Source organism: Mercenaria mercenaria, chromosome 7, assembly GCF_021730395.1.
Source record: "Mercenaria mercenaria strain notata chromosome 7, MADL_Memer_1, whole genome shotgun sequence".
Lineage (NCBI taxonomy): Eukaryota > Metazoa > Mollusca > Bivalvia > Venerida > Veneridae > Mercenaria > Mercenaria mercenaria.
In genome coordinates this window covers 38,366,441-38,431,317 of record NC_069367.1, presented here as the reverse complement: position 1 = coordinate 38,431,317, position 64,877 = coordinate 38,366,441, and the positions used below count along the sequence as shown (strand labels likewise).

At 35.2% G+C, this 64,877-nt stretch overlaps 2 protein-coding genes across 4 annotated transcripts; both read right to left on the bottom strand.

Moving 5' to 3' along the window:
* Positions 1–17,563: 17,563 nt before the first annotated feature.
* Positions 17,564–43,758, bottom strand: LOC128558538 (uncharacterized). 2 transcript variants are annotated; one of them, XM_053548151.1, is made up of 12 exons: positions 43,656–43,758; positions 36,852–40,178; positions 35,171–35,263; positions 34,150–34,254; positions 33,016–33,090; positions 32,475–32,567; positions 31,482–31,571; positions 30,859–30,975; positions 29,001–29,036; positions 28,251–28,366; positions 24,816–24,861; positions 17,564–23,305 (listed from the first exon to the last, which is right to left on the bottom strand). In XM_053548151.1, the coding sequence occupies exons 2-12, from the start codon at positions 40,168–40,170 to the stop codon at positions 23,205–23,207; spliced, it is 4,191 nt and encodes a 1,396-aa protein (XP_053404126.1). In that variant the 5' UTR covers positions 40,171–40,178; positions 43,656–43,758; the 3' UTR covers positions 17,564–23,204. The 2 variants fall into 2 exon arrangements, with proteins under 2 accessions (XP_053404126.1, XP_053404127.1); XM_053548152.1 differs by lacking the exon at positions 35,171–35,263.
* Positions 43,759–50,905: 7,147 nt separating this feature from the next.
* Positions 50,906–64,050, bottom strand: LOC123554352 (zinc finger protein 281-like). 2 transcript variants are annotated; one of them, XM_053548150.1, is made up of 2 exons: positions 63,935–64,050; positions 50,906–53,531 (listed from the first exon to the last, which is right to left on the bottom strand). In XM_053548150.1, the coding sequence occupies exon 2, from the start codon at positions 53,523–53,525 to the stop codon at positions 51,498–51,500; it is 2,028 nt and encodes a 675-aa protein (XP_053404125.1). In that variant the 5' UTR covers positions 53,526–53,531; positions 63,935–64,050; the 3' UTR covers positions 50,906–51,497. The 2 variants fall into 2 exon arrangements, with proteins under 2 accessions (XP_053404125.1, XP_045200366.2); XM_045344431.2 differs by lacking the exon at positions 50,906–53,531 and adding an exon at positions 59,627–61,801 and having other exon boundaries at positions 63,935–64,035.
* Positions 64,051–64,877: the final 827 nt, after the last annotated feature.

Genomic DNA, 64,877 nt, shown 5'->3' with positions numbered 1-64,877 from the left:
GGGGGCCCAACCTGGGGTGGGATACCCCTCCCGATTGTGATTTTTTTTTTAATATGGCACATGAATAGATGCATTTTCCTGCTACCTGAAACACCTTTAAGGATGCATGAATGTATTATATATTTAAGGAAAAGTCTACTTTTTCTGTATGATACCCAGTTGAAAAAAATGTTGAAGTTTTAAGATGATTATTAAGTAGACTAGCTCCTAGACTATGATGATTTTTTTCACATTTTTATGATTTCATGTAGTGAACTGAGCCAGTTTATATACTATGTCCAATATTACAATTTTAACATCATTTTAGAAAATCTCTAGAATAGACTGGCTTTTGTCTCTGTGAACATAAAAAAGAAAAAAATCATAGAAATATCGTAATTATCAGTCTAGTGGCTAACTATTAAGGGTATCCTATTTGCAAAATGGCCAAATGTTTTTAGATTTCCAACAAAACAAACGAAGTATTATGACAATTACTATTTACATCACAGATTTCAAATGACAATGAAATCTTAACTGTACCAAAGATCTATAAAAATAAATAGATGTGTATTTTATACTTCTTTGACTGTACAAACTATAACATCACAGCACATATTAAATGATATTTTTATGTATAAAACCCCTCATAAGTAACAAGTTTTAGATGCGTTTTGTAAGATTTACTGAGAAACTACTTTTAAAACTACGAAATTTATAAGTAAGGTTATTGGACCCAAAAGAGTAAAATTGATACAGTAATTTAAGATGCTTTCTGTCTGCTCGGAACAGGTGGACCTAAAGCAGAGATGAAGTATTTAATTAGGAACAGTATATATGGAGATATATATATACTGAGGAGTATGCTTAACATATATATGGGGAGATATAGTATACTGAGGAGTATGCTTAACATATATATGGGGAGATATAGTATATATGGAGATATATATATACTGACATAGGAGTATGAATAGCATATATGGAGATATACTGGCATAATAATATAATAGAGAATATATATAGATATGATATTAAATAATAGTTGAATTGTAAGAGAGTGACACTGTCCTGTCGCTGGCACCATGAGTTTTCTTTGATTAGTAATAAATTCCATATGGCAATTAGTTGACGACCAGTGGAATTTAAGCAAATGTACCTCTCTTTTTGCGGTCAGATTACGCCAACTTTAAGTTTGTGACATTTTGCATTGTAACATGTATTTCAGTATTGTTTTATATCAACTGTGTATAAAGTACTGAATTCATCATAATATAATATTGAATAAACATGTCATAATTATAAAATGAATTCTTTATTTGGTTTGTTGGTATTAATTTCTGTCTTAAAATAAATCTAAGTCCACAAAAAAAATATTCAAAGTCTACAAAAAAATCCTTATCAGGTACAGGTATGTAAAAATACACCTTAAAATTGGAGGTATCATCCATGTTGTACCACAGAAAAGTGGTCTCGGTTTTTCCCTATGACCAATAATAAAAAAGTTTCAAAATAAGCTATTTATAGTAACATAAAAGGGAAGTAATTAAAAAAAAATTATTGTAAGTACAAAAAAAGAGATCTGCCAAATAAAAACAAGAGCACTGCAATGCAGAGCAATATACACAAAGAAAAGTCATATATGACCTTTGACTCTTAAGTGTGACCTTGACCTTGAAGCGAGTCATCCGGAACATGCGCTCTGCACATCGTTACAATGTGGTGAACATTTCTGCCAAGTTTCTTTGAAATCCTTCCAGCAGTTACAGAGTTACAGAGCGAAACGAAACAAACTGACATGACTTTTGACCCCTGTGACCTTGACCTTGAAGCAAGTCAACCGGAACATGCGCTCTGCACGTCGTCTTGGTGTGGTGAACATTTGTGTCAAGTTTCTTTGAAATCCTTCAAGGGGTTCAAGAGTTACAGAGCGGACACGAAACAAAGTGATATGACCTTTGGCTCCTAAGTGTGACCTTGACCTTGAAGCGAGACATCCAAAACATGCACTCTGCACATCGTCTCGGTGTGGTGAACATTTGTGTAAAGTTTCCTTGAAATCCTTCAAGAGGTTCAAGAGTTACAGAGCGGACACGAAATTGCTAACGGACAGACGGACGCCAGTGTCATAACATAAAACGTCCATTCGGGTGTATGAAAAGAGAAAGTGTAACAAGAGGGTCATGATGACCCTGGATCGCTCACCTGAGTAATATGAGCTACATGTTTCAAATGTCGAACTGATGATTTTTAGAAATTTTTTGGAAGATTTTCCGATGTACAATCAAATAATCCCATGGGGCGGGGCCAATTTTACCCTGGAAGTCATGATTTGAAAAAAGTTTGTAGAAGTCTACTAGGCAATGTTACATATCAAATATCTAAGATCTGGGCCTTCTGGTTTATTTTTAGCAAATTTATGAAGATTTCCCTATGTACAATCAAGTAACCCCTGGGACTGGGTCAATTTGACCCTTGGGGTCAAGATTTGAACAAATTTTGTAGCGGTCCTTTAGGCAATGCCATATCAAATACCTAAGCTCTAGGCCTTCTGGTTTATTTTTAGAAAATTTTGAAGATTTTTCTATGTACAATCAAGTAACCCCATGGGGCAGGGTCAATTTGACCCCGGGGGTCATGATTTGAATAAATTTTGTAGAAGTCTACTAGGCAATGCTACATGTCAAATATCTAAGCTCTAGGCCTTCTAATTTATTTTTAGAAAATTTTTGAAGATTTTCCTATGTAAAATCAAGTGACTCCTGGGGCGGGGTCAATTTTGATCCCATGGGTCATGTTTGAACAAATTTTGTAGAGGTCCACTAGGCAATGCTTCATGTTAAATATCTAAGCTCTAGGCCTTCTGGTTTATATTTAGAAAATTTTTGAAGATTTTCCTAAGTAAAATCAAATGACCCCTGGGGGCTGGGTCAATTTTGACCCCGGGGTTCATGGTTTGAACAAATTTTGCAGAGGTCCACTAGGCAATGCTACATGTCAAATATCTAAGCTCTAGGCCTTCTGGTTTATTTTTAAAAAAAAATTCCTATAGAAATCTATGTAAAATCAAGTGACCTCTGGGGCGGGGTCAAGATTTGAACAAATTGAGTAGAGGTCCACTAGGCAATGCTACATATCAAATATCTAAGCTCTAGGGCTTCTGGTTTTTGAGAAGAAAATTTTTTAAGATTTTCCTATGTAAAATCATGACCCCTGGGGCAGGGTCAATTTTGACCCTGGGGTCATGAATTCAGTGTGTGTTGCCCCATACAAAACAAATATGAAGTTTACAAAATTTATAAAGTTTTTCAAAATGTTTACAAAACCTAAAATTTTTCATTTTTTCTAAAGAGTTTACCAGTGTGTGTTGCCCCATACAAAACAAACATAAAGTCTACAAAATTTAAAATTTTTCATTTTTTCTAAAGAGTTCACTAGTATGTGTTGCCCCATACAAAACAAACATAGAGTCTACAAAATTAAACTTTTTTTCGTTTTTTTTTTTTTTTTGTGTTTTGCCGAAGAAAAACATAAAGTTTTTCATGGTACGCGTGTGCGCTTTTTGAAACTTACTCATTTTTCTTGTGTGTTGCCCCCATACAATACTTAAGAGTCTTCCAGTGTGTGTTAATTGTCCCATACAAAACTTAAAATTTTTCATTTTTTTGTATTTGCCCCATACAAAACATAAAGATTTTCAGTTCTTGTTGTGTAGCCCATACAAAACTTAAATGGTTTTTCATATCTAAATTGCACCAAACTATAAGATTAAGTATGAACTCAACCGTTTAAACTAGGTGGCGGTAGGGGTTGGACAGGTGAGTGCGTGCGCGTTTTTTTTTTTTGTTTTGTTGTTTTAAATCTTTTTCATTTTTTTGTGTGTGCCGTCCCATACAAAATGTAAAATTTTTCATTTTTTTGTGTTGCCCCATACAAAACAAACATAATGTTTACAAAACCTAAACTTTTTCAATTTTTCTAAAGAGTTTACCAGTGTGTGTTGCCCCATACAAAACAAACATAAAGTCTATAAAATTTAAAATTTATCATTTTTTCTAAAGAGTTCACAATCGTGTGTTGCCCCATACAAAACAAACATAAAGTCTACAAAATTTAAAATTTTTCATTTTTTCTAAAGAGTTCACTAGTGTGTGTTGCCCCATACAAAACCAATATGAAGTTTACAAAATTTATAAAGCTTTTCATTTTTTTTTTGTGTTTTGCCAAAGAAAAATACAACGTTTTTCATGTTACGCGTGTGCGTCTTTTCAAACTGTTTCATCTTTCTTGTGCGATGCCCCCAAACAATACTAAAGAGTTTACCAGTGTGTGTTGTCCCATACAAACCTTAAAATTTTTAATTTTTTTTGTGTGTTTCCCCATACAAAACATCCCATACAAAACATAAAGTTTTTCATTTTTTGTGTGTTGCCGAAGAAAAACATAAAGTTTTTCATGGTACGCGTGTGCGCTTTTTGAAACGTATTCATTTTTCTTGTGTGTTGCCCCCATACAATATTAAAGAGTTTTCCAGTGTGTATTGTCAATGTTATGAATCTGATATCTATTTCAGGACAAGCCAGCAGTATCCCTTCCCTAAGCAAGTTCCACGCACCAGCTGTAAATCAACCAATGACATCGCCTCCTCCATCATGCCTCCTCCAACATCCAGGGGTTCAACCAATCACAGCAAAGCGCAGCAAGGGACAACAAGTGTTTATGTGTCATATGAAATTACAGGACAAACTACCCGGAGTGTGAAAATATCCAGCCGTAAGTGCTGACGGGCTTTCATGGTACACGCGTGCGCTTTTTTCAAACAATTTTGTTTTTCTTGTGTGTTGCCCTGTACAATAATAAAGAGTTTTCCAGTGTGTTGCCCCATACAATATTAAAGAGTTTTCCAGTGTGGGTTGCCCCATACAAAACTTAAAATTTTTCAGTTTTTTTTGTGTGTGTTTCCCCATCCAAAACATAAAGTTTTTCATTTTTTTGTTTGTTGCCGACAAAGTTTTTCAAGTTACACGGGTGCGCTTTTTGAAACTTGTACATTTACGTTGTGTGTCACCCCATACAATACAAAGAGTTTTCCAGTATGTGTTGTCCCATACAAAGCTTAAAATTTTCATTTTATATTGTATGTTGCCCTAAACAAAACATAAAAGTTTTTCAGCCATACAAAACTTAAGAGGTTTTTCATATCTTTGCGCCAAACAATAAAATTAAATATGAAATCAACCGTTTAAACTAGGTGGCGGTAGGGGATGGACAGGTGGGTGCGCGCGCGTTTTTTTTTTTTTGTTTTCTTTAGAAGTCTTTTTCATTTTTTTGTGTGTCGTCCCATACAAAACGTAAAATTTTTCATTTTTTTGTGTTGCCCCATACAAAACAAACATAAAGTTTACAAAACCTAAAATTTTTCATTTTTTTCTAAAGAGTATACCAGTGTGTGTTGCCCCATACAAAACAAATATGAAGTTTACAAAATTTATAAAGTTTTTCAAAACGTTTACAAAACCTAAAATTTTTCATTTTTTCTAAAGAGTTTACCAGTGTGTGTTGCCCCATACAAAACAAACATAAAGTCTACAAAATTTAAAATTTTTCATTTTTTCTAAAGAGTTCACTAGTATGTGTTGCCCTATACAAAACAAACATAGAGTCTACAAAATTAAACTTTTTTTCGTTTTTTTTTTTTTTTTGTGTTTTGCCGAAGAAAAACACAAAGTTTTTCATGGTACGCGTGTGCGCTTTTTGAAACTTACTCATTTTTCTTGTGTGTTGCCCCCATACAATACTTAAGAGTTTTCCAGTGTGTGTTAATTGTCCCATACAAAACTTAAAATTTTTCATTTTTTTGTATTTGCCCCATACAAAACATAAAGTTTTTCAGTTCTTGTTGTGTAGCCCCATACAAAACTTAAATGGTTTTTCATATCTAAATTGCACCAAACTATAAGATTAAGTATGAACTCAACCGTTTAAACTAGGTGGCGGTAGGGGTTGGACAGGTGGGTGCGTGCGCGTTTTTTTTTTTTTGTTTTGTTTTTTTAAATCTTTTTCATTTTTTTGTGTGTGCCGTCCCATACAAAATGTAAAATTTTTCATTTCTTTTTGTTGCCCCATACAAAACAAACATAATGTTTACAAAACCTAAACTTTTTCAATTTTTCTAAAGAGTTTACCAGTGTGTGTTGCCCCATACAAAACAAACATAAAGTCTATAAAATTTAAAATTTATCATTTTTTCTAAAGAGTTCACAATCGTGTGTTGCCCCATACAAAACAAACATAAAGTCTACAAAATTTAAAATTTTTCATTTTTTCTAAAGAGTTCACTAGTGTGTGTTGCCCCATACAAAACCAATATGAAGTTTACAAAATTTATAAAGCTTTTCATTTTTTTTTTGTGTTTTGCCAAAGAAAAATACAACGTTTTTCATGTTACGCGTGTGCGTCTTTTCAAACTGTTTCATCTTTCTTGTGCGATGCCCCCAAACAATACTAAAGAGTTTACCAGTGTGTGTTGTCCCATACAAACCGTAAAATTTTTAATTTTTTTTGTGTGTTTCCCCATACAAAACATCCCATACAAAACATAAAGTTTTTCATTTTTTGTGTGTTGCCGAAGAAAAACATAAAGTTTTTCATGGTACGCGTGTGCGCTTTTTGAAACTTATTCATTTTTCTTGTGTGTTGCCCCCATACAATATTAAAGAGTTTTCCAGTGTGTATTGTCAATGTTATGAATCTGATATCTATTTCAGGACAAGCCAGCAGTATCCCTTCCCTAAGCAAGTTCCACGCACCAGCTGTAAATCAACCAATCACATCGCCTCCTCCATCATGCCTCCTCCAACATCCAGGGGATCAACCAATCACAGCAAAGCGCAGCAAGGGACAACAAGTGTTTATATGTCATATGAAATTACAGGACAAACTACCCGGAGTGTGAAAATATCCAGCCGTAAGTGCTGACGGGCTTTCATGGTACACGCGTGCGCTTTTTTCAAACAATTTTGTTTTTCTTGTGTGTTGCCCTGTACAATAATAAAGAGTTTTCCAGTGTGTTGCCCCATACAATATTAAAGAGTTTTCCAGTGTGGGTTGCCCCATACAAAACTTAAAATTTTTCAGTTTTTTTTGTGTGTGTTTGTCCATCCAAAACATAAAGTTTTTCATTTTTTTGTTTGTTGCCGACAAAGTTTTTCAAGTTACACGGGTGCGCTTTTTGAAACTTGTACATTTACGTTGTGTGTCACCCCATACAATACAAAGAGTTTTCCAGTATGTGTTGTCCCATACAAAGCTTAAAATTTTCATTTTATATTGTATGTTGCCCTAAACAAAACATAAAAGTTTTTCAGCCATACAAAACTTAAGAGGTTTTTCATATCTTTGCGCCAAACAATAAAATTAAATATGAAATCAACCGTTTAAACTAGGTGGCGGCAGGGGATGGACAGGTGGGTGTGCGCACGTTTTTTTTTTTTTGTTTTCTTTAGAAGTCTTTTTCATTTTTTTGTGTGTCGTCCCATACAAAACGTAAAATTTTTCATTTTTTTTGTGTTGCCCCATACAAAACAAACATAATGTTTACAAAACCTAAAATTTTTCATTTTTTTCTAAAGAGTATACCAGTGTGTGTTGCCCAATACAAAACAAATATGAAGTTTACAAAATTTATAAAGTTTTTCAAAATGTTTACAAAACCTAAAATTTTTCATTTTTTCTAAAGAGTTTACCAGTGTGTGTTGCCCCATACAAAACAAACATAAAGTCTACAAAATTTAAAATTTTTCATTTTTTCTAAAGAGTTCACTAGTATGTGTTGCCCCATACAAAACAAACATAGAGTCGATAAATTAAAAAAAATCGTTTTTTTATGTGTTTTGCTGAAGAAAAACATACAGTTTTTCATGGTAGGCCTGTGCGCTTTTTGAAACTTACGCATTTTTCTTGTGTGTTGCCCCCATACAATACTTAAGAGTTTTCCAGTGTGTGTTAATTGTCCCATATAAAAACATAAACTTTGTCATTTTTTCTAAAGAGTTTACAAAATTAAAAAAAAAGTCGGTTTTTTTTGTGTTTTGCCAAAGAAAAACATAAAGTTTTTCATGGTACGCGTGTGCGCTTTTTGAGACTTACTCATTTTTCTTGTGTGTTGCCCCCATACAATACTTAAGAGTTTTCCAGTGTGTGTTAATTGTCCCATATAAAAACTTAAAATTTTTCATTTTTTGTATTTGCCCAATACAAAAGTTTTTCAGTTCTTGTTGTATAGCCCCATACAAAACCTAAATGGTTTTTCATATCTTCGCACCAAACTATAAGATTAAGTATGAACTCAACCGTTTAAACTAGGTGGCGGTAGGGGTTGGACAGGTGGGTGCGCACGCGTTTTTTGTTTTTGTTTTGTTTTTTTTTTAATCTTTTTCATTTTTTTTTGTGTTGCCCCATACAAAACAAACATAATGTTTACAAAACCTAAACTTTTTCATTTTTTGTAAAGAGTATACCAGTGTGTGTTGCCCCATACAAAACAAACATAAAGTCTATAAAATTTAAAACTTTTCATTTTTTCTAAAGAGTTCACTAGTGTGTGTTGCCCCATACAAAACAAATATGAAGTTTACAAAATTTATAAAGTTTTTCTTTTTTTTCTGTGTTGCCAAAGAAAAACATAAAAGTTTTTCATGGTACGCGTGTGCGCTTTTTGAAACTTATTCATTTTTCTTGTGTGTTGCCCCCATACAATACTTAAGGGTTTTCCAGTGTGTGTTATTTGTCCCATACAAAACTTAAAATTTTTCATTTTTTTGTATGTTGCCCCATACAAAACATAAAGTTTTTCAGTTCTTGTTGTGTAGCCCCATACAAAACTTAAATGGTTTTTCATATCTTTGCACCAAACAATAAGATTAAGTATGAACTCAACTCTTTAAACTAGGTGGCGGTAGGGGTTGGACAGGTGGGTGTGCGCATGTTTTTTTTTGTTTTTTTTCGGGGGGGGGGGGTGTCGTCCCATATAAAACTTAAAATTTTTCATTTTTTTTTGTTGCCCCGTACAAAACAAACAATATTTACAATTTTTTTTCATTTTTTCTAAAGAGTTTAGTGTGTGTTGCCCCATACAAAACATAAAGCTTTTCTTCTTTTGTGTGTGTTGCCAAAGAAAAGTATAAAGTTTTTCATGTTACATGCATGCGCTATTTGAAACTTTTCACTTTTTTATGTGTTGCCCCAATAAAATACTAAAGAGTTTTCCAGTGTGTGTTGTCAATATCCTTAATCTGATATCTATTTCAGGACAAGCAACCAGTATCCCTTCCCTAAGGAAGCTGCACGCACCAGCTGTAAATCAACTAATCACAACACTTCCTCCAGCATGCCTGCTCCAACAAGTATCGGATCAACCAATCACAGCAAACAATGCAGAGGACAACAGGTGTATATGTGTCATATGAAATTACAGGACAAACTAGTCAGAGCGCTGAAAGATCCACCGGCTTTCGTCTTTTGCGTGCACGCTTTTTTCAAACATTTTTATTTTTCTTGTGTGTCGCCCCATGCATTACTAAAGAGTTTTCCAGTGTGTGTTGCCTAATATATAACTTTAAAAAATCATTATTTCATTTGATGACCCATACAAGACATAAAGTTTTTCATTTTTTGTGTGTTGCCCCATACAAAACATAAAGTTTTTCAATTTTTGTGTGTTGCCACGTACAAAACTTTTTAAAAAATCATTGTTTTGTGTGTTGCCCTATACAAGACAAACTTCTTCATTATTTTTGTGTGATGTCCCAGGTGTTTGGAAGGTGTGTACGCACGCGCAGTTTTTAAAACTTTTTATTTTGGTTGCAGGTTTTCCAAAGTTGCAAGTGGATTTCTGCCAATCATATAGCGTCTTTATTTTATTCTAAATCAATTTAAAAGGATGTTCATGTGCTACACTAAACAGTTCCATTCGTGAACAATGCGGATGAAACATCAATGATCAAGCAGTTTTGATACACAATGACCATTTAGATTATATAAGATCTTTCAATGATAAGGTGTTCCAAACTCGTGTAAGGTCAGACATACATGTATTTGTATTTGTTTGTCATACATGTGTATTTATAGATTGGCATTTAAAGAGAAAATAAATCTACCAAAACCCGCAACCACCAACTATCTCAAGGCTTTGATTTTGTCTGTTGTCCAGTGTGTGTTGCCCGGTACAAAGCTTTCCTTTTCCTTTTGTGTGTGTGTGTGTGTGTGCGCGCGCGCGCGCGCGCGCGTGCGTGCGTGTGTGTGTGTTGCCCCAAACAAAGTATAAAGTTTTTCTTTTTTGCTGTGTTCCCCATACAAATGTTTTTCATGGTATGGGCATGCGCTTTTCCATTTAAAAAAAAATCGTGTGCTTCCCCAAACAGCACTTAGTTTTCCAGTGTGTGTTGCCCCATACAAAACTAAAAGTTTTTTTTATTTTGTCCCATACAGAACATAAAGTTTTTCATTTTTTGCTGTGGACCCCATACAATACTTAAAGCTACTATATATGGCAATCGCAGCTTTTGGTTCACTGCTCCAAAGCTTTTTGGAACCCCACGTCAAGATCAGGGAAGCTCGCACGCTAGCTGCTTTCAAAAGCCTGCTAAAATCCACTTCATCGTTACCTGACCATTACATTTTTTTTTGTTTACAACACAGTGTAAAACAGTATTTTATTCTAGGGTCAATTAAATACTTTTAAATATGTATGTATGTTTGTCTTGTTTTATCTACTAGTATATGTTTTACATTCATGATTTTTGTTAACGTTGGATGCGTATTTGTTTGTATTGTTTGCAATGTATTCTGTAAAGCACTTTTGAACGTGTACATGTGCATGAAAAGAGTGCTATATAAATATAGTATAATAATAAGAATAATAGAGTAATAATAATAATAATAATAAATAAATAAATAAATAATAACAATAACAATAATAATAGTATGCGGTCCGTTGTCGTTTTAATTTCGTGGAAATAGTTACTATAACTTCTTTTATTCTTTTAGAAAATTCGTTCAAATGTAATTTTATGATATGATGATTTGCTATTCAAAAGTCTGAGAAACACTGTTCGGAATTTGCCCGAAATATCGCTCTTTTTGAGCCAGGTAACCCCACTCTCACTCTGTGGCAGAGAGAAATCAGCATGGTAATAAGCATGATTAGATAATAATTTATTGATTGCTTATGATAAGGAAAATACATTTCTTTTATATGAGCTTGCAATAGAGACTTCTTTGTTTTATATTGATAAGTAAAAGTAGAAAAACATTTCTTTTTAAAAAGAATTTATGTTATTTTCCACTTTTAAATTATGTTAATAAAAATATATAACAAAGGGTATGAAATTGAAACAAAGTTTTATCTACAACAGAAGTGATTTATAAAGATATTTTTTTTACTATAAAACAATTGTTAAAATTAAGAAATAGATATAGCAAAACCGTGTTTTAGCATTTATTATACACGATGAGCGGTTATACGTCGGGCGTAATAACCGTCCAAGTGTGAAAGGGTGCAGTTTTCCAATTACTGAACTATTTTTTCAGAAACTATTTCAGAATCTTCGGAGATTAGGGGTATCCTCCTAACACATGTCATAACATTTTGAATAATTTCTTGATACCCTGTTAATTGCACTTTGCTGCTATGATATTTGGTCAAAATACACCAGTTTTACTTTTCTTTTTTATCCTAGATAATCAAATTAAAGACACTGGCCTTGATTGCATGACAAAAAAAAAAGAGAGAGAAAATAGGTATCTAGAAACTTATGCTATATTTCTTAAGAATGATTTGAAACTTAATAACTGACAAACTAAATGTTTTGAAAACATATGAGAATTAGTTGTTTTTACTGTTTTACAATGAAAATCGAAAAGCGTTTGTAACGCTTTACTCTTGATAAACTGCCTTAATAATAAATATCTATATTTAAGACTTCATCTCAGTGTTATTATATTTTCTGGTCCTTCGGGATCATTGATTTCAACTTATTTAGATTTGAAAATTGAATACTGCTTAAGCCGGTGCTAGGGGGCATGGGCAGTGTTGCATTTTCCGTTACTGCTCATGAACAGACTCAATCAAACCGAGTCTGCAATTTTCACTGTTTGCATTGTTCTCGATGCTTCCGAGGGATCTACTTTCCAGATTATATTTACTTCACAACAGCGGGTGTATAAGAGCTGTATGGCGGTCGTAAAGAGTCGCCCCGACTTCGTCTCAGTGTTGATATATATCTGGTTCTTCGGGATCATTGATTTCAACTCATTTAGATTTGAAAATTGAATACTGCTTAAGCCGGTGCTAGTTCTGCTCATGAACAGACTCGATCAAACCGAGTCTGCAATTTTCACTGTTTGCATTGTTCTCGGTGCTTCCGAGGGACCTACTTTCCATTATATTAAATAAATTATCCGCGATGTCGGTTATTAAGTGGTGACGACAGCGGATTTTTTTATTGCTGCGGAAGTCCTGGTTCGAATCCCGATGTGGCATCTTTCTGTTTTCTTCATTTGGCATTTTTGAGATAGTTTAGAAACATAAACTCATATTCTAATGTCCATAGCATGACCAAACTTCAATTTTAAAGAAAGATAATTTTTAGCCAAAATCTGGAGGTCAGTGCCCTTAAAATGATAATTAGGTCGGGTGAAAAAATAAGACGACTGTGTTAAAAAAATCTACCATGTCACTTTGCAACAATTTAAGATATGCGTTCAAGGTCAAATTATTTATATAAAAAAGTTTTGGTCATGTTTTAATATAAAGTCTAATCTTTTTCATTTCGCTGACTGGGTCTGTTGATACATACGCAGAATGAAAGGCAGCAAGCGGGCATTTATCTGTACAAACAATATGAAAACATAAGATTAATAAGTATAGTTGCAGTTGTACTGACTTTATAATCAAGCTAAATTGCTAGCAATCATATGCCCTCAATATTTGTTTGTTTGTTTTGGGTTTAAAGACCCACCACGACCTAGTCACCTACTTTTTTCGCACACAAAAACCATGAAAATCATTCTTATAATACAGGTAATACAAAACTTTTGCTCGTGACAATTTAGGCCTCAATCAAAATGTTTTTCACAATTTTCTGCAAACTTATCCTGTCAGTCTCTTTTCCAGTATAGTTTTATAATCATAAAAGTTATAAGAGTGTATGGCGTGAAAGAGTGGTTGTTACATGGATATATCGGTCTTCGGGACATCGATTAATATTTATTTGAAATATCGTTAGAGGCCGGTTAGCGCCAGAACAGATAGTAAAGAAATCTGAATTTACCCACTGTTGATTGATCCTGGTAACCACGGACCACTATCATATATAAATAATTTATCCGCGATAGTCGTTATTATTAAACATTTTTTATTTCAGTTTTAATATTGGCATTTTATTTTTACTATTTGATTCTTTGCGCTCGTTGAAACATAAACTCATATTCTAATGTCCCATAAAATACCCAAACTCAATTTTAAGAAGATAATTGTTTTAAAATCTGAGTTCATTGCCAACATATTGAAAATTGTTGTCGGTAAAAAAATAAAGGTAAAAAAAACCCATTTGAAATCTTCACAATTTGATATGTTCAAGTCAATTATTTCATTAACATAAGTTTTTGTTCAGTTTTATTATCAATTCTTTTTCTTTTGACTGACTGGGTCTGTGAAATTCATTTCCGAATGAAAGGAGCAAACGGCATTTTCTTGAAAACAAAAATAACCCCTAAGACTCAATAAGAAAGTGCGTTCCGATATATATAATCAGCTTAATTGCTGCAATATATCCTCAAATTTTTTGTTTATGAAACCCCCCACGATATTGTCCGTGATAATATCTAAAACAGTATTAGAAATATCGAGCAAGTTTTGGTATAATAATGTGTTTTACAACTTATTAAACTTGCAGCAGGTTCAGTAATAGTTTAGGACTATAGATAAATAACTGTCTTACACTTTAGAAACAAAATGTGATTGAAATTTAACTAAATACACTGATTTATATACATATTGCTACATTAATTCAATAAAATTTTGAGACATGAAACACATTATCTTGGCCTAATATATGTCACTGTCAATTTGAAATTAAATTCTTGCACATCTCATATTTTTCATGCAAAGCATGTATAATTACCATCATGGAAACACAAAAGAATACCGATATTTTGTGGTGCCTCTTTAACGCCGTTTTTCAACAGTATTCAGTCATGTAACGGCGGGCAGCTAGTTAACCTAACAGTGTTCCTGGATTCTGTACCAGTACAGACCTGTTCTCCGCAAGTAACTGCCAACTTCCCCACATGAATCAGAGGTGGAGGACTAATGATTTCAGACACAATGTCGTTTATCAAATAGTCACGGAGAACAAACGCCCCACCCGAGGATCGAACTCACGATCCCGCGATCTGTAGACCAACGCTCTACCTACTGAGCTAAGCGGGCGGGCTTATGCCCTCAGTAAGAACCTCAGTAAGAACCTAATTAACACCTTGTTGTGAGAAGGAAAGAAATTCTGTAGTATTTTTGATTTCCCTGGGCATATTCCATGGACTGGAAATATTTATCGATGCTCATGGCTATATACCAATAAAAGAAATTGTTCTTTGTTTCATATAAAATTCAGCTACTTCAGAACAATTTTGATACAGTTTCTAGATTTTCACTCCGTCGTAGACCTGTTTTCTACAAGATATCCATACATTTGCTTCAAGAAAACGAAAAGAAAAAGGGGTGTTGAATAGTATGCAGTGAAATGCTAGTCAACTGAAGTCAGGTACCCTCATATTGCCGCATTTCAGAAAGCGGTCCGCAGAATAACCACCTTACTTTCGTTTCCAAGTAAACAACTCGAAAACATGCTAATGTTAGCATGGAAAGTGTCATATTTTATGTAAAATTCATTCCACGAGTGAAATAATGCCCATTTGGCGAAATATTTGACCAAACTACTGCCGCATATATAACCAATAGTCAGACAGTAAATCCCCTTTACATGTATATTCAGCAAGAAAATAGTATATCGGATCTTATATTTCATACAAAATTACTATTGCTTACATTAATTAATTTAAGGTGAATCCTGAAACAAAGTCTACCAATTTTTGCTTCGGTCTCCACATCTCATTCATGCGAGATTACGGGTGAAGAGCTTGTTTGCTGAGCATACAGTGCTTTAGGGTATAGCGGATTTTAGGGTAAAGAGGATAGATTGATAAATTTTGTATTTAGACTTGAATTATTGTATAAATTTTCATATCATTCTTTTACTGGCATGCAAACAGACATTCTGACATACATTTTAAATATTTGCTTGTTGTGTTATTTTTCATATGTCATCAAATGTAAAATAAAGCTATCCCCTATAGACTAAATCACCGTGTATAGGTGGCATCGGTCCTTTCTGACCAGAATCTAGGTAAAACATATGCGTCTTATACTCGTACGATGACGGTACCATTTTACAAAAACATATTAATATCATTAAATATATTAGTGCAGCATTCCACCGCAACCAAATCAACTAGATTTACACTAAACTATATTACTAACTATGTTAACACAAAATGAATATTAGGCAATAATGAATAAAAAGCTAAAAGCAAACATACATATACAAAAGACTCTAGTTATAACTTTACAGACATACACTCACAATCAACTGGATATATATTTTGAGTCATAAAATTTAATATTCATTCCCTAATTTTTCTTCATTTTATGCACATTTCTTTCAAACTGGACTTCCCGCTGACATATCCCCCTCTTGACCAAAAACCTCTGTAAATCGAAGTTTTCTTAGGTCTGTAGAATGTTTGGTTTGGTCCTCACTCAACTAGAGCTATCACTAAAGGTGATGAATGTACCCCCCGCATGCACTGACACAGTACATTGCAATTTGACACACACAAGACTGCATAATTATGTGGACTGTATGTATATAGACTGTATGTATACAGTATAGTAACAAAAAACAAAGTCCCATAACTATGCAGAATATTTATCTAAAAGAATGTAACATGCCCCATGCACAACTAGGGTTGGTACTGATCACTTGTGTGAAGTTTCATTAAATTGTGTGCAAGGGTTTGGTAGATTAGGCATGCACAAGATTGCATATGAAGACTGTATGTACATAGTATGTTAACAAGAAACAAAGTCCCATAACTCTGCAATTTTTGTCGCTGAAAGAACCTAACATGCCCCATGCACAACTACTGTTGTTACTGATCAGTTGTGTGAAGTTTCATTAAATTGTGTCAAGGGGATGAGGAGAGATGGTGCGCACAAGATTGTGTCTATGTCTATAGTATAGTAACAAACAAACAAGGTCCCAAAACTCTGCAAATTTTTTTTTCTGAAAGAACCTAACATGCCCCATGCACAACTACTGTTGTTACTGATCACTTGTGTGAAGTTTCATTAAATTGTGTCAAGGGGATGAGGAGAGATGGTGCGCACAAGATTGTGTCTATGTATATATTATAGTAACAAAAAAACAAAGTCCCATAACTCTGCAAATTTTTTTCTAAAAGAACCTAACATGCCCCATGCACAACTACTGTTGGTACTGATCACTTGTGTGAAGTTTCATTAAATTGTGTGCAAGGCAATAGGCGCACAATCTATGCAGACGAGTATAGTATATTACAGAAACAAAGTCCATAACTGCAATTTGTCGCTGAAACCAACAGCCATCACACTACTGTTGTACTGATCACTGTGTAAATTCATTAAATGTGTCCAGGATAGAGAGATTGGCACAGATGGTCAGTATAGTAATAACAAAAAAACAAAGTCCCATAACTCTGCAAATTTTTTTTTAAAAGAACCTAACATGCCCCATGCACAACTACTGTTGGTACTGATCACTTGTGTGAAGTTTCATTAAATTCTGTCAAGGGGATAAGGAGAGATGGTGCGCACAAGATTGCATCTACGGACAGACGACCAGACGGACAGACACAGACAGAAAACCTGAAACCAGTATACCCCCCACTTACAACTTTGTTGTCGGGGGGTACAATCAATCGAAAAACATTTATTGGCAAGTCCCTTTCATTCAATAAAACATCTAAGTGGACATGAGAAAAAGAATAGAAATCATGTAATAGAAACACAATAAGTGTGGAAATCATGTGATACACATTTTAAAAAAAAAATCCAAAGCTTTAGCAAATACTGAATTATATTGAACTAGAAGGTGTTTTTGTCACAAAAACATATGTCTCCCCCCTATGTACACCTTTAGCTCTGGCGACCATTTTGTGCAGCGAAGCAGAACATGTCAACGATATGCACAACTAGGCTTGGTACTGATCACTCCTGTGAAGTTTTGTCAAAATCTGTCCAGCAGTTTGACCTGTCAAAGCCGGACAAGATTTTTTTATTTTTTAGCTCTAGTGAGCTTCTTTTGCAATGAAGCAGAACGTGCCAGCATTATGCACAACTAGGGTTAGTACTGATCATCACTTCTGTGAAGTTTCATAGAAATCCAGCCAGCAGTTTGACCTGTGAAAGCCAGGTAAGATTTTTCTATTTTAGCTCTGGCGGCAATTATGTGCAGTGAAGCGGAACATGCCGGTGATATGCATAACTAGGGTTAGTACTGATCATCACTTCTGTGAAGTTTCGTAGAAATCCAGCCAGCAGTTTGACCTGTGAAAGCCGGACAAGATTTTTCTATTTTTAGCTCTGGCGGCCATTATGTGCAACGAGGCGCAACGTGTCAGCAATATGCACAATTAGGACTGGTACTGGTCACTCCTGTGAAGTTTCATTGAAATCAATCCAGCAGTTTGACCTGTGAAAGCTGGACAAGGGTTTTTTATTTTTAGTTCTGGCGACCATTTTGTGCAGCAAAGCGGTACATGCAAGCGATATGCACAACGAGGGTTGGTACTGATCATTACTTCTGTGAAGTTTCGTAGAAATCCAGCCAGCAGTTTGACCTGTGAAAGCCTGACAAGATTTTTCTAAAAAATTTTTTAGCTCTGGCGGCCATTTTGTGCATCGAAGCTGAATGTGCCGGTGATATGCACAACTAGGGTTGATACTGATCACTCACATGAAGTTTCGTTGAAATCCAGCTAGCAGTTTGACCTGTGAAAGCCGGACAAGATTTTTCTATTTTTAGCTCTGGTGGCCATTTTGTGCAGCGAAGCTGAAAGTGCTAGCGATAAGCAAACTAGGGTTGGTACTGATCATTCCTGAGAAGTTTCATCGAAATCCGGCCAATAGTTTGACCTGTGAAAGCTGGACAAGCTTAACGCGGATGGACAGACGGATGGCAAAGGCAAAACCAATATGTTTTCCCCATAAATGGGGGAGACATAATAACATTATAATCTTCTTGTTGAATGTTTAAAATTTAAAAACACAAAGCTTATTTCAGAGATTTGAAACCTAAATTTAATTAAATACACTAAATTTCAAATACAGATGAAAAATGTTTATTTATATATTTATTTGGGTTTTACGGCGCACCAACACAGTATTGGTTATATGGTGCCAAACAGGACTACAAATTTTGGTTTCACATCTCATTTACATCGAAATAAAAACATGAGGTATGGAATCAAAATTTGCATACCTGCTGGAATCACAAAGTTACAGCAAAACCAAGTGTTAAGAACCTATCAGTCGCCTCTTACAATGTGTATGATAATTTATAGTAGAGCTATTTCAGTCTTTTATTATCCCAATAGTTATTTTGACTAAAGGACACAACTCTAAAGCTTTATTGTATTTTATCAAATGGCATTTTAATCTGATGTAAGTCATGCACTAAACATGAAAACATTATATATGATTCCTAAAGGGATTCAAATACTCCTTTAAATCTGTTTGAAAATGTCGTATCAAGAAAAGTGGTTTGAAGTAATTGTGACATCTTTAGCATTTTCAGACTGAGCTTTTATAAAACCAAAAGAATTTAAGAAAGTTGTGTATACTTTTTCGGTAACAAAGTATTTTCCCTTGAGATCTCCTGACAATTGTTAAAATAGCTTGATTAGTATCATCAGAAAATGATTTTGATTGGGATTTTCCATTATGAATTTCAGCCACTTTTGACACAAGCATTTTTAAAGTTTCAATTTTGACATTTTTTGTGAATGAATTCATGTTATAAAACTTTCAAGATATATAAATGAGAATTATAAGTAACATAAATGAGTCTCTCTCCATTAAAGTAAAAAAAAAAGATCTATTTCTACTGTATGAATAAAACCACATAGATACTAAGAACTAGAAAATCAACAGTCAAGAAAGGCTTAAAAACAGGTGAAGCAATAAGCAGAAGACAAGAGGTTTTGTTTGACAGAATTAGTCATCAGCTTCTCTTGAGTGCAGACCTCCAAGACAAACACTTTAAGGAAAATGTGGTTGCTAGTTCAAGCAGGCAGTTTAGTGGTACCTTTTATAAAACAGTTTGGCTGTTGACATACACTGTCAAAAACAAAACACCTCTAATCTTGCTTATTGCTTGTCTGTTTATTTCAATTTTCAGAGGTACTCCTCTACTTCACAATTCTTATTGTTATGACAAAACAGGTTTTTTTTTAAACATGGTTACAAAAGTATTAGCAGACGGATGAAAAAAAAACAACATAAATACAAAGTACAAGCCTCATAATAAGTCACATTAAGTATCTATACTAATTCAGTTAATATTTACATATCACCATCATTAGAAAATTTATTTCACCCACTGACATCTGACAATTCATTTACTGCTGACTATGGTTGCATATTTCTGCCATAAGATAGCTAGGTGGCTATCGCAATACTTAAAACAAGAGCTGTCGGAGGACAGCATCGCTCGACTCTTCAACAGCCTTGTCAATTAAATGAATACAGAAGACAAAAAAGGGGCATAATTTTGTAAAAATGCAAAACAGGGTTAAGGCACCTGCACAGTGCTTATCAGCTCATGACAGTGGACAAGTGTGTGAAGTTTCAATCCAGTCCCACAAGTGGGTACTAAGATACCAGCTTACATATAAGAATTTAACCAAAAACTGCAAAGTTGAAAAAGGGGCATAATTTTGTAAAATGCAAAGTAGAGTTATTGAACTTTTGCACTGCATGTCACATCATGACAGTGAACAAGTGTGTGAAGTTTCAATCCTTTCCCATTAGTGGATACTGAGATACCAGCTTACATACAAAAACTTTACCAAAAACTGCTAAGTGGAAAAAGGGGCATATTTTAAAAAAAACTAGAATGTGTCTGTAGGACACAGGGTGTGCCCCCCACTGGTACATTTGTCACAAATAAGGGGAAATAATTCAAATGGTTGCAATCTTAATGGAGTATAGCCTCAAAAAAAATTATGAAATGGATTCATTATTCTATACCATATACTTTTTGAGCTATGAGCATCACAAACAAAAAATCCACTATTTTGGCTATTTCTAGGGTCATAACTCTGTAATAAATGCTAAAATTCTCAAGAAGAATGCCAAGTGTGCAAGGTCACATTATGATGAAGACTCAAGCAATGTTTCATGAATTTACATTAAATACTTTTTAGTGAGGCAGATAATTAGGTGAAAATGTGCATATTTTTACTATTTCAGGGGCCATAACTCTGAAAATGAGCGGCGGACCCAGATGAAAAAAATAGGAGGTGCGCAAGTTCATATCATGATAAAGATTTATGCAAGGTTTCATCAATTTATATCAAATACTTTTTGAGTTAGGCGGGTCACAAGGTGAAAATGTGCATTTTTGACTATTTCAGGGCCCATAACCCTAAAAATAAGGGGCGGACCCAAAGAAAAATAGAAGGTGCGCAAGTTCATATCATGATTAAGACTCATGCAATGTTTCATGAATCTATATCAAATACTTTTTGAGCTAGGCGTGTCACAAGGTGAAAATGTGCATTTTTGACTATTTCAGGGGCCATAACTCTAGAAATAGGGGGCGGAGCCAGACGAAAAATAGGAGGTGCGCAAGTTCATATCATGATTAAGACTCATGCAAGGTTTCGAGAATCTATATTAAATACTTTCTGAGCTAGGCGTGTCACAAGGTGAAAATGTGCATTTTTGATGAGCCAGACGAAAAATAGGTGCGCAAGTTCATATCATGATAAAGACTCATGCAAGGTTTCATCAATTTATATCAAATACTTTTTGAGCTAGGCATGTCACGAACTTCGGACGGACGCACAGACGGACGGATGCATGGACAAGAGCAAATCTATATGCCCCCACCACCATAACTTGATAACTTGATGAATAATAATCAAGTTGTATACATAACAAAATGGTTTAAACACAAAATCTGGACAGAAAATATAATGTTTTGCTAAAATGTTTTCAGAAAAAAATTACAAATTTCTTGGAAAATTTACAATAATATCCTGATAGCTACCTAGCTATCTCGCGGCAGAAATATGCCACAATAGCTCAGACCATATTGTATTCATCATATCATTTTAAAATAAAACTAGAGCTATCACTAAAGGTGATGAATGTACCCCCCGCATGCACTGACACAGTACAATGCAATTTGACGCACACAAGATTGCATAATTATGTGGACTGCGTGTATATAGACTGTATGTATACAGTATAGTAGCAAAAAACAAAGTCCCATAACTATGCAGAATATTTATCTAAAAGAATGTAACATGCACCATGCACAACTAAGCTTGGTACTGATCACTTGTGTGAAGTTTCATTAAATTGTGTGTAAGGGTTTGGTAGATTAGGCACGCACAAGATTGCATATGCAGACTGTATGTACATAGTATGTTAACAAGAAACAAAGTCCCATAACTCTGCAATTTTTGTCGCTGAAAGAACCTAACATGCCCCATGCACAACTACTGTTGTTACTGATCACTTGTGTTAAGTTTCATTAAATTGTGTCAAGGGGATGAGGAGAGATGGTGCGCACAAGACTGTGTCTATGTATATAGTATAGTAACAAAAAAACAAAGTCCCATAACTCTGCAAATTTTTTTTCTGAAAGAACCTAACATGCCCCATGCACAACTACTGTTGTTACTGATCACTTGTGTGAAGTTTCATTAAATTGTGTCAAGGGGATGAGGAGAGATGGTGCGCACAAGATTGTGTCTATGTATATAGTATAGTAACAAAAAAACAAAGTCCCATAACTCTGCAAATTTTTTTTCTAAAAGAACCTAACATGCCCCATGCACAACTACTGTTGGTACTGATCACTTGTGTAAAGTTTCATTAAATTGTGTCAAGGGGATGAGGAGAGATGGTGCGCACAAGATTGTCTCTGTGTATATAGTATAGTAACAAAAAAACAAAGTCCCATAACTCTGCAATTTTTTTTTCTAAAAGAACCTAACATGCCCCATGCACAACTACTGTTGGTACTGATCAATTGTGTGAAGTTTCATTAAATTCTGTCAAGGGGATAAGGAGAGACGGTGCGCACAAGATTGCGTCTACGGACAGACGGACAGACGGCCAGACGGACAGACAGACAGACAACCTGAAACCAGTATACCCCCCTTACAACTTTGTTGTCGGGGGGTACAATAAATCATATTAACGCCCAGCACAAATATATTTTACTATCAGTGTGCTGAGTTTGTAATGGTGTTCCGTTTGGACCATCGATATTTTTTTTCTGAACCCCAAATCTCCAAAGTCAAAATCACGAAACTACAATGATGAAAGTCGAAATCACCATGGTGAAAACTTGAAATTATAATGGTGAAAGTCGAAATCACTGAAACCCGATATCATTTCAGGTTTTCATTATCGTGGTTTCGTGTTTTCATCATAGTGCTTTCGACTTTCGTCATCGTTGTTTCAACAAAAGTCGAAATCACGATGGTGAAAGTCGAAACCACGATGGTGAGTTGAAACTACGATGTTGAAAGTCAAAACTACGATTACGAAAGTCAAAATACGATGATAGAAACACGAAACCACCATTGTGGTTTCAACATCATCATCACACTATCGAGTTATGGCCCATTCAGGAATAAAAATTTCGATGGTCCAAACAGAACACAGTAGTTTGTGGATATTTATCGATCTGTATTTTTTTCAGAGCTGAATCTTATTTGCACGGTTGGTACATTGTTTATAATTTTAATAATTAAATCTAATCAAAAACAGTTCTGCACACATCAATCCAAAGGAAGTAGTATATCTGCCCTTTCAAAGCCACTTGTTTTTAGTCGCATTTAAGTACAACTCCCTCCAAAGCTTCTTCGCTGACAGCCTCATTCTCATCTTCACTTGTTCTATCTGCACTGAAGCATATTCTTCGGGACTCTAATATGTAAAAATAGAATAGTAAAACCTCTGGTCAAAGTGTTTTACTCTATCTAAGTAATGATCGAAGACGAATAAAACTAGAGATGCTTTTGAGAAAAGCGCATGTCTCCCACAACTGCCCCTATGAAAAATGTTAGTTTCTCTAGATGTTTTAGATGAGTGGATCCAATTAGATGGTCTGGATGAGTGGATCCAATCAGTAATTCAAGGGCCATATATCAAAAGTGCCTGGGCGGATTTGGCTAGTTATCGAACTTGGGTAAGGTCTTATGGCCAAACACATTTTGTTCAAGTTTGGTGAAGATCGGATGAGAATTGTTCGACTCAGAGAGCAGACAAGAGTAAAGAGACGGATTTTTTCGGTAATTCAAGGGCCGTAACTCTAAAATGCCTGGACCGATTTGGCTAGTTATCGAACTTGGCTGAGATCTCATAGTCAAACATATTTTGTTCAAATTTGGTGAAGATCGGATGAGAAACGTTTGACTTAGAGTGCGGACAAGAGTAAAAAGGCCGATTTTTCGATAATTCAAGGGCCGTAACTCCAAAATGCCTAGACCGATTTGGCTAGTTATCAAACTTGGCCGAGGTCTCATGGTCAAACACATTTTGTTCAAGTTTGGTCAAGATTGGATGAGAAATGTTTGATTAAGAGTGCGGACATGAGTAAAAAGGCCAATTTTTTGATAATTCAAGGGCCGTAACTCCAAAATGCCTGGACCGATTTGGCTAGTTATCGAATCTGGCCGAGGTCTCATGGTCAAACACATTTTGTTTAAGTTTGGTGAAGATTGGATGAGAAATATTCGAATTAGAGTGCGGACAAGAGTAAAAAAGACCGATTTTTGGTAATTCAAGGGCCATAACTCCAAGACGCCTGGACCGATTTGGCTAGTTATTGAACTTGGCCGAGGTCTTATGGTCAAACACATTTTATTCAAGTTTGGTGAAAATCGGATGAGAAATGTTTGACTTAGAGTGCGGACAAGCTTTGTGACACACACACACACACACACACACAGACTGGAGTAAATCAATATGTCTCCCACACCACTGTGTGGTGGGAGACATAAATATAACAAATTATTCACAGAATAATGACTTTTTAAATTCACATTTAAATGGTCATTCGATATCAATAAATTAAAGAAAGACACTGTTTCATAGCTACGTCTGTAATTTACAGTCTTGAGCTTCTTCAAAAATATTTGTAAAATCACTACGTTAACAATATTTAAAATGATTAAACTGTTCTGAGTTAGTCATCAAAACATATAAATTGTATGTAATCATATAGTAAGACACGAAACGAAACTATCTGACTAGGAAACAATTGTTATATATTTGATTTTAAATCCCACTTGGGCTTAAGCAATGGTATAAGCAATATTTAGTATAATTTCTTTTCAACATTTATAATTTGACGAATTTGAAAAACATTTTTGTTAGCCATGCCCATATAAACGTGAACACGATGGTATTAAAATAGTTTCAAATTTGCACGTACCTGTAGTCAAGATTTTCAGATGAAGTTGTACAAGTATGGCATCATCCTGTAAAATGTAAGATTTGTAGTGGTTTATTTTATTAGGTTTTACGTCACACCAACATAATTATAAAAAATGAACTCATTTTGTTAGCTTTTGGCCCCTAATGTCCACCAGGACATTATTTCACGCATGGACGGGTATCTGGGTAGAACTACTGAACATTCTATAACCAGATGAATGGCTTCCTAACATAAAATAATTCTAACCCCTGATGAAGCAAAATTTGTGAACCTAAGCGGTGAGTGACAAGTGATTTAAAGTCAGGGATATTAGTCATACGATCAGTTGAAAGAAAATTCATTTTTAGAGTATCCAGAATTTAGGAATATATTTGCCATGTAATGTTTTGCAATGGGTTTAAACCAGTGACTGGGAAAGTATTTTTGTCCATGGGACAATGGTCCGTCAGACACAATAAGTTACGTGACATTTAAATATTTTATGTGACATTCAGAAATTTCTATGGGACAGTTGCAACTCGTGTACTAGGAATTGGCAATGTAGTATGTACATATTTTCAGATTAAAGTAAAGAAGCACCTCTTAAATACAAGTATAATAACTAAAACTGTAACAGCTTCACAGCTTTAATGTCAATAAAGTTCAAAGCAGTTTACATCTGATACTGGGTAATTCAGAATGTTAAACATTTGTATCTTTTAAAACTTCGAATTTAATATACTCTACATTCCTGGTAGAACTGAACAGTACTTCTTTATACCACTGATATTAAATGTAAGTCTTCAGGCCCCGTGTTCACAAAACATTTTTCGATCTCAGCTGAGTTTGAGTTTGAAATTTTAATATCAGTTTTACCAAAACTTCAAGGTTAAATTTCAAATGAGACTGACCTTCAATACCGAATAATCACTTTGAAATAGTTATCAACTTAAAATTTCGTTTTAAACATGCCATTTAGATATAAATGAGAAATTAAGTTTCATTATCAAACTCAACTGAGACTGAAAATGTTTTGTGAACACGGGGCCTGAACAATGCTCTAATCATACCCTGAAAACTTTTTATCAGATAACATTCTAAAAAGAATTTTACAACAACATACCTGTATGTGACAAAAGTAACATTGGTCAACATTTTTAAAAATACTTTGGAAGAAGAAGTAGACCGAGTGTACTTCTATGAACAATCATTTAAACACATACAACTTTACATGTAGCAGTAGACATCCACTCAGTTTTAGACTTGGTATTACACTAAGAGCACATACTGCTTATTTAGTTTTAACAGTTATAATTAAAACTTCAACAAAAATAAATTTATTTAAAAACAGGGTGTTGTTATTTTCATCACAAGTCAATTCCTCATTATTGTTGATATCCTTTTCGGAAACTTAAAGGTAACTTTTGTTGCCCTTGGACTAGCAACAATTTCCTCTTTCTTGGGGGAAAATATAGAAAACTGACATAAAAATCAAAGTCTAGAAAACAAGAGGGCCAAGATGGCCCCAGGTCGCTCACCTGAGAAACACACCATGTAACAGTGTAAACAAATATTTTGGCCATTTTCATTAAGATTGGACCAAAAATGTGGTCTCTGAGTTTAAACAAGTATTTTCTTACATATGACCTAGTGACCTAGTTTTTGACCCCAGATGACCCATATTCAAACTTGACCTAGATATTATCAAGCCAATCATTCTGACCAAATTTCATGAAGATCAATTGGAAAATGCAGTCTCTATTGCATACACAAGCTTTTTCTTTGATTTGACCTAGTGACCTACTTTTGACCCCAGATGACCTATATTCAAACTCTACCTAGATTTCAAAAAAGCAATCATTCTGACCAAATTTCATGAAGACCAATTGAAAAATACAGTCTCTATCGCATACACAAGGTTTTTCTTTGATTTGAACTAGTTTTTGACCTCAGATGACCCATATTCAAACTAGACCCAGATTTCCACGGCAATCATTCTGGCATAAATCTATGAAGATCAATTGAAAAATACAGCCTCTATCACATACGCAGGTTTTTCTTTGATTTAACCTAGTGACCTAGTTTGTGACCCCAGATGACCCATATTCAAACTTTACCTAGATTTCATCAAGGCAATCATTCCGACCAAATTTCATGAAGATCATTTGAAAAATACAGCCTCTATCGCATACATAAGGTATTTCTTTGATTTGACCTAGTGACCTACTTTTTGTCCTCCAGATAACCCATATTCAAACTATGTCTGGATTTCATCAAGGCAATCATTCTGACCAAAGTTCATGAAAATCAATTGAAAAATACAGTCTATCGCATACACAAGATTTTTCTATAATTTGACCTAGTGACCTATCTTTTGACCTCATATAACCCATATTCAAACTCGACCTAGATTTCATCAAGGCAATCACTCTGATCAAATTTCATGAAGATCAATTGAAAAATACAGCCTCTATCGCATACACAAGGTTTTTCTTTGATTTGACCTAGTGACCTAGTTTTTGACCCTAGATAACTTATTTTCGAACTTGGCCTAGATTTCATCAAGGTAATCATTCTGACAAAATTTCATGAAGATCAATTAAAAAATACAGTCTCTTTCGCATACACAAGGTTTGTCTTTGATTTGACTTAGTGACCTAGTTTTTGACCCCAGATGACCCATTTTCAAGCTTGGCCTAGATTTTATCAAGGATATTATTCCGGCAAAATTTCATAAAGATCAGTTGAAAAATACAGCCTCTATCGCATACACAATCTAAATGTTGACAGACAGACGACAGATGCCGGGCATCGAGCGATCACAAAAACTCACCTGAGCATTGCTCAGGTGAGCTAAAAATATGATGGTAACATACGTTTTTAAACACTGGAATCTGCGCATTGGTTACATTCCTTTACATAAGATTTGTACCATTAAATAGTTTCATCCTTTTGCATTCAATATGATTTAGACATATGACACAGGGCCCATCAGCACTTATAACTTATGTGACATTTTTTATTTTTGTGTGACTTTGGCCTCTGGCTCATGTTTTTCCCAGTCACTGTTAAACAAAGTAATTCCAAGTAATCTGTTTACACTTGATTTTATATACCATATTTTAGTCAAAATGCTGACACAACCACTCTACTCTCGATGAATTATGACGACCCTTGAAAGGTGACAGAGTTTGATACGCAACGTCACCGTACAGTATGTAAACGCCAATTTTACTGAATCCTGTTTAGAGTAACATTCATTTCACCACATTTGAATATTTAAACATAAATACGTAATTCATAACTATATGAAAACTAAAAAGCTGTAATTAACTGTTTAAGTGAAAGTATATTTTTTTTTGTAATTAGCTTCACTTGTCCAAGAATTTCATATTCAGTCTACTTTTATATGTCATGTTTAGCATAATGAAATAGTAATAGTAGTGTGTTTACCCTGAGGACCGCCTTGACAAAGTCTTGACCTTTACGTTGAAGTAAGTATTCACATCTTGGAGACGCTTTAGCATGTTCAATCCATATATCATTTTCAAGCTGGGAGTATTGAAACTCTGCGAAATCATAAACCTTATCAGTAACATTGAAATATAAACTAAAGAATTAGCATCAAGAGTTTGTAAGTACTTGTTCTGCACATGTTTACACAAAGTCAGGTAAAAATCTCTTACATATTATTTTATACGAAAGGGTCTCCGTAATAACTATGCAAAGTAACCATTTTGTGCTAAACTTTTAATTCAAGACATGAATCCATCTAGCTTCAGTAATCCGGTTATGTCACTGAAAACTACAGCACAGTTCTACACAGTTTTCAACTGTAAATGGCACATCAGTGATTGTTGCCGTAAATGATTATGAAGTAGTAAAACTTTTCTCAATATCAATGTTAAATGAATATAAATTTGGAGCGATAGGTATATACTGTTATTTTTAACAGAAATTTGATATCCAGTGCGTTGTATTCTACTGCGAAGTTTTAACAACAATATTTTGTATGTAAAAGCTATCATATAGGGCTATAAAACTGTGCACTGTATTTCCCCTATGTCAATTTCTTACGTGTCACAGGAAAAGCATTTGTAATCAATGGGAGTACACTTAGAATATGCCTAAAGATATCTTTAACTAACACAAATATATGTCAAAGATAGAGTTCACTTATACTTTGGTAATTATAATGCATACCTGTTTCACAGGAAAAGCACCTGATGCGATCTTTTCCTGTAAAAAAATAAAGATAAGTTGTTGACTTTTTTTTATAACTTTCAGGCTATGAATATAAATTTATGAATTCTGATAGGTCAGTATTGTCCACAACTATACAAAATAAGACATGATAATGTATAGTCTTACTTTGGTGATTTGAAGTCAGCGACATTAACCACTAGGCAACACAGGTCCCCGTTGTACATTTCATCACCCGTTATGAACAAAGGCAATCAAACCAAGTCTGATATTATATCCGCTAGTTGCGTTTTATGATTTCGCAAGACCTTAAATATTTCAACAATAAGCACAACAACAGTCTTTCGGTACTTAGTGTCGGTTGTAAAAAATCTCCGTACCGGTACTTTGCACACTTTGTTATCCCTCATGAGCAGAATTAACCGGGTTTGCTCTATTGCTTGGTTGACAAATGCTTCCAAATGATCATTGCAAAGGCTTTATAAACCTCCCATGATTTTGCTACAGTAACAGATATATACTTTCCCAGCTTAACGTAACGTCATGAAATGCTGCGGTGTGCAAATCAATCAATTAAGCTGCATTAGGAATCTGCCAACATACTAACTAAGGGGTAGGTGCATTCTCCCCATTTTTATTCAAGTTCTGGTCATTTTAATGTTTAGAACGTCGTAACATCTCTAAATGTGGAACAGTGTTCACTGAGCTAAAAGTTATTCTAAAATGACTAGCAATGATTAAATCATCACAATGATACTATGTTGACGTCACGTCGGCGTGTGTAAAGCTTTCAAACTTGCTCAAATATTTTACTTAAAAACAAGCTTAAAACGAAATCTCACATAGCACAATTAAACACATGAACAGTTAGCTATTCGCTGTGTAGAATAATTTGCCATCATTGGTGCCCTAATAGAACTATTCCGCAAGACGTCCTTACGTGACCATCTACCATTTAGTGCCATACAGACGCGAAGGAACAGATCTATCATTTTTGATCTAATATTTACAATAAAATATATAAGAATCGAAATAATTTATAACAAAACCGTGTTTGTACACTATTTATACACTCCAGCGGCTATACTTCGTACGAAATAATTTCACTTGGGCTGCGCACTCGTTAGATTATTACACCTGACGTATATCCGCCCATTGTGCATAAACAGTGTTAAAACAAAACACCTGTTGAGACATCATAAAATACAAACAACTTTTGTTAAACATAAACTTGGCTTGTTCTACCAATCGCTCAAAATGGAAAATGCATTTTATTTAAGGTAAACAAGTATGCCCACGGGCAGAATGTCGAGCCTGCCAGCTGTCAAGTGTGACCTTGACCTTAGACCTAGGGACCTGGTTCTTGCGCATGACACTCCGTCTCATAATGGTGAATATTCATGCCAAGTTACATCAAAATCCCACTATGCATGAAGAAAAATGCTCCAGACAAACTTCAATTTGACCTTTGACCTCCAACTGTGACCTTTGAGATAAGAACAAGGGTTCTGTGCATGGCACTCCTTCTCACTGAGGCAACCATTCATGTCAAATATAAACAAGATTGGTCTGTGCATGTCAAAGTTATAGTTCGGACAAAATTGGATGGACGCACGAACGCACGTTCGGACACACGCAAATACACCGTGGCTTATCAAACTCAGTTTATCATTGCGAAAAGAGACAAATACTCGTACATTCATATCATATCACTTTGTAGGAATAACCAGCTTTTGATTTACTTTTTCCTTGTTGTTATGTTATTGCTCTTTGAGCATAGCAGTGGTGTGCAATTTATTTCGAAACACTACAGGGTTACACACAACTGTAGTGTTAAAACAATTTCCTTTAGGCCTACCTGCGCTGTAAAAACCGGCATCTGCCAGTTGTTCTGATGGACTAGCCGAGTTGTTTCTGAACGACCGCCGTCTTGACTCAACTGTAGGATAATTCTGTAGGGGCTTATGTCTCGGACCTACATGAATAAAGCAAACATATAAGCCTGATCCCAAACAATAGTTATTTATTAAACGGTTTTTTTTCTCAGAAAAATAATTTTTAATATAAGGGCGACACATATCTGGTATTTTCAAAACGAATAATCAAAAATATTTCACACTGGCATGAAACTATTTACCATATGAACACTTTATCTTACATTTTTACGTGTGTCTATGCCGTTAACGAAATTACTGCACCTGGTTCTCACTCAGTGAAAACGTCTTACAGTAAATAAAAATATCTCGTCACCCTCTTTGTTTCTCTGCAATTTGTGCGGGAATAATCAATAAGTATATCTGAGACAGTTAGAAACTGTGATAAATTTAACGTTGGGCGAGCAGTTTGTTTATTGCTTGCTATATCCTATTTTAAACATCACCGGGCAGATTTATTACATTATACCAGTAAAATAATAAAATCTGCATCAGTTGTATTTTAATGTTCTAAATTCATTTCTCACTATTTGATAATGTTAATTACCTATAGGGACGAAATCTGGACTGTCACCCTCTGACAAGTGCCGTTGTCTAGCTTTCAGTTTTGTCCGTATGCAAATGTTGTTTTCAGGTCCTGTTTAAGCAGACAATTTTAATACAAAAGTGCTACAATAATGTTATAAGTTATTCATTTCTTACTTCAACGAGATAATACATTATTCTACAGTCAACAAAAATTGCATCGACATAATTATATTTGTTCACTTAAAATAAAGTTAAAAGTAAAATAGATATTTATGAAGCGAAACATTAAACACACCCAGGTATAGTAAGTATATACTATACTTCAAAATCTCTCTTGAATGTGACTGAACTTAGTACAAGTATAGAATATTAAACGATGAGGTCACACACAGCGTTGGTAATATTGGCTGAAAGAATTCTGCAGGAGCTTATGTCTGGGACGTTAGATACACGATGTTAAAAGAGTATGGCCAAACCTAGATCACTTAATTAGATGGTAAACATTTGTCTGTTGTGTTTTTTAACTGTCAAATTGACTGGAGATTTTTCTTATCATTTTCTTATGAAAAAGAACGTTCAGTAAACCAAGTCCATTAGTATGGCACAAAATAAGACTGAAAGTGGTTCTGTTTTAACATTGTTGATTTTCTCAAAATTGTGTGCACCACCCTTTTAATTTGTGTGCCAGCATGACACAAAATTGACCGATATTCAACTGTGAAAAGAGTGAGATTTATTTCAAAAGTATTCGGCTTTTTCAATGAAGCCAAGGAATTTTATCTGAATTGTAGGACTCAGAAAACAGAATCTAGAAAAGTATCTTTCTGGAATAAATTGGAGGTTACATGTAAGGAATCTTTAAGGAAGTTTATATATCAACAAATTCCAATAATTCGAAAAAAATATCAAAGAGAGACATCGTGGATGCATACAAAAAAGATACTCTGTATTAGAATATCACTGCTGGTGTGCGTTAAGGTGTGGTGAGTAACTTTAAATAACTAATATTTACCTCTTAGCATGACAGGCAAATTTTCAGGTGGTTGTATTCCTGCATATCCTGATTCTTCGTTATCTTCCTGGTTGCATAAGGCATCAACAATTTCTAAGAAAATAAAATAAAATTACAGTCCATATTACAACACGTGGCCCTTTGTCACTCACCTTAATTGCACACCAGTCTTACACATTTTGGTAGAAACATTTTGTCAAATTAATTTGAAAGACAGCCAACAGATTCTGAGGCAAGATTTTTATTTTGTATAATCCATTACCTCTCATCTCATGATCAGAATCAAATTGTGTATGCTTTAATTTTACTTGGTTGAATTGCATGCTTCTAAATGATCTTCTCTTAAAGATTTTATTGACTTTCTATACTTCTCCGACACTACTTTACATTTTCAGGAGGAATGAACTTGCTTTACACCATTTAATACAGATTAATATCTATCATTATGATCAATTTAATTTAAATGATATTAGAATTTATAGAACTACAATTCTAACACAGCATGTGACATTTCTTCATAGCTTAATTGTAACACTATTACCTTTATCTGCGTTATAAAATCCAGTATCTGCAGAGTTGTTTTTGACTGCTCGCCGTCTTGACTCTGCTCTCGGAACTATATCAATGAAGCAAATCTCAAAGTTTGACCCTGAACAATTATCATCTATTAATACATAATCACTTTAATGGTCAAATAATATAAATATTAATATGAATATTTTACACAGGTTTACCATATAAACTCTCTATCTTACAATTTTACTTGTGACTATTCATAACAAGAGCACCGCAATACAGAGCAATATACGCCCAAAGGTATGACCTTTGACTCCTAAGTATGACACTGACCTTGAAGTAAGCCGTCCGAAACATGCGCTCTGCTGTAATCTCAGTGTGATAAACATTTGTGCCACATTTCTTTAAAATCTTTCATGCAGTTCAAGAGATACAGAGCGGACACGAAACATAGTCATATGACCTTTGACCCCCCAAGTGTGACCTTGACCTTGAAGCAAGCAATCCAGAACTTGTGCTCTGCACGTTGTCTCGATGTGGTGAACATTTATGTCAAGTTTATTAAAATCCTTCAAGCAGTTCAAGAGTTACAGAGTGGACAGGAAACAAAGTCACATGATCTTTGACCCCTAAGTGTGACATTGACCTTGAAGCGAGCCATCCAGAATATGCGCACTGCCTGTCGTCTCGATGCGGTGAACATTTGTGTCAAGTTTCTTTGAAATCCTTCAAGGGGTTCAAGAGTTACAGAGCGGACACGAAATTGCAAACGCACAGACGGACGGACACTGGCGTCATAACATATGTCCCTTCGGGCGTATAAAAATATTGTATCTGGTTTTCACTCGGTGGAGGTTATTTCAATGTAAAAATAAACAAACAGATATTATCTTCTTAGTTTTCTATGCAAAGCAAAGTAACAGTAACTTGAATAATCAAAAAGTATATTGTATACAATTAAAAATTGTGATATACTGGACGTAGGACAAGCTGTTAGTTCAATTTTTACGATATCCCATGTCCAATAACTCCAGACAAAATTATTTCACTGATGCCAGGAAACAGCAAAAATAATAACATTTTACCTGCTTCAGTTGTATTTCAGTAGTAGTTTCTAATATTCTAAATTCAAATCTCATTATTTGATAATGATACTTACCTGTAGGAATCAAATGTGGACTGTCACCCTCCGAAAAGTGGCGTTGTCTAGATTTTGATTTTGGTCGTAGGCAAATGTCGTCACAACCCATGTAGCTTTCAGGTCCTGTTTAAGCAGACAAAAATTTTCTCCAAAAATGCTATATCAATGAACTCAGTAATTTCCGACTTCAACAACATTATTGTATAGTTAATAAAGATTGCATCGATATAATTATATTTGTTTCAAGTGTTTACATGAAATAAAGTTAAAAGTAAAATTCTACATGAATATTTTATTTGCACTTCGACACAAATGTGACTGTATGTACAATTATAGAATATTCAACGATGAGGAACAGGGCTGATAAGATTGGATGAACGACATCACATTTTCGTATTCCTACAAGTTGGATATAAAATGTTATGGTACACGGCCAAACCTAGATCTAAACATACCAGAAACTAAATAAGATGGCAAACATTTGTCAAGTGTTTTAACTGTCAATTTTACAGGAGATATTTTATCCATATTTTGTGTGACATAAATGTATGGCATAAAATAACCTTGGAAGCGATTCCCGTTAAACATTGTCGAATTTTCTCAAAATTTTGCACAGTTTGTGTGACAATATGACACAAAATAGGTCAATAAACAAGTATAAAAAGATTCAATAGCATCTGCAACACACATTTATTTTAAATATGAAAACAAGAGGGCCAAGATGGCCCTAGATCGCTCACCTGAGTAACACACCATAACAATGTAAACATGTTTGACCTAGTGATTTCATTGAGACAATTATTCTGACCAATTTTCAAGACCTTCCTTTGATCTGGCCTACTGGCCTAGCTTTTGACCCCACATGACCCAGTTTCGAACTTGGCCTAGTGATTATCAAGACAAACATTCAGACTAAGTTTCATAAAGATTGATTCACAACTGTGGCTTTGATTTGACCGGTTGGCCTAGTTTTTGACCCCACATGATCATTAATTTTGGTTTTGATCATTGCTGGTAACATTAAAAACTTAATAATTACCTCTTAGTACGACAGAGACATTTTCATGTGGTTGTTTTTCGGTTTTGTCTGATTCGTCGAAACCTTCCTGGTTGTGTAAGGCATCAATAAGTTCTGGGGAAATAATAAAACACCATAGTTAATACTGCAATAAGTGGGAGATGATGATCTTTCGTCGCTCATCTGAATTGCACATCTTAGACATTTTCATGATTTTGGTAGAAATTTATCTAACAAACATTTTTGTCAAACAAATTTAGCCTGCAGATTCAGAGGTGAAGGTTTTCCATATATCCATAAAGGGGATACCAGCCCACAGCCCATCGCGGCCTTGTGTTTGACAAATCAAAACAGCTTTAAAACAATTTCGGTAGATGGCCATTTCTGTGAATTGTTTTAAAATTGGGCCAGGCCGTTCTTACCAGAAGATAATTTCACTATAAACAGGTGTAGTAAAAATTATTACCACTATGATTGCCAGTTGTGTCACAAATCAAAACAATCTGAACAACTTCCAATGAACATTAAATTTTATATGACTGAATTCTAAAACTGTGGAAAGTTATTTCTTAAAAGATTTTAAATTTTCATAGTTTCAGTTATGTACATGAGAAAAGTAAGTGTGGTGTCCATATTGATTTCTGAATCGAAAAAGTCATCCAAAAACATTCAAATGATTTTTTTTAACACAAGACCAGATGTTTACAAGATGTAATTTTAAGATTTATTTTATTGTTTAGATCTGGCATCCATGGTTTGAAAGACAGGAAGCAATGGTAGAGGGCAATATTTCTTTGAATTTATATTAAAAGATGTGCCAGCAATTTCTGACAAAAAGACTTTTAGAGTGTCTTACACACATACACAGTCACGGTAGAGCGGTCAGTCATATTATTTTTTTTCAAAATCATTGAAGTTATTCAGGAGAAGGTGTCATTTTGGAGATTTTTCTTTTCTGATATAGGATGGCCCCTATGTGCAGCCGAGCGGAACCTTTTGGGCCTAGAGGAGATATCTTTTGCAGAAAATTTGAATGAACCTACGTACGATGGATGTTGAGTGATCACAATAGCCAAAATCAAACACTTTGTCCCGAGGTGAGGTATAAATTGACAAATAATAGAAATTAATTGTTTACAAAAGTTTCGTTTATGAACTCAGTTCAATTATTATAACTATGTAAAGCACTTTTGAACATGTTTATCATGAAAAGGGCGCTACATAAATCTGGTGTAATAATAATATATAACTATCAACTGTTATTGATTTCTATATTACCGTACAATTTATAACTGAAATGTATAATATTCAGTCTACATTTAACGGGATTTCTCCATTCCAAAAATAATATACTCCAGAAGTATTGCGGAATGAATTGTTTACCTTTATCAGCTTCGGTCAATGTAAACAACTGCATTATCAGTTGAAAAATGTTATTGATGCTTCAATATAACAATAGTAATTTTATTTTCTTCTACTCAACTGTACATTTAATTATGCTGGATTTATTGATCATTAAATGTTGTGCTCAATACTGGCACTTGCAAAAGTACGCATTCTTAACTTTGCCTTTTCAAAAATAGAGTCAAACTCAATTGCTTACTATTTTATTTTTAACGGAGCTGTATAGGATCATTCTGAGTAAAACTCTTGAAAGCAAGTGGTAAATAATAAGCAATGAAGTCAAAAGATATGTATATACCTGCATTTTGAAACATAGCTCCAGGCTGTCTCTCTCGGTCAGCTTTTGAACTGTCATTAGACTTCAAAACAAGATCATGCATCGGAGCTTCATACGAAATATCAAGTGGAGAAGCTTTTTGGAATGCATCTGGCTTCCTCTGCATTTGTGCTATACTTGCAATGTTTTGTTGATGAATGGAATTGAACTCTGGCGTTAATATTTCTGTTTCGTTAGGTCGGTTCAAGAGAACTGATACATTTTTTAAGTTATTTTCATTTTGCGTAGACCTTTCTTTACATTTGTTGCATTCTTCTTCTGTGATCTCTGTCTCTTCCGTCTCTACTCGTGCTCTATCATTGACATGCGAAACTGAAATCACTGATGAACCTTCATTTACTTCATCAGATGCCAGGTCATTGCTTTCTGAAAATACACAGGTCTCAGAATTACATGCATTTGTAGATTCATTTGCGCTGCGATGGTATCCATCTTGATAGTTTGTGTTTTCTGCATATATATGGCTAGGACTTCGGCATGAATATTGATGTGGTGATGGAGCCGAAATGCTTCGTGACAGTCTACGTGTAAAGTTATTGTTTCTTAAAGTTGTTGGAACTGTAATAACTTGTTTCGGGGCTGTTTCATCACGTGAAGTTGAGTGTTCCTGTTCCTGTATGCTATAAAAGGTCGATCTCGAATTTTGCACGCTAGACCGATCAGCCTCTTCATCAAAATGCTCTTCAGTTGCATATTCCCGTTCAACACTGGTTTCCAGGTTTGCTAAATGCTCAGAATTGTTCTTGCTAGATGCCATGTATAGTGGTGATTGCGCCATGTTTGCGTACTCAGTAGAATTAATTCCTCTCCTAGTATGTGAAGCAACTTTCTCACTTTTTATATCTGATTCAGCTGTGTACGTGTTTCCAGATAAATGGAATTGTTCCTCAATGCCTTCTACCGAAGTCGTTTCCGAGTGCTTTATATTTGTTGTTGGTGTTCCGGTTCCACACCCGGTAAAACTAGTCCTATCATAACATTCGGGGACTCCCGAAACTTTATTGGTATCAATATCTGCATGCGCCTCCATCATTTCCTGCTCGAGATGATGACGCTTAAGAAGGGTTTCATCCGAATCTGATGTCCCATAGCTGGTGTTATCGTAAGTGACAATGTTGGTTTCATGGTCGCTTGAAGGTAGAGCTCCTTCTTCAGTTTCACTTGCCCTAAATAGGTAAGAATTTTCACTGTCGGCAGATAAACCCGATTGTTCAATGTCTTTGACCACTTCGGACGCCAGGTCATTGCTTTCTGAAAATACACAGGTCTCAGAATTACATGCGTTTGCAGATCCATCTTGATAGTTTGCGTGTTCTGAATATATATGGCTAGAACTTCGGCAGGAATATTGATGTGGTGATGGAGCCGAAATGCTTCGTGACAGTCTACGTTTAAAGTTATTGTTTGTTAAATTTGTTGGCACTGTAATAACTTGTTTCGGGGCTGTTTCATCACGTGAAGTTGATTGTTTCTGTTCCTGTATGCTATGAAAGGTCAGTCTCGAGTTTTGCACGCTAGACCGATCAGCCTCTTCATCAAAATGCTCTTCAACTGCATATTCCCGTTCAACACTGGTTTCCAGGTTTGCGAAATGCTCAGAATTGTTCTCGCTAGATACCATGTATAGTGGTGATTGCGCCATGTTTGCGTACTCAGTAGAATTAATTCCTCTCCCAGTATGTGAAGCAACTGTCTCACATTTTATATCTGATTCAGTTGTGTACGTGTTTCCAGATAAATGGAATTGTTCCTCAATGCCTTCCACCGAAGTCGTTTCCGAGTGCTTTATATTTGTTGTTGGTGTTCCGGTTCCACAACCGGTAAAACTAGTCCTATCATAACATTCGGGGACTCCCAAAACTTTATTGGTATCAATATCTGCATGCGCCTCCATCATTTCCTCATCGAGATGATTACGCTTAAGAAGGGTTTCATCCGAATCTGGAGTCCCATAGCTGGTGTTGTCGTAAGTGACAATGTTGGTTTCATGGTCGCTTGAAGGTAGAGCTCTTTCTTCAGTTTCATTTGCCCAAAATATGTAAGAATTTTCACTATCGACAGATAAACCCGATTGCTCAATGTGTTTGACCTCTTCAGATGCCAGGTCATTGCTTTCTGAAAATACACAGGTCTCAGAATTACATGCGTTTGCAGACCCATCTGGATAGTTTGTGTGTTCTGAATATATATGGCTAGAACTTCGGCATGAATATTGATGTGGTGATGGAGCCGAAATGCTTCGTGACAGTCTACGTGTAAAGTTATTGTTTCTTAAAGTTGTTGAAACTGTAATAACTTGTTTCGGCGCTGTTTCATCACCTGAAGTTGATTGTTCCTGTTCCTGTATGCTATGAAATGTCAATCTCGAGTTTTGCACCCTAGACCAATCAGCCTCTTCATCAAAATTTTCGTCACTTACGTATTCTCGTTCAACACTGGTTTCCATGTTTGCTAAATGCTCAGAACTGTTCTCGCTTGATACCATGTATTGTTGTGATTGTGCCATGTTTGCATACTCTGTAGAATTAATTCCTCTCCCAAAATGTGAAGCATTATAGGTTATATTTCTTCTTTCATTTGCAATGTTTATAATTCTTGTTTCAATGTCGATATATAATCCATGCGCATATCTCCTTTCGGCGCTCATATGGAAACCACCGACATGTGTTTCTCTCATTTGTAAGTTAGCTACGGGTAAAACATTCTGTCTCTCGATTCGCTCTATATTTTGATTATTGTGCCGTTCCCTTCCAACTTGATTTATGTCAGATATTATCCCAGCCTGGATTTCACTTCCTGATCTGACAAAAGATGGACCAGATGCTATTGCTGTTTGCTGCAGCAATTCAGTTGTTTGTTCCAAGTGTCTCAATCCACGTTCGGTAATCCCATAATATGGTCGGTTTACCTGGCGGTTGTTCCGAATGAACAAACAAGCAGCCGACAACCTAGTATGAATGGTCCAGGGCTCATCTGCCCGCGTCCAATTTCGTTTCCATAGTCCACAGCAATAACAAACAACAATGTCTCTTTCTCCAAAGTAATAAAATCCCGCAATAGCTAGAACTCGAATGTCTTGTCCCGAGCATTCTGGGAAGTGAAGAAATGTTATCAGTCTAAGCAACTCGTCTTCCATATTCCTTCGGTCGTAAATCATGAAATGAGTATGTATTCGTCTCCAGATATCAAGTAATCGCCTATGTGTTTCTCTTCGTAAGAAATGGAATGGTATATCATCTGTCGACATGAAGCCATGCTGTGTCTCGATGTTTCCGTCCATGACTCTAACTAGAGAAAAATCAATAATTTATTACATGTCTTTCAGTGAATTAGTTGAATATTAGAGTAAAATATTACTGGTACTTTCACAGTGAATAATATTAAATATAATATTCACTGGTGCGGGTATATATTGACAATCAAACAAAACAAAAAAGAAAACTGATATGTTTCACATGTAAGGTTAAAATATCCAATATGTCACCCGTGTCTTTACTTTTCGTGCTCGTAAAACATATTTCAAACTTAAACGGAAACAAATATATACATGTATTGTCTATATATAATATCAAACAAAAAAGACAACAAGTGTTCCGTGTTCTTAAATAATAAGTTTTCAAGACAAAATTCTAGCATATATTAATACACTGTAAATGTACCTGTTAGTTCTCTGTTAGGCAACTATAGTCTCTCGTGGATTTTGCCAGAACGGATCACACTAAGCGAAATTTTTTCGTGGGATAATAAAATATACTGTTATAATAACCCTATTAAATCTTATATGTATGTATGTGTCCTTTATGATACAGAACTTCTACTTCCTGGTTTAAACATAATGCGCAATAAAAGCAAGCTCTCGGTAAGTACTAATAAACTTTGATAATGTGGCAGTTGAGTCCAATAAGTCCAGGGGTGTTCAAAGGTAATCCGTCATAGATCTATTGTAAAGCAAATATTGGATTTACCTGTATTGGAAAATAAACAGTGTCGATTGTATTGAGGTCAACTGCCACATTATCAAAGTTTATTAGTACGAGTAGCGTCTATGAATATAAACATAAATTACAGAAGTGTATTATTATATTGATCGATATGCTGATTAGGAGATATAAATCCCGTACGTTAACTCAAACGGTAACATGTTTGATAATTATGATTTTTCTTCATTAAAACGTTTCGATACAGAAAGTATGTTTGTATAACATTACAGTATGTACATAACTTCTATCATTGACAACCTTTTTGAGCTCAACGATGCATGAGAACCATAACAAACAAACAATAATATAAACGTGCTGTCGTTTAAATTATCGTGCGGGAGTAGTATAGAATCTATATGTAAGATATTGATTGCAAGTAACCTACTTATAGGTATCACACAGTAAAAATAAACAAACAAAACAATAACATAAATTTAAGTCAGTACACTACGATTACGATGCAAAAAGTAATTCATTGTTAACCGAGCTGTAATGGTATTTGTGGTATATACCTTTTCGTCGGGAGTTCGATTCCCGGACCCGTAAAATAAATTCAGAACTGTTATTCATTTTTTTCAATGCGATTCAACGAAACAACACGAGTTTGTTAATCTTATACTAATCTGTTCGCTAACTTATATATGTCACTATTAACACGTAATTATGTTTAGATACACTTCGTCTTTAATGTGATTTAATGTTTTTGAAACTTTAATTCTTGAATAAATTAGAAATCAGAGAAAAACAAACTTAAATAAAGTATGTAAATAAAATGAAAAAAACAAAACTGGACGGATGCAAGGACCGAATCATCAAAACTATCACGACAAGATGATAACATGTCCATCCACCCAACCTACTGCGTTTTCATCCAACTTTTGAATTTATCTCCTTTATCTTTTGTTTTAAAAGAGAGTGCTACTGATTGTTAATTTACATGTTGCTAAAAATAAAAACGCCATAATAGTGTGCGGTACTTATAGCTCTTTTTGGGGTTCTGTTTTGCTTTATATACAATAGTCAACAATACACAGACACATATTTATTGTAGTTTTGATAATATTTAAGAGAATTAAATAGGTATGTGTCAGAATGTGATGTGGCCAATAAGTGACTTAACGGAAATTGAAGACAGAGGAAAGCTGATAGTATATATATATATATATTGAAAAGTCTTGTTATATTTACTGCATTTTAATATACATAAAGGCAGTGGCTGTTATTTACCTCAGTAAAATAAACAACGACGTAGCATGTAACAGCATCTAAAAGGTGCTTTCATAATGCTTAATATTTTGGTTTATACACATACTTAGAAGTTTATGTTGTATATAACATATAAAACTTTCAAAAGCATTGACTTGTGCAGTAATGTAAATCATTCATTAAAGTTCCTAACTACAACAAAATACTTGTATAATTTTTTGTAAAGTTAGATCAACGCCTTTAGTGATACCTGGAGACCAATAATCTTTTAGAAACAGGACAAACCGGCTTCAGACATTTCCATTCCACTGACGACCAGACTAATATCACGGTGGCGATACCTTGGGTATGCAGGGGTGCAAAATTTAACCTTTTTTTCATGGTAACTTCATTAATACTTAACCAATTTTAATGACGAGTGCCCGCCCATACGAAAACTACTGCCTCGGTGGTAGGGCTTGGTCATCTTGGTTTCATATTTTGTGTGAAAAGTGCAACGGCGCATTCTGATGAAACAAATCCAATTGTTTGCACTTTTCAAAAAAAATACGAAACTCGTGTGCCCAAGCCTAACCATCGAGGCTGTAGTTTTCTTATGAGCGGACACTCGTCCTTATTTCGTTTAAATCGGTTAAGTATTAACAAAGTTATCATGAAAAAATATAAATTTTGCACCCCTGCATACCCAAGGTATCGCCACCGTGAATATGTGTTGAAAAAAATAAAAGATGTATTTCAAGAACAGAAGGTTACGCCTGTGAAATGCATTAATTTTGAAAAGGCATGCGATAAAGTCTGGACTGACGGGCACAAATTGATGAGAAATGGATCGCAAGGACTGATACTCATATGGATCAAATCCTAAATGTTCAGTAGACGGACTCTGGTCAATGTAGGGGTAGGGAAATCAAACTTTAAAATTTCGCGGTGGGACATGATGTAATTAAATGTGGGGTTCCTTATTCTACAATTTTCTTGATCTACATCAAGACCTTGTGTCACAGAGAAGTCAATGCTACATTCTACGCTGATGACCTTATGTTATGGGGCAAGAAGGAAGGTGCAACATCAGCTCCATACAGACCTCAACATTCTGCTAACCACCTTATCTACCCTGCCAACAAAACGGAAATCAGTGGTGATCAAAAGTGGTACAACACCTCTCAAACAATAGAATGAGACCGAGAACCTTTGAGTGGCATTCGACAAAAGGCTAGCATGGAGGCAATAAATTTGAAGGGAAGGCCAGAAAAAAAGCTTCAAAAGAATATCAAACTGTCGCATAAACTACCAACTGTCTGCGGGCGGACTGCCGCTTGGGAATGCCAAATCTAACCTAACTGAAAGTATTTTTGCGTTATTTGAAGCAAATTCAAATCTGCTTTTATATAAAAATAGAAGAGCTAAGTAGGTCAGACATTTACCAGTTCAGGCTAGTAAAATCTAGATCTATATCTAGTGTGTCTAGGTCTACACATATATAAACATATATTAATTTCATTTTGCTATGGTAGACTTATAAGGAATTAATAGTACAATCTGAAATAGATTTTTAACTCCAAATTATGGTAAAGATTACCTTTGTAGCTTTATCCGTTTTAAAACATTTAACGTAAATACCTATACCCGAAGATCATTCATGTCAACAAGGAAGTCTTATTCATGCGCCTACTAAATGCGCCGCCAAAACCGTACGATGTCCGTACGGTTTTAAAAAATCGTACGTGTCCACCAATTTTAAAATCCTTACGGTCTCTGTACAACCGTAGCGTCTGGTCACGTACTTACGGGTCCCGAACGATCTATAGAGGATGCAATCGTAGGATATCCGTTCGGACATCGCAGAGAATTCGTGCGGAGCTCGCAAGGAGCCAAGCCGTACCTCGTACGCTCTTTCGACACTCATGGTCGTACGCATCAGTTCCTACGAGTGTATCATACTGGCCCAGCCGGAGGCACCGCTGCAATCATGGCTTTACCCAACACGTACGCCTCCGCCGCCGCCGCCGCCGAGCGTTCAGCTGCTCTTGATGCAGCAGTGCTATGATCGAGTATCATGTCATTTTGGGCACGAGCTTGGTGCAGCGCGGGCCGCAAGTGTATCAGTCTGAGCAATGTGGAACGCCTCGACAGTGCTTGGAGAAACTTAAAATATATTCATGTTTTATACCACCTTGAATCACCAAGGAAGTCGTACAGAGCCTTGTGAGCCCCATGCGGACATCGCACGTTCTCCGCACGGTGTCCTTAATATCGTACGTGACATCATACGTTGACCGTGCGAGTCCCCTGCGATAGTCGTGCGAGCATTGGCAAGCCTCGCAGTTTTCAAAATCGGCACAGACATCGTGCGATGCCCGTAGGAGCTCTTCAAGGGCCCGTGCGGATCCAGTTCGGGACTCTTGCGAGCTACTCCAGACTTCGAAAATCTCTACGGGCTCGTAGAGAACTCGGGAGCTCGGTGAAACATTTTCCCCGATCTCCCGAGTCCTCTACGAGTGCAAAACATCCGTACGCACTTGTACTAATCAACGATGTCCGTATGAGTTTACCAAAATTCGACTGAAAACCTCGCAGCGTTCTTTGTGACCGGAATATTAATCATAGGTACATTTACATGGTTCAAAGTTGAATTAGAGAAAGATACGTTGTCAAGTTGCGTGTAGAGACTTCTATTCCACTTATAAGCTACCGAGTCATGTTTAGCTACATTTTACATCATGTTTTTACCCATTAATAAGCACAGTTACATGAAGTTATTTGTGCTGCAAAGTTGAAAAGAGGACCGTAGAGATAGTGTAGAGATGCTCACCATATATTTGTGTGATAAAATGGCATTTTAAGGTTAAGAATACGAGCTTCTTTTTCATATTCATTTGAGACAACATTTCGTCAAGTAATGTTTTGATGCATTTGAGAATGCTGTTAGGTTAACATTACTTTGATGGAATTCATGTTATTATTACAACGTACCGTTATTTGGACTTAAGTAACATATTGTCACACGAGACCATTTCTGCACAAATAGATATAAGTAAGTAAGAACGTTTTTTTAAGTAAGTACATGCAAATTGCTTCTTTATAGAGGGTATTAACTCATTTAGCTGACGCTAATCTTCCCTGAGGCCCTTTTATTTAGTTATTTTTCAGGAATTGCAAAATTTTATGGGAGAGGTTAAAATTAGCTGTCAAACACATAGACCAAAAATGTGAGTAACAATATTTTATAATGAAAATTTCATTTAAAATACAAACTTTTCTCCGGTGAAACACTAATCTTGTGAAACTTCAGTTAATGACAGAAATGACTTTCTCTTGAATCTCAGCAGAATGCAGGATTTAGTGCTTAGAATACAACAAAAAATAGTGCAGTATGGGGTTCCCCCTTGAGTAGTCTCCCTACCCAGCTTAGTATACATACTCACATATATAATACTGTGTATACACCAGTCAAGAGTGCACCCAACGCACTATTGTTCCTAAAAACTGCAAGCATAATTTTTTAAACCCTAAGTCTAAGAATTAAGATCTCATAGCATTTTTTTAAACTTCTGCTCGCTATGCTCTCAAATCTGGTATTAGTAATATTATATTAAGCTGAAGTCCAGACGAGAGCAGAAAACAGACCCACTGTTTTCTAGTTTTACAAGGTATTTCTTTTTTCTCTCTTTCTGTACCTATCAGACTGCTTCTACCTTGTATTAGATCTAGACAGTCATCATCAAAGCAATTATTATTCAAATATATTGGTTAACTTTATCAGACATTATTGCTTGCATTTTTATTAGATAAGCCACACAGGTCTAAACTAAAGGCCATGGTATATGCTCATGATGTTGACAGGTATAATTATTATATATAAAACAAGAGCTGTCGGAGGACAGCAACGCTCGACTATTCAACAGCCTTGTCAATTGAATGAATATAAAAGTCGAAAAAGGGGCATAATTTTGTAAAAATGGGAAAAAGAGTTAAGGAACCTTCACAGTGCTTATCAGCTCATGACAGTTAACAAGTGTGAAAAGTTTCAATCCATTCCCATTAGTGGATACTGAGATACCAGCTTACATACAAAAACTTAACCAAAAACTGCTAAGTCAGAAAAAGGGGCATAATTTTGAAAAAATGCAAAGTAGAGTTATGGGACCTGCACATTGCATGTCAAATTATGACAGTGAACAAGTGTGTGAAGTTTCAATCCATTCCCATTTGTGGGTACTGAGATACCAGCTTACATACAAAACCTTAACCAAGAATTTCTAAGTCGAAAAAGGGGCATAATTTTGTAAAAAGGAACAATAGAGTTATGGAACCTGTGCAATGTAGGTCAGTTTATCACAGTGAATAAGTGTGTGAAGTTTCAATCCATTCCCACAAGTGGTTACTGAGATACCAGCTTACATACAAAACCTTAACCAAGAATTTCTAAGTCGAAAAAGGGGCATAATTTTGTAAAGAAGCAAAATAGAGTTATGGAACCTGTGCAGTGTAGGTCAGTTTATCACTGTGAATAAGTGTGTGAAGTTTCAATCCATTCCCACAAGTGGTTACTGAGATACCAGCTTACATACAAAACCTTAACCAAATCGGGACGCGGACGCCGACGCGGACGCGGACGCCGACGCATGGGTGAGTCCAATAGCTCACTATTCTTTGAATAGTCGAGCTAAAAAATCCAAAAGTGGGGAGAGTATATTTCCAAATATACAACGAAATGCACCAGAGCTGGTTTTTTCCGTTTAATTAAGCATGTATCTCGAGCCCTCCAAATATGTCCTGATCAACATACAGTTTTGGCTGGCTTTCTTTGTCCCTAGGGGCTCATCTAATAAAAGATAAATTTTATCTTTAAGGTATCAATCATATAATTAATGTATATGAACATTAAACGCAGTTTTTTTTTACCATTTTAGACTTGCATTTAGCTATTTTAAGTACTTGTTAGTTTAGAATAACAGAAGTATATCAAAAGGGCCCTTACTTTGACTCGGAATTGTCATACATTTCAGTTCTGGATTATCAGGGTTCCTTTGGGATAGTGAGGAATGTTGTGCATTTTGTTTCCTTTTAGAAAGAGTCTCGATCAAACCAAGTCTGCTTTAATTTTACACGCCGGCGTTCTATGCTGCAAAAAGGGTTATTAACCCTTACCCTGCTATATTTCTATAATGGACTGGTCCATATTTCAATTTGGACAGTACCACTTATTATTCAAAGGGGTTTTCACTAAAAATTTACTGACTGAATAGCGAACAGTGCAGACCATGATCAGACTGCACGGATGTGCAGGCTGATCTTGGTCTGCACTGGTCGCAAAGGCAGAATCATCTGCCGCCAGCAGGCTAAGGGTTAATTATCCGGACAGAAGTATTTCAGTGGCATGCGACATCCGTTAAATGTTCCTCCGTTCTTGGAATCAATGATGTTATATTTTCTGATTCCTTTAGGATGATAAAATTAATTCAATCGGGTTCAGCTAAAGTCGGTGCTAGGAAACATGATATAGGTGACATTGCGCATTTCATTTCATCTCGTGAACAAACCATTCAAACAGAATCTGTAATTACATTCTGTGGCTGTGTTCAATGCTTTCAAAGAATCTCCTTAGTACATATTTTATAAACTATCACAAAAATAGTTGATTTGTGTATAATTCCTTTTTTCTGACGATTTCGGGAATTTTTTTATACACTTTGGTAGTTTATGGGACTCCCACACTGCACATAAAATTTCGGCTCATTTGAAGTATTGATGAGGGAGTTAAATCTACTTGAAGATAACAATAAAGTTTTACATGTTTTCTTATCTTAACAGAATCTTGATGTATAAAATCTTAAAATAGTACCTTGTTTTGCTTAATGTTTCCCCTTCATTTTGGTATGCTTTTGGAGAAAAATCATGTGAAAGGAAGGCATCCCATCAATCCTTAATGTCTCTAAGTGCATGTATCATCAAAACAACAGTAGAGTGCAATGTGATGGCTGTAATAGTCTCCACTAACTTTGACTCTGTTTCGTTTTATTTGCCAGTCCTTTCATGTCATGGAGTCATTAAATGTACTTATATGATATAGTTATGCATTAGCTTGTGATTAGGGAAATGAGGGTTGTAGTATTTGTTGTGCAGTCAAGCCGAGTGTGCTATACTTTGCTATGTTGCGTTCTAAACTTACAAAGAGCATTCTTGTAGATTTTATTAACTATCATAACTATATTTTGTATACCGACCACGGTCCGAGGTAAAAAACGATGGAGACCTGAGACCAGTCTAAAAACTTAATAATGTTTACCACTGACAGCGTTGAAAAAATCTTATAGGACCCAGTTTTATGACTTCATCTAATATAACAAGAGGGCCAAGATGACCCTAGGTCGCTCACCTGAGAAACACACCATAACAGTGTAAACATGTTTGACCTTGTGATTTCATAGAAACAAATATTCTGACCAATTTTCATTAAGATTGGACCAAAAAGGTGGTCTCTTAAGGTATTATGCCCCTAATAGTAATGTTTAAAACATGGCATTTGCTTGGTATATTCTTACAGTTGACCATGCTTCTCACTTTGTTGCAAATTTTTAAAAACTTTTACCGTGCCGTTTTTTATAAAAATTTATGGTATTTCCTCAAACTCAAGTAGAGACATATTTCAAGCTGGCGGCCTGTATCCAAAATGTTTGCAGAGATTTCATTATACAATTATTTTTTATGAAAGAATCATCAAACTATTGGTAAACAATTATAAAACTAAAAAACATAAGTGTCAGTATCATTTTTCTAGGATGCCTCAAGTAATCAGATTTAATGAGACAGAATTCTATCTCCAACATTAAAAAAATTTTAGGTCGAATCCTGCGGGTCTGTTTTCAATTTTGCTCACTTCATTCAAAAATAACTATGGGACAGAAGTAAATCTTACCTGTATTTCTTCCACAATATGTAATCTAAAGAACGAAGGCAAAATAGAGAACTTTTACCGCACGTAACTCAGTATTTTTAAAGATGTCTAACTCTACCCCTTCTATTTCAGGGGTAAATTTACTTTGAACAGCAAGAAATTGCTTATCAAATGAATATTTTCCATTTTTGTACAATAAATCAATATCAAGTCTTGAAAGAAGTATGAACTTACTAGAAAAAAAAGAAAAATAAGAAAAAAAGATTTGGTCCCAGTGGGGCTTGAACCTACGCACCCCTGAAAATCGCAGTCAAAGTAGGTTTATGGTAGAAATTGAATACTCTTCAAAGGGGAGATACTCTATTATGGGCCTAATACCTTAAAGGTAAACAAGACTTGTTTTTACTTCCATTTGACCTAGTTTTTGAGCCAAGATGACCTACATTCGAACTTGACCTAGCTTTGATCAAGGCAATCATTCTGACCACATTTCATGAACCTCAATTGAAAAATACAGCCTCTGTCACATACAAAACATTTTTCTTTGATTTGTCCTAGCGACCTAGTTTTTGATCCCAGATGATAAATATTCAAACTTTACCTTAATTTTATCAAGGCTATCATTCTGACCAAATTTCATGAACCTCAATTGAAAAATACAGTCTCTATCGCATACACAAGGTTTTTCTTTGATTTGACCTAGTGACCTAGTTTTTGACCCCAGATAACCCATTTTCAAATTTGCCCTAGATTTTATCAAGGTAATCATTCTGACCAAATTTCATGAAGATCAGTTGACAAATACAACCTCTATCGCATACACAAGGTTTTTCTTTGATTTCACCTTGTGACCTAGATTTTTACCCCAGATAATCCATATTCGAACCTGGCCTAGATTTTATTAATGTTATCATTCTAACAAATTTTCATGAAAATCAGTTGAAAAATACAGCCTCATTTGCATACAAAAGGTTTTTCTTTGATTTGACCTAGTGATCTAGTTTTTGACCCCAGATAATCCATTTTCAAATTTGGCCTAGATTTTATCAAGTTAATCATTCTGACCAAATTTCATGAAGATCAGTTGAAAAATACAGCCTCTATCGCATACACAAAGTTTTTCTTTGATTTGACCTAGTGACCTAGTTTTTATTTCAGATGACTCATATTCAAACTTGACCTAGATTTTATAAAGGAAATCATTCTGATTAAAATTCATGAAGATCAATTGAAAAATACAGCCTCTATCGCATACACAAAGATTTTCTTTGATTTGACCTAGTGACCTAGTTTTTGATCTCAGATGACCTATTTTCAAATTTGGCCTAGATTTTGTCAAGTTAATCATTCTGACAAATTCTCATGAAGATCAGTTGAAAAATACAGCGTCTATCGCGTACACAAGGTTTTTGTTTGATTTGACCTAGTGACTTAGTTTTTGACCCCAGATGACCTATTTTCAAACTTGGCCTAAATTTTATTAAGGTAATCATTCTGACCAAATTTCATGAAGATCAGTTGACAAATACAACCTCTATCGCATACACAAGCTAAATGTTGACAGGCGATAGACAGACGACAGACAGACAGACGCGGATATCAAGCGATCACAAAAACTCACATGAGCATTGCTTAGGTGAGCTAAAAAGTCATGCACTTTCCCTTTAAAACACAGCAATATTGACGTCACGTCTACATATTGTTTGGCACCACACAGGCGCCTAGAAAGAGTGCTAATACATTTGATTTACTTTATATATATATATATATATATATATAAACCGTTTCATATTCGAAATGATATCAGAGAACGGCGTTACACTTCACACATACTGTACTGATTATTTGGCGCGTACAATAACTCCCTGGACGTCTACGCACTGCTAAGTTACTCCACGGGACGTGTTGCACACTGTTAAGACATTGTTACGCGCTGACAACACTTCGACCTACTTCATCTGGCGCCGTACATAAGTAATGTAATTTTGTTTCTCAATTTCATCTACTTGTTTACCAAAGACATACAAGAATCGAAAATATATATAGTTTACATAAGACATACAAGAATCGAAAATATATATAGCAGAACCATATTTAAATATATCGCAACATTACGAATCGGTTTAACGCTGCGAGCACGAGTCACTCGAGCTACGCCCTCGTAAAATTATTCCGCAGGCGTATGACATTAAAAAAAGTATTTCCTGTTTAAAATAAGGAGAGTTAGTTAATATCATCAGTTAAATATGTAAACGAAAAAAAAATCGCAAGTCAGTGTATTTCATTTATGCTGATGTACTACAAAAGTATATACGTGCAACATTGCGGTAACAATTAAGTCATCGCACTTTGTCATAAAAGTATTTCTTCTCTTTCCAATAAATAAGACAATCATACACATACTATTACAAGGAGAATACATATTTCAACACTTTTCATTAAACGTTTCAATGTAAACAGTTGTGAGACAGCTACAGAAATCCAACTTTTAGTCACTACGGAAATGGTTTTGAACAATGGTCACTACGGAAACGGTTTTGAACAATGAGAACAAGTTTCACAAATTTTTTCTCTCAGTTTCTTATGTCTCTCCAAAAAATGTTCCTTTATTGATTCTTTGGATTTGAAATGACCTATCTCACAAATCAAACATTTAAAAGTTGTCTCTTCATCTGTTGAATGTTCTGTGTAACACTTTCTATGTTTCTTAAAATCTTTCTTACTGAGCCTTCCAATAAGACAATTTTCATCACTTTCAGCGTACCGTAAATCCTTCTGTTGAATCGTTGCATCGTTTAAGTTGTTATTTCCTTGATGCTGGATTACTGTCCCGTGAGACAAATTTCTTCGTTTAACTCTATGTGCTGTTCTTATATTGTCATACAGATGGGCTTCTACGTGAATTTTTAAGTGTTCCAGGTTACCTGTTTTAAAAAAGCACTTGGAGCAGGCAAATGGCCTCTTTTTGAATTCATCATCATTTTCAATCTTGGACGCACATACACTGAATATATTTAAAACATCAGTTGATTTTTCAGGGTATTGGACAGAATGTGAGTCTGTCGAACTTTTGCTTCCGCATATACTTTTAGCGTCATCTACAATTCTTAACACTTTGTCGGCCGAGTCTGTTGTTTTCAGAAGACTGGTCTCTTCATCTGTGGTGTTGCTTCCGGTTCCAATACTTTGCATGCATAAAAACATGTTATTCTCATTGTCCATAATTATACTTGTTTCGGACAGAGATGTGTTGTCTATTAGACTGGTATCAGAGTTCTCAGGTAAATTGTCGTCATCAGTACATTCTGGGATATCTATATCATTGTCATGATCATCTAAGTGTTTTTGTAATTCTTTTAAATTTCTAGCACTGAATTCACAGAAAGCACAGTTCATTAGATTTCTTAAATATCTGTCAGAGTCTTTGGAATCTTTCTCAGTTGATGTTGCCGTTTCATTATATCCATCAGCGTTGTTTTCGGTGTGTATGGTTTTCATTATCCCTTCTTCATCTATTTCTTCTCTCTGTTCTTTACTTCTGTTTTCGCTCGTTGTGTTGTCTATATAATGGTCAGACTCGTTATTATCACTGTTACAATAAATGTATACTTCTTGCTCAAGAGCACAGTAAATGTCTTTGTTTTCAACCTCATTTTCTACTGTATCATTACTGAGCTCATCTTCAGTGTTTTCAAACTCATCTTGAAGTTTATCTTCATAGAGCTCATCTTCATTCATATCATCTTTATAATCTGATTTGCTATATGTGTCATCTACAACCGTGACTAAACATTTATTGTTTGTTTTTCTCATTTTAGCTCTTTGGTAACTAATATCGGTGATCGATTCTTTGTCATTGAGAGTAATATGTTTATCTTCATCTTGTTGTTTAATATCGGTCATGTACCGTTCTCTGTTTTCTTTACAACATCCCGACAATTTTTGATTTCTGAATTTAGAATCATCCACTTTGACCTTCCGTTCGGCATGCCTGTGCTCACGTTTCATGTGTGTCACTAAATTTCCGACGTTATAAAATGGCCGGAAGCAGTAAATACAGCTATCAACAGCATTCCTATGTCTCCTCCTATGCCGAGATATATCCGAATCGTGTCTGGTCGTGTAATCACACTCCGGACACTTGTGTATCTTCCGGGCATTTTTCCGTTGGATTCCATGGACCGCCTCTTTATGACTGTTGAGATAAGCGCGTAACATAAATGGCATGTTACAGATATCACATGGGAATCGGACATCTTCGTGTCTTTTCATGTGTCGACCAAGATCCCTATGCAGTGTTGAATACGGACATTTATCACACTGGAATCTGTTCTGCTCATTACGTTTTCTCCAATGAGCAGATTTTGAGGTACTTTTTCTTTCGGCATTTTTGGGACTTGTTTTACTGGTGCTTCTCCTAGACTTCTCGTTTCGGCTTGCTGAATGTGATTCACCATTGACAATAAACTCGTTGCTTCCGTTTGTCAAGTACTGTATGAACGGGTCTACACTACGTGAGGCTGGTGACCTACATAAATACCTCTGTACCATCTTGCACTAAAAGAGGAAAGAAAAACATTAATACGTCTAAATATTATTATTTTTAAATCCTTTATTCCTGTGTCCATCTATCTAAAAAGTTTACAACAATATCAACTTCCTGGTTATATCAGGGTTTTTTTATACCTAAACAATAACATCCATGTTTAGGTACGATTATAATGTGCACGGTTTCAAATGTTATAAGATATATTGTAAACAGAGCACCAAATTCTAACACAAAATTACTTCACCTTATTGGTATAGTAGACACTGCCACCATGTATATGAGACGCCAATTGTCCAATAATTACGTGAACCTATGTTCATGGTCGAAAAACTAGGATTAACGATCGATAAACCAGGTTTTTCGAATACTAATCTATATTTTCCAGCGAACGCCGTAAACCATAGTCCATGCTCGTAAACGTAGGTTCACGCTTACAAACCAAGTTCATGGTCGAAAAACTAAGTTCACGTTCGTAAACTATGGCTTACGAGCGTGAACTGGGGTTCACGAGCGTAAACATAGGATAACGACCATAAACATAGGATAACGACCGAAATTCGTAGTTCAATCGAGAAAGTTTATCAAACGTAAACCATAGTTTACGGTTAGTATATAAGGATTATAAAATCAACTATGAATTTCGGGCGTGAACATGTGTTTACAGCCGTGAACCTATGTTTACGAGAGTGAACCTATGTTTACGACCGTGAGCCTTGGTTTATGACCGTGAACCACAGTTTAAATTGTCCAATAATTACGTGAACCCAGGTTAACGGTCGAAATATCGATATACTAGCATTTTCGAACGTAAAAGCATATTAATTATAGTTCACGCATGTAAATGTAGGTTCACGTTTGTAAACCCAAGTTTACGGTCGTAAAAATAGGTTGGCATTCGTAAAGTATGGTTCCCGCTCACGCTCGTAAACATAAGATAAAATTTCCGGTCGTAAACATAGGTTTGCTGTGAACCATAGTTTACAGACGTGAACCTATGTATACGAGCGTGAACCTATGTTTACGACCGTTAACTTGGGTCGTAAACCCATGTTCACGGTCGTAAATCAAAGTTCATGGTCGTTAACATCGGTTTACGTTCGTAAACTATGCTTTACGCTCGTGAACCCAGGTTTACGCCCGTAAACATATAGGTTCACGCTCACGAACCTATGATTACGACCGAAATTCATAGTTTAATCGAGAACCCTAGTGTATCGAACGTAAACCTGGGTTCACGAGCGTATACTATAGTTTACGCCCGTTATCTTATATTTTCGCTCGGAAATGTAGATTACTAGTAGTATTTGAAAACCCTGGTTTTACTTTCGAAAAACCTAGTTTATCGATCGTTAATTCTAGCTTTTCGACAGTGAGCCTGGGTTCACGTAATTATTTGACAATTTGCGTGCCATACACATTTCATACTAGTAAACATTGTATATCTTGCTTATTATTTGAGTAAAACACAAGAAATATTCATGCGCGAAAGAAAACCGTTGAGTACTCAGTCTGTTAGTTAGGGTATGATGCTTGATTTCCCAGAGCAATTATTTGTTTGTTTGTTTTAGGTTTAGCGCCGTTTTTCAACAGGTCAGTTATGTAACGGCGGGCAGCTTACCTAACCAGTGTTCCTGGATTTTTTACCAGTACAAACCTGTTCTCCGCAAGTAACTACCAACTTCCCCACATGAATTATCAGAGGTGGAGGACGAATGATTTTAGTCTTTTTATCAAATCGTCACGGAGAACATACGCCCCGCCCGGGGATCGAACTCGCAACTCCGCGATCCGTAGACCAACGCTCTCCCCACTGAGCTAAGCGGACGGGCTTCAGAGCGATTATGCCAGAAGAATGGAATAATGACCTGGGGTGGGGGTTATTTTTATGTTCAATGTAGATCCTAAAAGTGATCCGTGAACAACTTGTAAATTTGTAAACTTTCATTTGAACTCATAGTATAGTGACGATACTTTTGATTAAGGGGAAAATTGTCATTTATGGTGCCAAAGGATGTGGTATTCTCTGGAATTTGAATGTGCGCATGTCCATCCGGAAGCAGATGTTGAGAAACGTCTTTGCATATTTATCCTTTTGGATAATTATATTGTTAATTAACGTGCCTTCGATGTGATGCTTCAGGTGAGCTTATACTGAAATAAGGGATAAAATTACCACAGAAACCCTATAAAACTTTATTGCGACAAATATGACGACATAGACGTCATGACAGCCGCGCAAGATTAATTGCTTATATCTACATACTCCCAATCCGCTCTATTGAAAACTATTGCGCGCAAAAGGAAAGGCACCAAACGTTGTTAAGTGGTAATTTGCTACTGTTTTGACGACGTCCACGTGTAGTCTAGGAGAACGTTCTATAGACTAAGATGACGTCATAGTTGTACTGTCAATAGAATGACCGTCAAGATGATTATGTTAAATACATAGAGTGTTTTTTTTTTCCATACTGTATTTATTAAACGAGCCTTGAATAAAATTATAAGATGATAAAATGCGAGGCTCTGCCGAACATTATGTTAATTTTATTCAACGAGTTTAATAAATTCAATGTGAAGAGACACAAATGTAACATTCTTTTTATCACATGCAAGCTTTTCTTGGTGAAACATCAAACTTTCTTCTTTCTTGACTAATCATAAACCAAGTCAATTCGACCAATCTCCTATACAAAAAACGACGTTAATTAAAGATGCTTTTCACAATTATTTCTAGCGGACAGATTTTTCTATAACCTCGCATATTTATAGATTGATAATTCACAAGTTAAAATAAAAAATAAAAATAATAGGTACCCGTGCTTCTTTTTTCAATATTCAAAGTTCAAATTGGTATTTTTGTCTGAAGAAACAATACATACAGTACATGTCATAATAAAACAAGTGCAAACAGATATTTACTTAAAAATTCACTCCGATGTTACTGTTTTTGCATCACGTTTAATGAAACCACTATAACTATGCATAAAATGTCAACATATAGATATATTAAATACTTTTGACAGATGTCGAAAGTATCTGAAGCTCAGTGAGAAAAACACAAAGTATTTCCTAAAGATATGAAAAAATCCAGCTGGACAGAATTTTACCATATTTGTATTATGTAAGCTAGACCTAGGACTAAAAATACTAAATCAAAAAAATATATCACCCGTGCTTGTTTTCAAGAAAAATAAAATTGTTCACTCCACCCACAAAAGTACTTGTTTTTTCTTACACAACAAATAAAAGCGCAGGTGCACAACTTCGCATGCTGAATTTAATTCTTGTATGGTTTCATGACTCTAGGCTATACTTTTTAAGGTACATGCGACACAAATTTTTAGGCTCTTTATGTACATTTTGACTGTCAAGGGCCATAACTCTGGTCTTACTACGTGAAATCCGGGATGAGGCACAAAAGTATAACGACTTTTTTTTTGCAAGTCACATTTGAACTTGAAGGAGATAAATACGTAAAGATGTTCTGGAACTTTTTGTGACTTAGAGTCGGCTGAATCATTACTCGACGAAATAGTTAAACTTGGCTGTCCACAAAGTATTTCATTCGAGCAAGATGATTTCTTGAACACGAACTTCCTACAACTACTTCTCTCATAAAACACCATCACTTTTAAAGGTAAAATATGCACGACCCATATTGTCGGTATATATGATATTTTTTGCGCAAGTGCGCTGCATATCCGACAATAATGCACCTTCGGCGGCGAATCGTTAAATTTGCTTACAGCGGTTATCACTTGCTGCGCGATTGAGTTGCGCCAAAAATTTTGTGATGAACTCCTTTTACGTCAAAGCTTTATTACACTTATGTATTATCAAATTTATTTAATGGATTTATTTCACTCCCACGACGTCAAACGTGATAAAACAAAATATGTACAGTTTATAAAAAAAAGTTTACCGTACACTGAATGGAAAAGAAATACAATGTAAAAATAAGATAAGAATTTAGCTAGCGCGATTCATGGATTTGCCGATCCTTTCTCTGCCGTTCATTTCGCATGAACTCCGAAAAAAATATCATTTCTCATTATGTGGTAATTACATGATTCTGAGAAACACTTTAAAATCGTGGTCATTGTAAAAAGAAAATCATGGTTCCTCCAAAATGTTACAGCTTTTAGATGCTGTTATAGCAAGGTTCAGCAAAATGTCACAAAATGATTTTATGAGAAAGGATGCAAATGCTCACCATGTTAATTGTATTTCAAAATGGTTTATAATGAGATAAGATTTATAATTGCGTGAGAAACGTCAGATGAGTAGTACTACTGTAGGCTTAAGTATTTTAAGTTTTGATATATGAACCGCAACATGAGAAAACCAGCATCCTGCATTTGCGACCAGCATGGATCCAGACCATCCGCGCAGTCTGGTCAGGATCCATACTGTTCGCTTTCAGCCTATTGCAATTAGAGAAACCGTATGCGCAAACTAGTCTGGATCCATGTTGGTCGCAAATGCACTATGTTGGTTTTCTCATGGTGCAGCTCATATGTTTAATTGAATGAAACAAAATATAACAAACATACTTTACATTTGGAATATCAATGTTACGAAGCCAGATAAAATCGTTGTAGGATTTTTTTTAAATCTTGAATAAAGGCTTACTATATGATGTTTCCATGATTGCTAAAAACGTAGAGACACAGTAGGGTGAAATGTTAGGTTACACTGTTTGATATTCTGTCTATAAATTAACCAGATCTCTGAAGCTGTCGGAAACTTCTTGCTTAAAAATGGTAGATGAAAAATGGGATAGCGTGGAAACACGGGTCCCGAAACATATATGAGCCGTGCCATGGGAAAACCAACATAGTGGCTTTGCGACCAGCATGGATCCTTGCTGTTCGCTAACAGTTTCTCTAATTACAATAGGCTTTGAAAGCGAACAGCATGGATCCTGGCCAGACTGCGCGGATGCGCAGGCTGGTCTGGATCCATGCTGGTCGCAAACCCACTATGTTGGTTTTCTCATGGTGCGGCTCAATTATCTTTTATTCTTATATTAGAAAGCTTATACATACATGAATATAATTATCAGCTATGTAGACTTCTACGCTTAAGACAAAGAACGAAATACAATGTATGTTTAAAAGTGTTAGATATCCATGATTTCCTTCTAATCTGAATACAATATCTTTACAGGACCATCTATTTTAAACCTGGATGAAATGAAAAATCTTGAAGGGACTACTTATCAGCTAAAACACAGAATTAAACGGAATTTTTGTATACTACATCAATAAATGAGATTGACCACCTGTGGTACAAAGCTTGAGTGCGAAGCGCAATATCACGATGACGAAGCGTGAGATCATGACGACAAAGCGCGAGCTCACGATGACAAAACGTGAGATCACGATGACGAAGCGCGAGATCACGATGACAAGGCATGACACTACAAAATTAAGGTCCGTATTCATCAATGTTTAGTCTGAATGTTTGATTTAGACTTAAGATTGGCAATGTCTAGCTGTCATAACATTGCATACCCATACTAGAAATATAATGAAATTTTGCTAAGTTGTCTGTTACTTTATGTTAAGTTATATTACTCTCTTGCTGATAATTATAACAATGACATCTAGTAAAAAGAAAATCTAGCATTTTAAACTATGAGTTTCAGACATAAAAGCGTTGTAGAAACTAACATAACTGACGTTATATTTGAAACCATCAAGTTGCAGAGATCGTTAAAAGTATATAAATATCTCTGACATAGAACGACCCCTGCATTGTGTATTTTGATGTTTTACTTTCAGTTATAAAGGCTAGTTATATACTTCTGCTACGTAGTCATTTTCTTTACCTTATTTGCTAGGTAAGGAATTAAGTCGAAAAGTGGACGCATTGGTCGAGAGGGCTTATGGACGTTTTTCCTACGGAGGTGAATACCCCGGGTTCGATTCCTGTTACTGGTGTGTTCTTGCGCAAGGCAACTAATCACGATTGCGTCAGTCGATCCAGCTGTAAATGGGTACCAGCAAATTGCTGTGGGTAAGGTATAACTGGTTTTACTGTTCTTAAAATAGGGTCACTCAAAAGCTCTACATATTGTTTCACAAAGCGACGTTAATAAAATTTACCTTTAATACACAAAAACTCTATCGATTTATACACTACAAACCAAAATATTACAAAACATATTTCTCTGATATTTGTTGTTCATTTTACAGATACTGCTTCTTGTAGTTTTTCTTAAGAGAACACATAGAATCTACACCTATTATGAATACATATTAATTTACACGTAAAACATATATATGTGTCAGTAATATTACAGCTCAGGTGGTTGTAATTCGACATTATCGCATTCAGTCTAGGGCGTTTTGTTATTTGATCATTTCATGCTCTTCTTAAAGATTTACTTTTCCTTGTGTCTTCCAGATTTATATATTACAAACCTTCAATATATTACAAACCTTCAGTCTTAAAATTTGACCGTTTCTATGACTGTATGTTCATGCAATATGTTTTAGAAAATTGCATTGCATATGTCCGTCCGTCCTTTAGACATGGTACTTTAACTTTAAAATCAGGTTACATTTCATTTCTGACACTGTTCCCATCTTGTTTCGAAGAGATGAGCTTCAACATGAATTTTCAGATACTCTAAATTACCTGTCATAAAGAAACATTTAGAACATGCAAATGGTTTCATCGGAAATAAGTCACTGGATTGAGACTCAAATTTAGCAACACAACCATTCAAAATTGTGACCGCATCAACAAACTCATCTGTGTCTATATCAACAACACTTTCAGCATCTAAACAATCGTCATTTTTTATTATGTCAGTTGAATATGTATCATTTTGCACCTTACCATCAGGTTTTATTGTTTTTAGTTCTGTTTCTCGAATATTTGTTCCACCGTTGTTTGTAGCGTTTTTACTAATTGGAACATCGTCTTCAGTTTCCATTTCGTCGTCTACATCTGTATCGCTTTGTTGTAAGTCATTATTCGTGTTTGAAGTTTCTTCGTCTTGAATAAACGCCTCATCACTTTCCGATGCAGCTTGAGTACTGTCTTCTACTTCATGTAACATCATGTTAACTTCATCATCGATTATAGTTATGCTTCTTCCAGAAAGATTACTGTTTTCAACATAGTCTATATTTACGTTATCAATGTCATTTCCCCTGCTCACTCGTTCAATGTCTGTGTCACTTTCATCGGATAATTCAACAATATCATGTTCGTCTAGATGCTGTTTCAGATCATTATAAGACGACGTACTAAAGCCACAGAATGCACACTTTTTCATTTGTCTCGGATCTACTCTTTTAGAATTTTTGTCTTCTTGACAGGTGAGGTCGTGTTGACATATCATTTTATTTGTCTTTCCAATAACTGAACGAATATCTTTTCCTGTCTTGTCAGCGTTTTCTGTATAGAGGTCAGCTGAATCTCTTCCTGTTTGCGATGGTTTGTTTTTCTTCTTAAATGTTACTTTGTCCCTACCACGTTTATTATTTACACTTTTTTGCCTTGAGCTTCCGTCCTCATAGAGGACACATTGTTTCAATGCCTGCATTTGGTTTGATATCTTACATTCCTCTTTTGAATAGGAATCTTTACATTCCCTATCCATAGTGTTATCGATGGCTCTGTAATTTGTCACATCGTTTGTTTCTGTAACACTTTCTGCTTCTTTACATGTTTCCACACTTCGCTTTTCATTTGAATTTGCTGATTGTACACCAGTATCACCATGCTCACGTTTTATATGCTCCTTTAACCTACCCAAGTGACAAAAAGGTCGGTTGCAATATTTACAACTGTCTAGTGCCGAATCATGCCTTCTCCTGTGTCTCGCCATATCCGAGCTGTGCCTAGTTTTATATTTGCATTTCTCGCAATTTCTCCACACAATCTTATCAGATGGGCGTTTTATCCCATGTGCTGATTCTTTATGCCCGTTTAAATGTCCTAATGTCATGAAAGGCATATTGCATTCGGAGCAGGCGAAGCTTTTCTTCTTGTGTCTCTCTAGGTGTCGTCGAAAATCGCATCTGTATAAAGTTGAGAACGGACATTGGCTACATTTATGGATTTTATTTGTATCAACTTTAGATTTCTTTGTTTTCTTTCTGGACTTTTTTCCAGAAAAAGTCCTATTGTTCAAATCTTGTTGTTCATCCGCTTCTAATCTATTTATGCTCCCTTTCGTCAGGTACTGAATAAATGGATCATCTATTTCCGACGCCGAAGCTAAGGACACGGGTGACGTAGGATCAAGTTCCATTTTTAGCTGCAATGCAGAGTGGTTTCAAAGTAACAGATGTCTACTGTAAGTGGAATATTCCAGTCATACATACTCAAAAGAGGCTGTTGACATATAAAAATTATCCGAAGGTATAATATATCTAGCTGTTTGTCCTAACAATTCTAAATACCGGTAGCAAAGATTTGTACGGAAAAAGTACACATAAAATACTATTTCTTTATTAATTAAACTGTGTGGCACAATAAAGATATATCAGTAAGTTTACATGTTCTTAATATTTTTATGGCAAAATTATATTTTAGATTTTTTATCTGAAATGTACCCGAGAAGCAAAAATTAAAAGTATAACTAGAGCTGTTTTCTGCCTAATCATCTAAATAGTAAGTCCGTCTTTATATACTGTTTACTCACTACAAATATACCTTTGAAGAGTAAAAAGGCTGATTTTGGGTAATTCAAGGATCATAATTCTGAAGTACCTGCTGGGGCGACGATTTGGCTAGTTAATGAACTTGGCCGAGGAGTTATGGTCAAAAACATTTGGTAAAGATCGGATGAGAACTGTTCAACTTAGAGCGCGGACAAGAGTAAAAAGGCCGATTTTCGGCAATTCAAGGGTCATTATTCTTTGGCGATTTGGCTAGTAATCTAACTTGGCCAAGGACTTATTGGCAAACACATTTGTTCAAGTTTGGCGAAGATCAAATGAGAACTGTTCAACTTAGAGCGCCGACAAGAATAAAAAGGCCGATTTTCGGTAATTCAAGGGCCATAATTCCGAAGTTTGGTGAAGATCGGATAAGAAATGTTTGACTTAGAACGCGGACAAGATTTGTGACAAACACACCGCAGACACACACACACACGAAGGAGTAAAGCAGACACACATGCAGACAGGAGTAAATCAATATGTCTCCCACACCACTGTGTGGTGGGAGACATAATTAAATATACTAGTATATATGGGGCGCCGTTTTACTATTTTATAGGCATTTTTTGATATCAAAATATCATTTCTTGATATCAAAAATTGGATTTCTTGATATCAAGAATTCCATTTCTTGATATCAGAAAATCATTTCTTGATATCAAAAAATCAATCACATTTTTTGATATCAGAAAATCGATTTCTTGATATCAAGAATTCATTTTCTGATATCAAGAAATCGATTTTCTGATATCAAAAATTCGATTTTTTGATATCAGGAATTCATTTTCTGATATCAAGAAATGCTGTCCATTTTTTGATATCAAAAAATAGAATTTATGATATCAGGAAATGAATTTTTGATATAAAAAATCGCGTTATTTCTTGATATCAAGAAATCGAATTCTTGATAACAATAAATGATTTTCTGATATAAAAAATCGACTTCTTGATATCAAGAAATCAAGTCTATTTTTTGATATCAAAAATTCGGCACTTCCCGATCTAAATATAGAAGGATTGAACTGGATCATATAGAATTGTATAATCCCCGCTATGGAACGCCTAGACTGTCTTGACATGATGATTATTACTTCATCATGTGCATTTCCCAATATATTCTGTACAAATTATAATCTTTCTTGTAGATAAAACAGTTTGTTATGTACATTTACTAGTTTGTCCGGTACATTTCTTAGTTTGTGTTGTGCATTCACCAGTTTGTGCTGTACAATTGATAGTTCGTCATGTGCATTTTCCAATATATTCGGTACAAATTATAATTTGTCGTGTAGATTAAACAATTTGTTATGTACATTTACTAGTTTGTCCGGTAAGTTTCTTAGTTTGTGTTGTGCATTCACTAGTTTGTGCTGTCCAATAGATAGTTCGTCATGTGCTTTTCTTAATTAAATATGTTCGGTACTAATCATAATTTGTTGTGTAGATAAAACAGTTTGTTATGTACATTAACTAGTTTGTCCGGTACATTTCTTAGTTTGTGTTGTGCATTTACTAGTTTGTGCTGTTATTTTAGGGACCGCATTACGGATATTTTCTGTTACTGTTTATAAAGTACGTGCTATGCACTCATTATGAAAACAAGAATTAGATCTAATAAAAATAACATAATCAATAAACTGATTACACATCTATGTCCAAATGACCTACTAAAAATTCTGAATATACAATATATAAATTGTTAAATTCATTTAATTCAATTTTCTTACCTAAAATAATCGGGAAAGTCCTTTACAGATAGGGAGTTCCATCCTAAAATTTTGGTACGTTCCCTTACGTGAGTAATTTTACGGAAGTGACGTAAGATGACGTCAGTTACGTACAAAATGGCGCTAGTCCATGGCGCTAGTCCATTTCGTGTCGCTATGGAATGTTTAAAACAATTAAATTAATACAGTAAAAGAAATCAAATTGTTTCTTTTGTAACACTGACTAGAACTATAAATTGCACTCAAAAGATAAGTTTATCATACTTAACTTAAACTGAATAGCAATATATTGAACATTGAAGAAAAACACTACAATGCAATGTTTTACTTGTTTCCAATACTGCGAGCTACTTTCTGTAATATACTTTCTACTTTCTGTAATATACTTAAGGAAAATCATACATATATTTAACTGAGACTCGTGACATTGTATGCAAGACAGAATGTCTGGTGAGGACTTCTGTCTCCCTTTCTCCACTAACAAAACAAATACATGTATGTTGTTACGTATTTACTTGTAAAAAAGTACCATGTCATGTGAAAAAAATTATTACACTGAACTTTGTGTATATGCTCTTATGTTACTGTAACATGTAACCAGAGTAAAATAAAGTGATGTTATGTTATGTTATGTTATGTTAGTAACAATATAGATGTTAATAGTTTGATAATCTTATTAATTCCAATACCGCAAAAATCGCATTGCATTGTATATTATTCAGTCGTCTTTCTATTTAGTTATGCATTTACTATTATTTATTTATTTATTTATTTGTTTCTTTGTTTATATTTCCTTGTTTATTGTTTCTCTAAAAACATTGCAACTTCATTGTTTTGACATTCAGTGGTCAGTTTGACCGCTGCCCAGCGGTGCACTTTGTTATTTCTGATTCACTGACTGATTATGTAGGTTAAAATCGATATAATCGCCTCCAAGAGCATT

Coding starts and splice junctions, on each gene's coding strand:
- LOC128558538 (XM_053548151.1), bottom strand. CDS start 40,170: ATGGACGGAAACATCGAGACACAGCATGGCTTCATGTCGACAGATGAT. Junction 32,568..33,015: donor ATTTTATAACGCAGATAAAG/GTAATAGTGTTA, acceptor TTATTTTCTTAG/AAATTGTTGATGCCTTATGC. Junction 28,367..29,000: donor GTGCTTTTCCTGTGAAACAG/GTATGCATTATA, acceptor ATGATTTCGCAG/AGTTTCAATACTCCCAGCTT.
- LOC123554352 (XM_053548150.1), bottom strand. CDS start 53,525: ATGGTACAGAGGTATTTATGTAGGTCACCAGCCTCACGTAGTGTAGAC.